Genomic DNA, 60,948 nt, shown 5'->3' with positions numbered 1-60,948 from the left:
TGCATGCATAGGTCGGGTTTGACGATATCGCACCTCATCTCGCGATCTCATCAGCCTACAAAATCCAAAAATAATGGTAGCTCATGAAGTTAACGTTAGGCACTTGGGCATATATTGGTTCCGTCGAGTCTAGCTAGGCTAGGGTACGTAAATGTATTTTGAAATAGTTAAGATAATCTGTTGCAAAGGACCGAATATGGATTTCAACCCAAGGTCGATCCTGTGCAACATAACATTCAAAGACAGCTAGACCAGGGCCCATAGCCGGGGCTACCGTCTGGGGGAGATTTCTCACCCCTGCGGAAAGACGATTTTTCTAAAAAATACCCCGGAAAATAGCGTATCCATGGTTTCTTCATGACGCTATTTTCTCTCTTTGCGCTGCGCAATTGAGAGCAATGCATTCCCCTTGCCGCATGGCATGGTATTTAAATTTGCATAGTTAATGATAATCAATATATAGCCCTCTAGACCCCCATTCCACCAACTCTCTTTTCCTTCATGCATCCGTCAACTCCTCTGCGGTTGTAAGGTCCAAAATCGCAAGTCTTTTAATATGCGTTCGATCATTGCAACTGCATTGCTCCAGCTTCTGCTGGCAGCATCAACTCTCTCGACTCCTCTTCAAAAACGTGAAGTCCTTTCTGGCTATGAGTACGTCGTGGTCGGATCTGGTGGCGGTGGTGGGCCAGTCGCAGCTCGTCTTGCCAGATTAGGACACAAAGTCCTCCTACTCGAAGCTGGCGATGACCAAGGCGACAACATTGTCGAACGAGTTCCTGCCTTCCACGGTCTATCTACATTGGATAAATCCATGAGATGGGACTTCTTTGTCAATCATTATTCGGACGCCACCCGCCAAGCCAGGGATTCCAAAACAGTTTACGAGTTTCCTAATGGTACTGAGTACATTGGACTTAGCCCACCTGGTGATGCGAAAATGAAGGGTATTTTATACCCAAGAGCTGGAACACTCGGTGGATGTGGATCGCACAATGCGCTTATTACTGTAACTCCACATGATAGCGATTGGGATCATATCCGAAGCATTACGGGTGATGACACCTGGGCTGCTTCAAATATGAGACAATACTTCGAACGTCTCGAGAAAGTTAATTATGATCCTAACAGCATTGTTGGGCATGGTAAAAATGGATGGTTATGGGTTGAACGTCCAGATGTTTCGTTGGCGCTCGGTGATGCAAAGATTGTCTCACAGCTGGTAGCTAGTGCTGTGGCTATGGGACAAGGTATTTTAGGAGGCCTTCTGTCTGCCGTGGCCAATCTTTCGAAGATTCTACTGGCGGATATGAATTCTGGCCTGCCTGGCCGCGATTCAAGAGAAGGGCTTTTCCAGATCCCGCTGGCTCGTAGGAATAAGGCTCGCAATGGACCAAGAGAGTTTGTGGTTGAAACACTAAATGCCAGGAACCCGAATGGTAGCAAGAGGTTTAAGTTGGACGTTCGAACAAATTGTCTAGTTACAAAGATTATCTGGAATAGGTCTGGGCTGAAGCCAAGGGCCATCGGTGTCGAGTTTATGGACGGTCAATCGCTATACCGTGCCGACCCTCGTTCCGGCGCCGCGGCTGCTGGAAAATCAGGTTCCGTCACTGTCACCCGCGAAGTGATATTATCCGCAGGGGCTTTCAATACCCCACAACTTCTCAAACTCAGCGGCGTCGGTCCGGCGGCTGAGCTCCAAAGCTTTGGTATCCCGGTTGTCGCTAACCTCCCCGGTGTCGGCACAAACCTTCAGGATCGTTATGAGGTCGGTGTAACCTCGACTGTTGCTAGCGATTTTAGCCTCCTTCAGGGTTGCACTTTCGGCCAGGGTAACGATCCGTGCCTCAACTCGTGGAATTCTGGTGAAAGAAGCCCGTACGAATCGAATGGCTTCGCCCAGGCTATCATCAAGAAGACCGCCCACTCAACCGGCGACCCAGATATCTTCATGTTCGCTGGTCCCGTTCTTTTCACCGGCTATTATCCTGACTATGCCATCGATGCCGTCAAGGACAAGAGACATTGGACTTGGGCCATTCTAAAGGCTCATACTGGAAACAAAGCTGGTACTGTCAAACTCCGCTCCGCAGATCCGAAGGATACTCCAATCATAAACTTCAACTATTTCGACACCGGTACCAAATCAGCTGCAAACCGTGATGTGAAGGCGATGGTCGAAGCCGTCAAACTCGCCAGGAAGATTGGAGAGAAAGCATCAGCAATCGATTTGGGAAGTTCCAGTAAATTTACAGAAGAATCACCGGGTGCATCTGTAAACACTGATGCGAAGATCGAGCAATTCGTCAAGGATAATGCCTGGGGCCACCATGCTAGTTGTACTTGTCCAATTGGTGCGGATAACGACCCAAACGCTGTTTTGGATTCCAAGTTGAGGGTGAGAAAGGTTGATGGATTGAGAGTCGTTGATGCTAGTGTTTTCCCGAAGATCCCAGGATTTTTCATTGCGGTACCGATTTACATGATGGCTGAAAAGGCAGCTGATGTTATTCATGAAGCCTCGAGGGGGTCGTCATTCAGGCAGGGGTATGGAGCACCGGTCGGACATTAATTTATTAACTGATAGTATTATCTGCCCTTGGCTAATATTATAATTATCGTATGCGCACACATATGTAAAGGGCCTGAGGTGAAGTGGTTGTATGTAGGAGTAGGATGTTTTTACTGTATTATTTATCTAGCCATCTAATAGTCTAATTATATCCTGTATAATATAATTCAACAAATGGAACTTAGATCCTCGTAATATCTTGTCGGAGTTATGGAAATTTGAGTTTGCTAGGCCTGTAACCACTTCCGCTCATATATCAAACATTCTAGTATATATTTATGCTCTACAATGCAAATAGCTAGGCTTAGTGAGTTTAAACGTTTTGTGCTCGGGAGCGAATTGAGTTCAATACCTTTCCAGCAGATATCGAGACATAAATTAGTTGAAATTGTTGGATTTTAGATTGCAAGTGTGGTACCGTTAATTACCACGATAACAGTTAATTGATAACGGAGCCACGGATTAATCATATAACAGCGGCGATTTGGAACTAGTGATAAGAGCTGGACTACAGACTGCAGGTTTGCTACACTACCACCACCAATGAAAGACCACAGACCTTATGGGCTGTCGAAAACAACCGTTACCAAACTTGAATCCCAGCTCATGATGTGCTAGCCTAATCAGCCCTGTGGTATAAATACACGCAGCTTTCACAGATCTAGCTAGCTCCATGTAAGTGCCCAAATAATCCTTACGAAATCGAATTATAGTTTTGACAACTTGTGCGTCGTGATATACTACGACTTCAGCCGTACGTACCAAATGTAGCTGCGGCTGAGACCTGACCCATTGGCACACTACGTGTGTACTTATATGAACAACTGTCACTAAGTATTAATATTCCCCTGAACCTTGTGTAATATATAAAGTCTCAGTTAACTCTGTAGGCTGATTTTGTTTATTCTCGGCATCATCCTCTTGTCCTCGCCGGGTTCTTCTTTCAGTCGCATTATAATATATGGTTATATATACAGCTTGGGTATTTTAATCTATACATAAGTTACTTGAGCTTGCATGCGCTCGTAACGTATCAGCGCCTTAGATATAATACTGAAAATCCTAGATCTTCATCTATAGCTATAGACTTGTCTTATAATATAGGCTTAGTCCATATATAACCTCGAGAACCCTCCAAACAATTGATTAATCTTCGTCCCGTTCCCCCAATAAAAGCCAGACTCTCGATCCACAATGGACCAAATCCAAGACCTCAAGACTCCTTCCTCCCTCCAGAACCTCATCTCCGAGACCCAGTCCAGTCCAGACTCTCCAATAGCACTTATACAATTCTACAACGGTCCATCCTCGATCCAATGGGCCGCTAGTACACTTTACCAAAACCAACAAATCCTTCAACACTTCTCCAAAGAAATATCCTCTGGCTCTTTGATATTCGCAAGAATTGATGGATCTATTTTACCCTCCGCGGGTGGGAATGGTAACAGTCAGATTAGGCTGGATACCAATTACGAAGTCTCGTATGGAATCTTCTGGCAGGGCAAACAACAGGTTTATGAGGTTAATGCATTGGGAAAGGGAGCAGAAGGGGTTGTGAAGAGGGAGGTGGAGGCCTTGTTGAAGATGAGGGGGGAAATGATGGATGTAGAAAGGACAAGAGCGGGAAAGAGAGGGGTTGTGATTGGTGGTAAGTCACCGCTATAATTTTGATGATTGTTCATGTTGAAATTTTGAGTATCTATCAATCGATGCTAACAGTGGCAGCTGGGCTTTTAGACAATAAACGACGGTGGTCATTTGCGAAATTCAAACCTGTTGTAGGGCCGGGCCTGGAATTATTACGACGACGGGCACATAGAGCACGCGGACATAATTAAATCTGATGCAACTTAAGCACCAGTACTAGGGCTTGCTAAAGTTGTGCCCCTACATATGCATGCATGGGATATACTAGGACTTAAGCTAGATAAACCACATAAATTCGCTATGGTTTTATTTTTAGGGGCAGTTTCTGAAAAGTTTTTGAAGGATAGGGTCTGCTTCGCTTACGCATCGAATTCAGAAGCATCGATCGCGATACATCCCGCACAGTGCAGTTGTAATAGCTGGCTACTTATACATCACGATTATGACGACTAGGATGTCTAGCTTATAGATAATTACATGTGATCGATGATTGTACGATTATATATATTTAAATATAATTATTATATTTCTTGAGCTTATGGATGCTATCATTGGCTGGATTCTTGGTGATGAATAGCTCCGAAGCCACATTTCCCCGAAGCCGATTATAAACCCGATTCGGAATTCGGGGGATCGGAACTGCTAGAAGGGTGACAGAATCCTAAACAAAATTCAGAACGAGGTAACAAGCTATTTCCGAGTTTTAGTTGAATTTGATCAATTGATGCATGTTGTGGTAAATATAATTATAAAGCAGCTGCAGGTAATGCCGATTTGCTATAGAATCCTAGAAGTAGGATCAGGTGGCGAGCAACATGAAGGCGCCTATAGTAGGCTATGCTTTACAGTTTGCATTCAGATACCAGTCAACCTTCAAATTGGGTATTAAATTTGGTGAACTCTGGACGTGTTCGCCAAATTGGTATAGAATATTAAGTGATCTATTAATCAATAGGAGAGAATTAAATTAACTACGCAGTACATTCGCTATCCAGCCGATGTTCTAACTGTAAAGTTGCAACAATACCTATAGAATTCTACAAATCGATAAAATGAATCTAAGGTATATACTATAGAGTCAGAGCGCAATCGATCAAGTCTCGATTATTTACTTAGATACCCAAGCCCATGTACCTACATGGCCATTACCAACATAAGTCAACGGCCAAAGGCCGTCCCAAGCAATTGAAGGCGTGCTATCCGTTATAACTAAGTCGTTTCAAAAACGTCCACACCTGGCCAAATCCATGAATTAGACTATCCAAAGATGCCGTCTAACCCGTGAAGCGAATCTATAACTCCTCGGAAATCGAAATCCAGCCTCATAATCCCTATGTATCCATCATAATACCGCATCTAAAGTCTCGTAATATATACGTAAAACCCTAAGAACTCCAATAATAAATTATATAAAATATCATACTCCCGGGACAACTTCCAACGAATCACCATCCACTTATTATGTAAGACGTCTTATGATTGCGGCAAATAAGTCAATGCGTGCACACAGATTATGTTAATGGGGTCAAGGAATCTATATCGCATCGCCAAATATTACTGACGTACATCGAACCCTTCCCTCCTTCGATTCTGAATTCTGAGACATCTCCACATATTCGACTATTGCAACCAATCATACCATCCCCGCAAAAAGACCTCCCCGGTCTCAAGATACGGAGCTTGCTCCATCCCGTTTGCAGTTCTTTGCTAGTTCTGTCGACAACTAGCATATGGAAAACCGTTGGAGATAGGATACCAGCCAACTAGGGTTTTTTTTTGTAAACCATGTTCCGCAGCACCGGAGAAACACTGACCACTTTCGGGCGAAGGGACGCTAAAAGCCAACCCATATCTGGGTTTTCTTTTCTTTTTTTTAAAGACAAATAAAATTGAAGCAAGAAAAACGTCGGACTTTCCCAGCGTAGAAACTGACCAACCTTGAAATGGTAAACTAGAAGTTCCGACTTAACCATCGAAAGAACAATGGTTGTTTTAATTTGCCTGCGGTTTTTCATTTTCCGGAGAAAGTACTACTCCTGCTGCTGTTGCAGGGGGTGGTTTGGGTTGATAAGCCTAGGTTAAAGCAACTGACAGGAATCGGACAAATGCAAGCGTGAGGACGGGCCACATGCTAAGAAACGACCAAGACTTTGTATATAAGAGGGCGGTGAGTCGGCCTCAGATGACATGCGGTGGTGGCCGTTATTGTCATCGTCGTCGCGCAGGAAAGTTGTATTAAGAAGGATCAAGCGAACTTTTGAATTATTTTTCTTTAAATACATTAATTTAAGGCATTTCCCTCACCGACTAAAAGAGGCCGGACTTACACCAAATGCATACACCGAATATATACATGCGTAAACACTGAAGAGATCTCGAGAGCTTGAGAGATACCGACTCTACCCTTCCGAATAAAATATTCAAAATCAAGACCCAACATTCACATCGATAATTTCGAGGGATACCCATCTGTCAAACCGGGGAAAGCGCATTTCCATTTGTTCAAGTGACCTACTCGACCTCGCTTACTCACGGCGGTCGAACGAAAAGAAAACGGTCTGCCAGATCATTCTGACTTAACCAGTTTCCGCATAAAACAAACCCTTCCAAATTTAAAAATTTAAAGGGAAACTGTGGACCAGAAGAAAGTAAGTTTGAATGGTTCCCCATAAGTCATAGAGTTTCCAGCCCGGTTATCTCCACGCGAGCTTCTAAGTCGTCGCATGGCCTGGGGGTGAAAGCTTAAAACAGTACTTCTCCGCACGTACACACCGTCGACCATCTTTCTAAATATATACTCTCCTGTCGAAGTCGATATACTAACATCAGCCATCAGCCAGGATCAAACGGAAAATCGATCTTCAAATTCTGGGCACAGACTTTATCAAACCCTGTTCCCCGAACATTAACGCGAATCCTCTCTTTAAAATACCACATCTCCAACACAAGCCTCCGAGTCTCCAAAACCTCAAGAAAGAATGGTAGCCTCAATCCCCCCACCGACACTCTCCTCCCTCCTCCCCGCGTTTCTGGCCCAACTCCCCGCCAGCTTCGCATCTCCCAAGCCACCGCCATCACTACCACCCCTCTTAACCCCTCTGACCAGAAGCCGCCTAACCCATCTCTCCTTCAACCTCACCACCGAAAACTCCTGGCTCTCCCTCTTAACCTGGTCATCATCTCCTTCCGACGGCCAAACCCTGCAAGAACACCTTGCCAGTCAAGACTACTATTTCCTCCACCAGCCGCCATCACCAAACACGTTTGTGAACAAAGGATACCGCCGTCTCGATTCTGAGACATTACAATGTCTGGTATCGGTACCAGAGTTGGAGGTTGTAGTGTTATATCAGTTCGTAGCTGACGATTTGGTCTCCGAGGAAGGAGAGATTGGAAATGCGTGGAAAGTCCACGATGTACGACTTGCGGATGACGAAGAGGAGGCCTTTTTGAGAGCAGGCGGGTTTTGGAGTAGTATTGATGCTGCCGAGGAGGAGTTTAGGACTGTGCCTAAGTACGGCGGTTATTCTTATGGGAATATCGATAGTAATAATAATCTCTATCAACCGCAGAAGCAAGAGGCGGTTGATGATGAGGATTCAGATGATGATTACTGGGGTCGTTACGACGATGAAGAAACTGAATCAGTAGCTGGGGATGAAGAACCCAGACCCGCCGTTACAAATCAACATCATCACCAACAACTTCAACTTCAACAACCACAGTCTCACGTTCAGATCGCTGCGTCATTGTTAGCTCGTCGGGTGCTACAAGGACAAACCGAGGAACGACAGCAGGAAGAAGAAGAAGACAAAGAAGAAGAAGAATATTACGCACGATACGCGAATGTCGAGCCAGTACTTGATAATCCAACACCCACAACAGTGCCACAAACAACAGGAACAGAAGGAATAGACAGAAGAGATTCTATTTCTACAAATTTAACATCAGCATCCACTACCTTCGATGCGCAAACAATGTCTACGCCATTAACAGCGTTTACACATCCTTCTACAAAAGTTTCTCCAGTGATCCAAGCTACTACTTTAGTGAATCATCCAACTGTCACGTCTTCACATTCACATTCTAATCCAAAGCCGGAGATTGCAACAGCGAAAAGGGTAGTCGCCGGGCTGGAGAGTGCGGCGGAGGTACATACGCAAAATGAAGTTGCTATTCAGCAGCATGTTAGTACGAGTGTCAAGAGCTTGTATAGGCTTTGGAAGGCTGGTGGGATGGATTGTGAAGAGTTCGGAAGGTTTTTGGAAAGGGAAGTTGAGGTTTTGAAAGTTGTGGAGGAGGCAGGGGAGTTGGGCAGTTGAGCTCTTCTCCTCCTATTGAGAAAGTAAAGCATTCAAGGAAGTGTATGATATGATTTTGGGTATGAAAGGAGCATTTGATGTTAACATATTGGGAGTAACTTTTTTGGAGCATGCACATGCTTTTCTTTTTTTAGTTTTTTGGGATACCTTAGCTATCGTTTATGGAATAGTAATAGCCCGAGTTTAGGTGGTTGAGATGCGGGGTTTATATCTGTATACGTTTGATTCATGATGCTACTTCTATGAAGATACTATTCTCAAGCATTTCCCGGGGTGAATGTGAACGCCAGTGCCAATCGACCAAAAGCCCAAATAAGCTGGTTATGAAAGTCTCTCCTTCATTAATCATATATCATATGGTGAAGAATGAAAGGTGGGGGGGTAAAATAATGGTAAAAGGAACGAGGGCTTCTTTTTATCTAAACGTCACTTAGAAAGCCACCCAACCCGGCTAATCTTCCTATCTCTCCTTCTTTGGCTCTGCCTTCCTGTTTGACAGTATTAATCCCACCGCTCTCATTCCTTACTAAGAATCCTTGATCATTAAGACTCCACCCGAACTCCGGGTTTTCTTCAACTAACATCTTGACGGTACGTTGTTCGTCCGAGACTCCTAGATATTTCTGAGCGAGTTCCGGTGGGATAGAAGTATATACTGTGGAGAGGAGGGAAAGAGTAGTTGTTCGGTGTTTTTCTATATTATTCTGCATCAGTACTCGTAGTAGTATGAACATCTAGGAGTGAGGTAGGGAAAGAAAAAAAAACATACGTAACACCCGTCCGGCAAGAACAGCCGTAATATCACCCCAAGGGGCACCCTGCATCGTTTGATGGAAAGCTACGTAGTCTTTGCTCCATACGGCCTGCAAGACTCTATACGAGGAGATTATGGCGGCATCGTTATGTAGCAGTTGGGTATCGATACGATTTGTGAGGGCCCTGGCTTCGGTAAGATCGTCGACAAGGATGAGAGTCAGGAGGTAGAGGGAATAATAGTTTGAGAGGATTTCGGAGGTGGAGGAATCTATTGTGGTGATTGAAGCGCGGGGTTCGAGAGATTGCAAGGAAGAGAGGAGCGAGGTGGGGGTTGTTGACGGAGAGAGGAGGGATTTTAGAAGGGGGAGGGAGAGCTGCGGAAGTTTGGAGCCCATGGCTGAGAGGATATTATTAATGTTGATGGAGGTGGAGTTGAGGTTGAAGTTGAAGATGAAGGTGATGTTGTGAAGTGGGATGTGAGGATGAAGCTGTGTGTTTGGAGGGAGACGCGACAGAAGTGCAGTGGAACAGCTTAGCTAGCTGAGCTGAGCTTTGGTCCATACAGCAAGGACGTCGCACATGTCTGCATGTGTGACTACTAGCTACTAAGTACTTAGTACTTAAAGTAAGTAAGTACTGAACATTAACTGGGTAAAATATATTGATATCTCGAAGCTAATTATGTAAAAGCACTTGCTCGATTACTTTAACAAGTATAAGATACTAGGTAAGTACTTAAGTTAGTAGGTAGGTACTTAAGCACTTAAGTAAGTAAGTAAGTAACTATTAGAAGCATCGACTTTGGTAGCCTTTGGTGGAGATACCCGGACTGGCGAGGTCACGTGAGACTTTTGGAGCTCGAAATATTCGCTAGAACCAACATAACAACACTTTTTTTTGCTTGCTGGTCTCATTTGCGTTGTTGTTGCTTCTGGTTACAACGCTGAGCCCTCTGCGCTCTGTCACTACTAGCTATCAGTAATTATAATTACCTCTAAGTACTTCCCTAATTATAAGTACATGTACCTAAAAGCAAGCACTCTTTGGAAGCAGATGGGAGGTACTTACTTAAGTACTAGAGGAGCATAAGTATTAATATTAATTGCTGTGAGTTCAAGTATGCGGTTTGTGCAATTGGCGGTGTAGTTACTGGGGTGATTACATACAGGGTAACTCCAAATGGAGGCCGTCTTGGCGCCTGGGATGGCGCGTTGACGACACCAACAAATTGGCGGGTGGAAAGGACAGGTCTCCAAATTGCTGCTGCAGTGTTGCCGACGTCAGCCAATTCGAATTCAATCAGTACTCGGACACTACCTATCAACATCAACGACAACAGCATCATCGTTAGACCTCACCGAATTCACGGCCTCAATTGATCTTGACCTTGTCTTATACGGGGCGTCAATTGGCTGGTCTGGTCCCGGCGTGTGCATCGGCCGTCCTTCCCCTACCATCGGCTCCTCGTGAGCTTCCTCCCCTCCATCAAATAACACGCCATGTCGACGGTCAAATCGATACTCTTTAAGGACCCGGCGTCCACGGAAAGCACTCGGAGTATTCTCAGAGTTGTTATTCTCCTGACAATTGCTGCTGCTGCTGTAGCTAGTAGATTGTTTTCTGTTATTCGTATGTCTTTGTCTAACTTAACACTTAACACTGAACACGTGGGGCACTCATATAATTGGGGGAGGGGAACTGCTTGCTGACCGTTAGTTGAAAACGCTAGGTTTCGAATCGATTATTCACGAGTGTAGGTCCAATTGTCACGTATTCTGAACACCAATTGGTTTAATTGGAGATACTAATCCATAATAGTTGACCCTTGGTTCAATTTCAGGGCATCTAAATACCTGGTCAAGCATGGCTTCTTCGACTTTTGGAATTGGTTCGATGACCGTACGTCGGCCCTCCTCTTCAAACAATTCCCTCCTCCTTCACTCTGGATTCTGATATTTGTGTTTAGGAACATGGTATCCTCTCGGTCGTGTCACTGGTGGCACCCTCTACCCGGGTCTCATGGTTACTTCCGGCGCCATCTGGCATGCTCTCCGCATGATATCTCTCCCCGTCGATATTCGGAATATCTGTGTCCTTCTCGCCCCCGGTTTTAGCGGTCTGACTGCTTTTGCAACATACCTCTTTACAAAGGAGATGAAGGATAGTGGTGCCGGCTTGCTTGCTGCTGCATTCATGGGTATCGCGCCTGGTTACATCTCCCGTTCCGTTGCCGGCAGCTACGATAACGAGGCCATCGCTATTTTCCTGCTCATGTTCACCTTTTATCTTTGGATCAAAGCTGCCAAGCTCGGATCTGCCATGTGGGGTGGTCTTTGCGCCCTTTTCTACTTTTATATGGTCTCCGCTTGGGGTGGATACGTGTTTATCACCAACTTGATCCCTCTCCATGTCCTTGTTCTCATCTTGATGGGTAGGTACTCCGGTAGGATCTATGTTGCGTATTCCAGTTGGTATGCTTTGGGAACTTTGGCCAGTATGCAAGTTCCATTCGTCGGTTTCTTGCCGGTTAAGACTAGTGAACATATGGCTGCTCTCGGTATCTTTGGGCTCATTCAGTTGGTTGCATTTGTCGACTATCTCCGTGGTCAGGTCTCATCCAAGCAATTCAATACCCTTTTACGTGCCTTGGTTATTCTCATTACCATCGTTGCCTTCACCGGTCTCGTCACTCTTACCGTTACGGGTGTTATCGCCCCATGGTCCGGCCGTTTCTACTCTCTTTGGGATACCGGTTACGCCAAGATTCACATCCCCATCATTGCCTCAGTCTCTGAGCATCAACCTACTGCATGGCCATCTTTCTTCTTCGACCTTAATATGTTGATCTGGCTCTTCCCTGCCGGTGTCTATCTCTGCTTCCGTCAATTGACTGACGAACACGTTTTCATCATTGTGTACTCCGTCATGGCGAGTTACTTCGCTGGTGTCATGGTCCGTCTCATGCTTACGCTGACTCCAATCGTCTGTGTCACTGCCGCAATCACTGTTAGCTCTATTTTCGACACTTATCTCGAAATTGACAGCCCTGAGGAGCAAGAGGATGACTCGGAATCCAAAAAACCAAAGAAGGAGAAAGTAAAAGAAACCGGTGGATTCCTTTCTTCTAGGGCACCATACATTGGTATCTACAGTATTACATCTAAGGTTGCAGTTGTTGGTGCCTTTTCCGTCTACCTCGTTCTGTTTGTTCTTCACTGTACTTGGGTCACCTCGAACGCCTATTCTTCGCCCTCTGTCGTCCTGGCATCACGCATGCCTGATGGCTCTCAACATATCATTGACGACTTCCGTGAAGCTTATTACTGGCTACGCAAAAATACACCATACGATGCCAAGATCATGTCTTGGTGGGATTACGGTTATCAAATCGGTGGTATGGCCGATCGAACTACCCTCGTCGACAATAACACATGGAACAACACGCACATCGCCACCGTCGGAAAAGCCATGGCTAGCAGCGAGGAGGTCAGCTACGATATCTTGAGAAAACACGAGGTTGACTACGTCCTCATTATCTTTGGAGGTCTATTAGGGTACAGTGGGGATGATATCAACAAATTCTTGTGGATGGTGAGGATTGCCGAGGGAGTTTGGCCACAAGAAGTTCAGGAGAGGAAGTTTTTTACCCATAGGGGTGAGTACAAAGTGGATCATGAAGCCACGGATACGATGAAGAATAGTTTGATGTGAGTGTATTTCTTGAGTATATATATCCTGATGCCGGGGGTTATGCTTACATTTCGATGATAGGTACAAAATGTCTTACTACAAATTCCCGTCGCTTTTCCCACCCGGGCAGGCGCAAGACCGCGTCCGCGGGGCTAGACTTCCATCCGAAGGGCCGGTGTTACACACCCTTGACGAGGCGTTTACCAGCGAAAACTGGATCGTGAGAATCTACAAAGTGAAGGATCTTGACCAGTTTGGAAGAGATCACTTCTCGGTTTCAGCGTTTGAAGGGGGCAAGAAGAAGAAAGGGAAGAAAGGCGGGATGGCGGGGAGGGCTGCGGGGAAGAGAGGAAGAAGGGTTGTTAGGATCTAACCGATGATCAAGTTTTTTCTTCTTGTAGTTTCCCTTCTTTTGCCCCTCTTATGTTTTTTTTAAAGCTATCGTTGTGGCTGTGGTTAAAGTATTGGTTTACGAATAGGGGGAAAGACTCGAGCTTGTCAAGTTATGATAAAAGTTATATATAAACTTAAGTAGGTAGTCAGCCGATGAAAATTATAATTTTTATTGCATAGCGGGTTAAATGGAAGGCCTCCCACGGGCCGATCCGGATTTTAGAGATCGATCGATCGAAAAGAAAAAGAAAGAAAATTGAACGAGACCATGCAAAGGGGAACTTCGAAGGCTAGCTGGGGGAACTAACCTACGTACGTTCGGTACTAAGGTCCTACCTCGCGGATATGTATACACAACGTCCCCCGGCGGTACTAGCAGCTAGAAGGCGTATCTAAGCTCGGGGTCTCGGAAGACTGGGTATCGCTGTTTGCTGTGCGGTTTTGGTTCCCGGAAACCTGCCCGCATCCGTCTTCTAGAATGAATGGGAAGGATTGGTAACCGCCTACCCTTCCGTCTGTTTGGTTTCAGGCTATCGATAGCCTCTTATACAAATACCAGGCCGTGAGCTCAGAGGGGTCCTACTAAGTATATTGATTGCTATCATCCCTGCCCTCACCTGCGCCTGGTCTCGGGGCTGTTCTACCATAATGTTTCGCAAACATTCTAGAAGGAAGTTGAGCGGTATAGCCAAATAGAGTCACGGATGCCTGTTACATGATTTGGCAATCTTTCTTGTTCTTTTCTTTTCCCCTCATATGCATTCGAAGCCTGGTTTGCAAATTTGAGACAATCTTCTTTTCCTTTCCTTTCCTTTCCTTTCCTTTCCTTTCTTTTTTTTTGTTTTCTTTTCTTTCTCTTCTCCCCTTCTCTTCGCCCCTCTTTTCCTTTCTTGTCTTTCTTTGTCTTTTCTCGTCTTTGTTTTCTTTTCTCCTCTTCTGCTAGAAGACATGGAGGGGCTCCCGAGAGAGAAGTCGAGTCTGGCTTCCTTTAAATGCACAGTGCTACAGCGCTAAACTGTTTTTGGAGCAGTGATTGCGACTTGTTGGATTATTCGTGTTGTCTACGAGCAATGCTCTTTATTTTTGAGGCTAACGGGAAGGCTATCTATGATAAGCTAAACTTGGTGTGGACGGTTTGTACGATGTAAACTAATTCTTTTCGAGGTTGATCATGAGTTCCCGTCTGAAACTGCTTCAAAGTGGGACTTTTTTTTTGGACCCGTCGGTATCACTCGATTCGGTGCCAGCCAGCGGGCTGGTACAAACATAGGATGCTGATGTCATGTCAAAAAATGAATAGCCTCATCATTTATTACTGCAAGCATGGACTTGGGCGACCCGATAGTCTAGTTCTCCACGATCTATATTCCTTTTTTTCTCTTTTTCTCACTCCTCGGGCTGATATCTATGGGTAGAGCAAGGCTCAATATTTTCTAAGTTATCAGTATAAATACTTTGGTTCTTCCACTCTGTCATTCTCGAAATATACTACTTTCACCTTCCTTATAGTCCAAAAAAAAAAAGATAAAGCCCCTCTTTTATTAAAATCTGACGAACCAAGGCCTGGAGCCTGGGACTCTTCCTCTTCTCGTACTCTTAAAAAGATCGGATCGATTTTAAGCTGTATATATATATACGTATCAGATGGTCGCAAATAGACATCCGCTGCTAATAGTTTACGAGATAAAGTAAACAAACACCGGTACCCTTCTCGTATAGAATAATTCAGAAGCTCTACTCTTATAACCCACAAGCTTCACTTAGAATGGAATCAGCGTCGCAACTGGAAGTTGAACTATCAGCCCGAGCGGCAGAAGGCTCCAAATCATCTGCCGAAAATGTACGTGAGGTATTATGTTTAGAGACAAAATCCTGACTCGGGGATAATGCCTGTTACTAACGCGCCATGGTAAACTAGGAAGCCATAATTCTTGTGACTGGTACGCCAAGGTCGGGGAAAAGCTTCTTCAGAGGTCCAGCGGATAGTACTGTGCCTCGAGGCCGTATATATGGAATTCAAGGTACTGTTTTTCCATCTAACCTAAGTACCTCCAGGTGCTTTTGTAAATATATATATAGTAGAAAGCTATAGTTTCAATTCATTCCCGAGATATAGTTCTATATTAGAACATTAATTGATATTTAAATATTTTTTATATATATAGGCGAAAATGATAAAATCCAAATGTCATCTTTCAATATCGGAGCTCTACGGGTAGTACTACTCGAAACCCCTGGGATAACCAGTTCATACATCCCGTCCGTCATTTCTGACGTCGAAGAGTTCTTGGCTAAATCCTTCCCCGGAAAGAACCTATCGGGGATAATTTACACCCAGCGGATCGATAATGAGTTCCAAAAGCCATCACTCGCCCCACGCACCATAGAAGCGGTGAAAAGCCTTCTTCCGGGAGGGATATTAGATCACTCAAAAGTTTGTTTAGTTACAAATCGTTGGGGATCGCCGGGTACTGGTAGTGGTTTGGCTAGGGAGCAAAGGTATACGGGTAGCGAGGGCGCGTGGATGGAGTTATGTGATTCTGGAGCAAAGTATTGCAGGCTGAAATACTTTTACCTGCCGAAACAACAGATAGAGGCTGATTCTGCGGTTTATGAGATAGTTGAGTGGGTTCTTGGTAGAATACCCAACATTACTTCTCGGAGCGGCGGATCTCGTGCAGCAGAAAAACCAACGGATCCGTCTTGCGACGTACCTAAGAAGAATGCCCGACAGGTTAAGAACTCACCCGGAAAGCCCACCGATTCTGGCAAGCCAATGATCGGTAGTAGTATAGGTAAATTGAAGGGTGGGCTTGGGGCCAATGCACTGATGAAAGCCGTGGAATGCAATTACCCGCAGACCACAAAGTTGCTCCTCGAAGCCGGGGCAAACCCAAAAAGCACGGAACCCGGAACCTCGACGACAGCACTCCATCTCGCGGCGTCCTTGGGACGTGAGAAGATTGTTAAATATCTGCTAAAATATATAAACGACAAAGAAGAAGTCAACAAGAGTGACGACAACGGGGATACGCCATTGCATCGGGCATGCGTCAATGGGCATTACAAGTGTGTTAAGCTACTGCTTAAAGGTGGTGCTAAGGTTGAACTAGCTGACAGGGTGGGAGCTTTGCCGTTACATCACGCTCTTATGAAGCGAGACTGGAAAATTGCGGGGAAGTTGATTCGAGCGGGAGCGAATATAGATAGAGAGGACTTGGAAGCCTTGCAGTTGAATCGGGACATGCTCTTGGATTTAACGAAGTCAAAGGCACTGGATAGGAAGCATCGTTTTTTGGATAAGGTTCTGGGGTGTTTGGGCAAACGAGTTCGAGGTGATAGCCACCAAAAAGCAAGAAGGCGTTAAATTTGGCCTCCAATTTTCTTCCATTTTTGATATATTCTTATATATAAACTTATGACATCGCCAGCTATCGAGTCATTATTTTGTTCCGCAATACTCACGCGCGTAACTTTGGCTAGGTTGATTATATCTAGATTAACCAAACAGCCAGAGTCGAGGACAATTCGATCTTCTTGTTCCTGTTATAGTTCCTGTTTCTGCTATTGTTCTTGCTCCTATCATTGTTTTTAATTATTCTCATATCTTCTTTTTTTTTCAAAAAAAAAAGCTCCCTGTTACTTGCTGTTTTGGAATTCTAAAATTGCCTTTTTGTTTAATTACTAGCCTTTACAATGAATAAGTTTCGGCTCTAGTGCGTTAGTTGGCAAAACCATTTGGAAGACTCCGCTATGTTGAGCATCGCCCCAAGAATCAGTTTCAAAGACTTGTTCCGTTAACGCGTTACGTAGGTGTTCTTTTTATATAATAGGCTAATTCATATTCTGAGGTCCTTTGAAGACACGGTGGCTATAATTATATGATCGAGCTAGCTAGTGGCTGCATTCGTGACGGAACAAAAAGTGGCTCGGTGTAAGTCGTGCGGCATCGACGAGGTTGGACTAATTCGATATTCATGTCGTGAATATATTCTTACTAAATGGGCATATTTGTCTCGCACAGAGACCTGAACGGGTATATATATATAGGAAGCTAGTTGTTACATTCGAAACGCGATGAAACGCTACTTACAACAAGTTACATGCGGTTATACGTTAATGTCAGTTACTTTTAATATGCTAGTATAGTATGCTAAGTCAACAGCAATGTGAAGATACTTTCTTTATGCCCGAAGCTTTGGGCCAAATAAAATAGCAAATGTTTTTACGTGTGCAATAACATGGTGTTGTAAGGTGCTAAGTACGTAGTACTAACGTAATGTTAGGATTAGCGCTGGAGGCCGGTCCGGAGGGAACTCGATCGACGATGTTGGGGGTTAGGAGCGTTTCGAATATGTACAAATGCATCAACGTTAGCTCACAAACCGTGGTGCCAATGCATCAAAATGGCGAACGACATACGTCTTAAAAATCAAGAGCGCAATGCGATCTACGTGTATATACCTAACGAGCCGTAATATCTATATCTGCGCCCCGCGGCTCAGCTCTTGCACACGCACGCACGCACGCATTCAGTACCAGTTGAGTCTGACCCAGAATGCAACAGTTTCATCATGAGGATGTGTTGGTGAGTTAATGAGCTGAAGCAATCCTATGTTGTTTGATACATGCACATAATTCATATAATCTAGACCGCACCGACGAAAGCGGTTCTGATACTAGTTTGGCTTCATAGACCCGTCGTGAATCTAATATTGGCTTCAAGGATCTAGGCTTTTATACTGGCTTGTATAAGCATTCTGGGGGCTGTGCTTGTTTTGTAACCGACTACTAGATAATTTGTTGGCCTAGATATAACTGTAGAGTTGACTTGTCGGCCTGTAGACGAATTCGAACTTGGCAGGAATTCCGGAAATTTGATGCTTAGATGGTTATATAAACGGGCAGCTGGGGTAGCTAGGGATTCTGAATCCTTTAGACCGGATCTGATCCCCCGTTTTGCTTCAAAGTGTCACCGCACATACGGTGGATTGTTTTCAGATCGATCCGAAGTATCAATAACCATGAGAACTAACAGCCACAACCTCTGGGTTCTATTTTTTCTCTTTGAAGTTTTGATTGGGCGGGCTTTAGCAATTCGATTCCGCTGGCCATGGCAGAGGGAGGGGAAACTGCCCATCATCTCTATAAACTCAAAAATAGGAACTATAGATCAATACATCGAAAAATATGATCTTCTGGTTAAACCCGGTTATCAAAAGGACAAGGACTTTAGGCAGAAGGTCGAGGCGGCACTAAAAAAGGTTGCGGCGCCGCCACAGGCGCTGAATATTTACGCTGTTGAAAGTTCATTTCTGGGCTGTGTGGCCTTTGAGGTTGCTACGGAGCAGGGCTCTCGAGATGCTATTTCGAAAGTTCGTAACAAATTTAAGAACAAAGTGAGTCGCTCTCTTCCATTGTTGTCTCGTACCCAGACCTGGAAGTCCCATTGTAAAAAAACTCATTTTTCTTCTTCTGATCGCTCCCATTGGACTAGTTAAGTAAGCCTGTACTAGTACTCTCGGATCCTTATGCCATCGATATTTATGGCGACGACATATATGAGTCCTGGGAAGATGCGCCTTGGACTATTCCAGAAAGCGAAGCAATTCCTCGTAGCTTCTCTAGTGGCAGCGATCCTCATTCGGGGGCGGCTATGTGGGAGACAAGCGGCGATCTCGGTCTTGATCTCGGTCTTTCCTCGCCGCCGCCACCGCGTTATTTGCGACTTCGAGACCCTAACCACCAGAAGGAGAACCGACGGAGTCCCGCTTCTGCCTTCAATATTGATCAGGTTCCTGTCGTGGCTGATTGGTACTCGGGCGGCCTTCCGGAAATGCGGCAAATATCTCAACCACCAGGACTATACGAAGACCAGGTGGCAGAATTTGGGCAGCTGGCAGATGCTTTTTGGAATTATAAGGAGGGGGGGAAGGGCCAGGTTGTATATGTGTTGGATAACGGCCTTGATCATCTTCACCAGGTAGCAGTGCAATTTCTCAAGTTCCGTATCGGAATACGAAACATAGCCAAACTAACTCGTAAAAAAATATTCCTACCACATCTAGGAACTAGCGGACGTCGAATTCGGCGATTGGATCATGGCGGGCTATTTCCCTACCGATGAGAAGGGGGGGCGTCGCATTAGTCCGAACCAGCCAACGCATGCAACTATGGTGACTAGCAAAGTAGCTGGCAGAACTTTAGGGGCTGCACGGGAAGCTAAGATTATTCCAGTTCTTTTCGATTCTGGACGCACTGACATAGGAAATAGCGCATTTATTGCGATTATTGATGGATTCGCCAAGATTTATGATCATATAAGGAGAGTAAATAGCAGGAGTAACTGCATTGTGAACGTATCTTTGATCTTGACTCCGGAGCACTGGCAGGATTTGTTCTTGTGGAATCGAGTAGGATTTGGTGACCCTCGAGAAATTATGGAGCACTACAGGAAGGCTATGTACTATATATTGGAGGAGCTTAATCTTCTCCGTAATGCCATCTTGGTACTCAGTGCGGGAAATGAAGATGTTAGTCAGTTCTTGTACCAGCGAAATCTTTCCTGACAAGCCCTATCAGCAAATACTTACTAATATATCTGCACAATCCCATTTTCTGGAGCAGGGCACCGAAATAGACGGATTTCCGGCAAATTTCGGCGGAGACTCTAAATTCAGCAAGAGAACTGTTGTAGTAGGGGGTACCGATCTAGACGGGCACAATTATTATCAGGAAGCTCATTTTGTCAGAGTGTGGGCGCCAGCGGCTAATTTGTCACTTCCTTGCGATCCAAGCGGGCCAGGATTTGGCGAAAGATTCATGAGCCGAAGGCGCGATTTATGTGAGCCCAGGTTCGGAACTTCGTTCGGTATGTTTCGCTCCCTAAAACCCCCAAATTTACGATTCATCAATAATTTCAATGCCCAATCGCTATACCGATTCTGAATATCTATGTTCAAGACTCATAATTGTGACCTGTGCGTCGATGCTGAATACTAACTGATATTTGCGCATCATATAGCGGCACCAATGGTTACAGGAGTCTTAGCGACGATGCTCTCCGCCGGGGTTCCTATTGATAAGGTTATCAGTCACATGTATAGCTTAGCATATCCTAGAGTTAAGGGTGGGCGTAAAGTCTTGTATAACGGCATCTCGACTTCTCAGTGGCATTGGTGATGTTTGGCCAAGTTTTGCAAACATTATTACGAATTTGAAGTCCTAAGACCATCATTTTATTAAGGCTGTAGGGATGTCGTAGGCTTAACGGCTAGTTTCGAGGTATGACAAGGATAGAGTTTGGGATATCGCAACTTTCAGGCTAGAATAGGATTTCGATACAATGGTTTTATAGTTTTGTTTACGTATGAGAATTTGTTATAACTTTATATATATATAGGAGCTTAAATGTTTGCATTGTTATTGTAGATTATATATTGTCCTCTTTTTATAGTGTCATTGCGCTCTTAATTCTAAGCTAATCTGAGGCGAAAATTAAGTAAAAAGGTATGAAACCCAAAATTTAGAACCTCGAAGCACATTTTACTCATAACTATTGCCTTACGAACTCATATCAATCATGATGTATCGATATATATATATTAGGAGTAAATGTGGAGTGGAGTAGCTCAGTCCGAGTAGCAGCTTGCGGAAGATATGCATATATGAGATTTGCTGATAGTTGGAGATCTGAAATTTTTAAAATTATTATTTTAGGAGAGTGGATGAAATAAGCTTGGCCAGATATTTTCTGCGGTTGCAATACAGGCATCTCGGTGGTCATACTACTTCAACTGACTATTATATTTGTTACATAGTTTAACTTAGGTGGGAAAGCCGGAAAGTTTGCGATGAGTAACATCAAAAGAAAATGCAAAAGTATATGAACCTGAGGAATAAAATTTAAACGTCCTGGTAGGACCTAAGTTGAATCATATTGATCTTTGCGGCCAACTACCCCGGTATGAGAAAAATATCCGCCGTTGAACTAGATTTTATCAGATATACCAAAGGCGGACAGCAGCGTCTTCTTTACCACAATATTTTCAAGCTTTGTAGCTAGATCCGTAAGATGCTTTACCGTATCGCATAGAGAATTACCATCGTTATGACCTTTGTGAATATTTTCCCGCTTCGGCTGACCCTCGCAACATCGAGAATATTTCTTTGAAGGTCATTTCGTCTCTTTCACATTTTGGCAGCGCTGTTTTTAAGCGAAGAAATTTCAGAGTTCCTAGTTGTATCAAATCGCATCTGGATGCAACCCCCTTCCTTTTGGACTCATTTTCAAAATTGCAATACTGAGATTCGACCTTCTCGGTGAATTGTTGAATGTATTTCTCTCGTTGGTGCCAGATTACTTGACCATGGCCCAGAATGTATTAGAAAATATTAAATGGACGCGATGGCACAGGAGGGTAGAAAGGCAAGGCTAGAACATACCATCAGTGTATTTGTTCATAGCGTCATGAAAGGGTTTCCCATCCACCAAAAATTTCCCGCCTTGTAATCTCATACGCTCGAAGACTTCCTGCGCGCAATCTTTGGTAATCTGAGGGATCTGGAATGAAATACCAATCCACAGCCATCTAGCTGTGTTTTTGGATGGAGAACGAATTCTCCATACAGGCATAGCCCATATTGGGGTCCAAAGCTTAAGGAACCTCTGGCACTGATAATAATCGGCAAAGCTCGCGAGGTTGTATAGTTCGCGTGATGATACTTCCGTAGGCCCGGGCAAACTCTCAGGCTGGTAATGAAGGATGTTCATAGCAACTATTGTTGATTTCTCTGAGAAGGCTGTGATACAAATCTCTTTCATACCGTTCGGTTTGAGAAGAGATTCTTTGAAGCCTTTGGCAGGGTCAAGCATCGATTTGAAAACAGGAGATACTAGAGAGAGGATCTTTGAAGAAAGACGAAGGGTTGAAAGCTCGATGTTATCATCATCAGCAGAGACCAATTTCGCGACGACGTCACCAGTACTGTCGATATCGTGGTTTTTGAGAGGCTCTTTCGATGGCCCCATTATTTCTGTTGTCGGCCTGTTAATTTGCAATTGTTGTCGAAAGGAAGTGTATTATTGTGTCGCTTGAATATCTGCTGACGAGCTTAATTAATTAAATTACATCCGATGGTTATATTGTGGATATATTGATTTTCTACATGTACTGTGTTAATATTATAATTGAGGGCGGAAGAAGGTTCTATATTCAACTAGGCAGTTAGAGCTGTACCCATTTATCACCCGAAACTGGTAGAAGAAATACATAAGGAATACTGATTCCTAAATAATCTCCACTCATTAGGTGAATTAATCTCCCTACCTCATTTATTTGGCTGTATTTTAAAATTTTGATGATATTAGATTAGGTCAACCAAAAACGCATAATATCATTGTGTCGTGGTACAAACTACGGGGACTTCTCAATCTTTAAGGCGAGCTCGAGAGGCAGTTAATGTAGTATCTTCTAGGTTAATAGAGTTGCATGTCCCTGTTAAGCATAGTACTACGTTCAGTATCGCTATATTCAAGATGTAAGGATAAAATCTTGGATAATTAAAGGTTATAGTCGTGACGTTCAAGGAGTATTTAGACACAAATTTTTGATAAGATACAAAACTGTTAGAAACATGACGTGAAACAAGTATTTAGCTGAGCCCTTCGATCTTGAAAGCTAATAAGAGAGTTTTTCGCACATCGGTCTTCTCTATCTCAACAGCAAGCTTATGCAAGCCTTCCACTGTATTACATGAGATGTGTTTATTAGTAACAGACCCCTTGAGATATTTCCGACAATCATGATGGTTATCTATAGGATTTTGTTTAGTTGTTTTGACAAAGATGGACATGACGGTTTCGAATGTCATATGGTCTATATGGCGTTCTGGAAAGCCGATCTGAAGTCGAAGGGCTTGTAAAGTTCCTAGCTGTACCACATCACATTTTGGGATTCCAGAAGCGACGATGGTTTTTGAATTTCCACTATCGCTGGGGTCTGAAGACGAGTAGCTCCTGGAGTTCGAATCGCTATCGGTATCGTCACTTTGAGAGGCTGCCGGAGTTGCAGGTAGTGGGAGAAACTTTTCGTCGAGATGGATGCGAAAGACTTCTAACTTTGAACTGACTTCGTCGACGAATTTCTGGATCAATCTTTCACGTTCGTTCCAGATTGCTATTCCCTTGTTAGACTTGGTTTGATTTTGAAGCTGGAATTCAGGTGACAAGTCCAGACATACCGTCAGAATATCTGTCCATAACTGCATGGAGATGCTTACGCCCTACCATATACGTATCACCCTTCTTTGTGATTCCCTTGAAAACACCCTGCAAATGATGCTCGAGGATAGCCCGATTCTGGAAAACGATACCAACCCAGAGTGCTTCTGCAGTATACATCTCAAGCGTAAGAGATGATTGTAAAGCAGTAATCCATGAAGCAACTAAACGTTTGAAGATAGATTGGACATGGTAATAGTCGGTAAAAGTAGCCAAGCTGCTCAGAATAGGCACAGATGGAGTTTCCAGGATGTAATCGTATCGATGGTGGAGGAGACTCATCGCGATGACACCAGCCTCCAGTGATGGTGCTACGAAGCGAATTTCTTTCATATTATTTCCATTGAGCTTCGACTCTGAAAACCCACTGACCGGGTTAAACATTGCTCGGAAGATTGGTGAAGTGATAGATAGAACTTGGGAAGAGAGGTTGAAAACAGCGAGGTCAACAATTGTATCCTTGTCGTCCTCGAGCTCGGTATACAGAGTCGCGACAACATCTGCAACATCTCCGGCGATGTCGTAAGTGGGGAAGTTATCCATCCCAACAAATTCCAAGTCGTCCTTTCTGATGATCTTAATCAATCGAAATTTGAGAAGAGAATCCTAGTTTTGTCTTGAGATATTTGGGACCACCGTCTTATTTTTATTTGCGCGAGTACCCGTGACCGGTGCCGAAGAAACCAACGAAGATATCAACAGTAAGTACCTATATGCCTAGGTAATTAGTTCATATGTCACAATTGGAAGGGAATTAGTAGCAGGGAGAATTCCACGTACCAGACTTAGTGAATCCAAGGGGGGGATAAGGCGAATACTCCACTGTAGTCTCTAACGTAGTAGAGGGCTGGAAATTAAATCGAGGGAGTATGTAGTAGTGCTAAATGTAAAAGCTAAGCGTGGTATGAATCCAGTCGCTTTCGAATGGTATTGAGGGAGTATTGGCCGTATACGCGTAATGTTGCTTGATTAAAACTTAATTTTGACCCTAGTTGGATATGGCGTGGCTTTCTTCATATGATTACTAGTTTCATGTTAATGTTAAGCATGATAACTGGAGCCCTTCTTATGTGGATAATTACCTACCTACTAGACATCCATCAATCTTCGGTCGGGTACTGGTGATGAGACTGAAGCTGTTGTATTGAGTATTGTATGATGTTAGCTTTGTGCTAGTACTCATCTAAGTCGTACTAGAACTCCTAGCATCGAGGCCAACGCAAGGTCCTAGGACCCCTCCGCCGAGGCCATGCATACATCCATGGTTTCTTAGTACTGATGCATCCATCTTCTAGCCTCGTAAATCTGCTATTTGAGTATCACACCAAAAAATCCAGCGCTATCGAAAAGTTTGGCATATTACGGGTTCCTTCCGAGAATGGTTTTCGAATGGGTGTGTTTAGATTTACGACCTTGCTAAAGATGTGCTTATCGTATCTTAACCTGGAAAGGGTGCGGATTAATCGCAATGGTGATCATTAGGAGAAGTACACCTTTTCGCCAGACACCATTGATAGTAGAAAATAGACTGCTCATAGTATACATTCATACTAGACCGAACTTTAGCTAAAAAAGGAAAGTTCTGAGGCTGAATGATCGGGGTATATATGCAAATTCGTCGAAGAAAAAAGAGAAAGTTATAATATATATATTGCTTATAACTTGGAGATTTACGGATAGTTAAAGGTGCGTCAATGAGAGATATATGTATAGCCCAAGAACAAGTATCGATGAGAGCGGCATCGGTGCGCCAGGAACCGTTTTAGAAACCAAGAGATGATTTAGGAGCATGCTAGCAGGACTCTATGATTAGCGGATTTGACCGCGGTTTTTGTTCTGAGGGTTAGAATAGACTGAATAGGGCCAAGTCTAGTCTGATAAAATTAGTGTCTGTTCGTGGTTATACGTTAATTATTTATCTAATCAAAACCATTTCTCGTGAAAACTAGAATTGATATTCAGATTCGATCCACGATCGATCTTAACCAGTACTTCCCCCCCCCCAAAAAAAAAAAAAAAAAAAAGGAGTTACAAGGCTAATATCACTCATGGCTATTCCGGCCCGCTTGGAGAGTTGGAAGCTCACTGACACCATACGCTTGAGCCCTATATTTTCAAAATTCCCGTATTTGGCGAAATTCATCTGTCACAACTACCATGAAGTCCAACCTTTCGATTTTCTGCGCCATATCGCTGGATTTATACGCCTGGCCGCATATTTGACGAACCTCCTTTAGCTATGTCCCGGCTTCATGGGAACCGTGACAAATTTCCATTACGGGGATATTATCAGACTTGAGACCCCAGTATTAATTCCGCTTTAGGCTTAAAGATTGCGCTCATACATGAGGGTATTGGGTTCAGTGAACAGACCTTGGGGTTCTTTAACTATGTTCTGGGAAATCTAGATCTGTTTCCTTCAGGTCGAAATCCCTTCTCTATCAAACCTGTGGATGTTTGTCATGCACAGACTCTCCAAAATTAAGGCACATATTGCGAGTGGCCGGAGTGATCTTCGACAGTGTGTACTTTTATGGGTTTTATAAAGTTTATGGCTTATGCGTGGGTCTTGAGATGAGATGGCATAATTGAGCCAAGATATAAATACCAGGCTGACTATCCCATCAGACAGGTATTCATTTGAAAACGGCTCAGACCTGACCGGTGCTGATTGCAAACTTCACGAAAGAAGATACATGAAGTTAACTTTGGTCGCTTCAAGACGCATGAGACCGTGAATAAAACGACCCTAAGAAAGTATAGACTTCTCTAACGCGCTACTTTTGAACGAATACAGAGATGAAAGGGACAACTTTCGACGATAAGCGCGACAAATTTCAGTGCAGTCCCTTTTTTAATAAATTCGGTGCACTGGGCTTTGACGTCAAGCTTCCTTGTACCAGCCCTCCTCCAATCTTTTGATAACCCGAGAAAAGTATAGAGACATTTCGCATTCAGCATGTTCTCCTTGCTTACTATAGACAGACCCAATGAAACTTGGCTCACAGGGCTCTAGTCTCCTAAAAACTTCAAAGATCTCATCGAGAGTGTGATTGTCGAGATAAGGACGGGTGAAGAGGCCATCAGGAATGCCAAGTGCCGCCTTCAGCTTGATGATTTCTCTAACTTGGAAGTTGTCACAAATGCTTTGGGCGGCTCTGTCTTTGGAACCCTGGCAGAGAAATTCACACTTGTTTGCTGCTTGCGTAAAAGCGCTATCCTTAGCTGCTAGGGTGTCGAAGAGGCCGTCGATCAACATAGTTCTTTGTGTCCAGATTTCTAAGTCATCCTAACGTTAGAAAGCTATTATAGTTGTGCGACATATATATTCTGAGATTGAGAGAAATCAATACATACTGGCGAAATATGGCAGACCATGATGGAGATAACCGCGGTGCTTGTGTGAGTAGACCGGGATCTGTCGGGCTTGTTGGCCGTCGGGGACGAAATTATCGCCCAAATCTGCCAAGCCGTGGAAAACGAGATTTTGCATACACTCCCAGATAATCTTGTCAACCTGAAATACTTCAGCAACCGAAAGCCATTTGGGGCAGTCCTCGTTCGCGTGAGGATGTTTGTCAGTACCACACCCTGAAATGATTGCGGTTTTTTCAATAGGGACGATGGCGGACGTTGGATCGAAAGGCCACATGATAGTAATGGAGTGCATAGCAGCTGCGTAAACCGCATGTTGCAGCTGATAGGTACGACAAAAAGTGGCAATAGAGTGTAGTTTTCCAATACTCAAAGCCATTGGGATCTTATCATGACGGTGGTGGATGATGTTCAAAACTAGCTCCACAACTGAACCGCTTTTTGCAGATATTTTGAGGTGCTTCCGTGAGGTGACCCCACCACTAGGGTCAGACCCTTCGTTTGACTCTGTTTGCCCAGAGTGGCGGTTTGGAAGAATTGTTGGGTTGGTGATATGGTATTTGAGAAGTGGCGAAGCGAGTGAAAGTGCTTTGGAGGATACCTTGAAGGTTCGGAGGGGTGTTTGCTGTTGGCTATGTGCTTTTAGAACTGTGAGGATGAGGTCGCCTTCATCGTCAATGATTTGGATTTCTGCTGCTTCTACACCACGGATTGACAAGGTTTGAGAGCTTCTGGGCGCAGGATTTTCCCTTTGTAATGGCAGTTTGACTATTAGTCTGCTTGATGTCGTTGGAGCAACTTCCTCCATTGCGGCGAAATATGAACTGGAAAAGCGACTTGTGAGGATGAAGGGTGAGGGTGCTGAAGAGGATATGGAGTGAATAAAGATGAAAGATGTTGAAAGGAGTTTCAAGGACGCTATGGGGCGTAGAGTAGATTCTTCTATACCACTAGGTCACTAGTAGTTATATGAATTATACGCTAGAAACGTTACGCTAGTAGGTTAGAGCTTTAAAGCTTTAGGAAGACGAGAAGCTAGAGGGCGATATATACAGGGTTTCGGACTGTCGAGGGAAACAAAGTCCGTCAACATTGTAAGAGTGGCATGAAGAGCGGCGAGCCTAGAAGCTAGAAGGACTATATTAAATTACGCTGATGGATTGAGGGAGTGCGAACAATTCAGTCAGGAGTGTCACGCGCGTGCGGGTATAGTCCCGACTGCTGACCCAATGCGTGCAGGTGCGAGGACTTCTTGTGTTGTCGGACGTTTGAGGTTACACCAATTCCGAGTTGAGTCTGTTGCATTTTGAATTTCTTGGCGTTCTTGTTCCTACGCGTACAGCATAGCACAATGCAGCACTGGGAATGGCGGGGCATCGACGGCCCACCAAAAACGACCTGTCTTGGCCTTCGATGGTCAAAAATTTCTTAATAGGAAAGACCCTGCCAAAAAAAAGCTAGTCCGGTAAAATCGCCTTAGACAGAAGAGAAAAAAAAAAAAAAAAAAAAAAAAAATTAGAATTTTTTGCAACACCAACGTTTAAACAAAGCCGCTCTTCTGCAGGACTTAAACCACCTCTTCTTGCTCTACTTCTTCTCTTCTCTTCCTCTTTTTCTTCACTCCTCCACTTCTTCTACCCATTTTCATTTTCTTGCTCTTGTATTCATACTCCTCCCTTTTCTCATAAAATATTTAAAAAAAACTCCTCTTTTATACCTTCAAGATGGCAGAGGAATTATATGACGGTGCCATCGGTATCGATTTGGGTATGTTGGTTCTTTTTTTCTTCGAATCTTACTGATCGCTGATCGAGGTTGATGGCCCCGCTAACTTTTTTCTTCTTCTTCTTCGTTCTTAGGTACCACCTACTCCTGTGTCGCCGTCTATGAGGGCAACGGTGTCGAAATCAGTTAGTTCACCTCGATGGTCTCCTCGATGATTGCATTGACCTAACAGCTATATCTTTTTCGCAGTTGCCAACGAACAGGGAAACCGTGTTACCCCCTCCTTCGTAGCTTTCACCGATGAGGAGCGATTGATCGGTGATGCCGCTAAGAATCAGGCTGCTTTGAACCCTCGACACACTGTCTTCGATGCTAAGCGTTTGATCGGTCGACGATTCGACGACCCAAGCGTCAAGAAGGATGTCCAGACCTGGCCTTTCAAGGTCATTGACCGGGAGGGAAACCCCTTCATTGAGGTTCGTTTTTCAGATTCTGTCTTTCCTGCCTTTTTTTTCTTTGAAGTGAAAAATTTTTGTTTTTGAGACCCGGGTAGCATGCTAATATATTTGGGATTATATACAGGTTGAGTACCTTAAAGAGACCAAGACTTTCTCCCCACAAGAGATTTCGTCCATGGTTCTTATCAAGATGAAGGAGATTGCTGAAGCCAAGTTGGCCAAGAAGGTTGAGAAGGCTGTCATCACCGTCCCAGCCTACTTCAATGACAACCAGAGACAAGCTACCAAAGATGCTGGTGCCATCGCTGGTTTGAACGTTCTCAGAATCATCAACGAGCCCACTGCTGCTGCCATCGCCTATGGTCTCGGTGCTGGTAAGAGTGATAAGGAGAGGAACGTCTTGATCTACGATCTTGGTGGTGGTACTTTCGATGTCTCCCTCTTGAACATCCAGGGTTCGTAAATTACAATCATATCGAAGTAACCGAAATTCTTACAAAAACTAACGGAATTGGTGTAGGTGGTGTTTTCACCGTCAAGGCTACCGCTGGTGACACCCATCTTGGTGGTCAGGATTTCGATACCGCTCTCTTGGATCACTTCAAGGCTGAGTTCAAGAAGAAGACCAAGCTCGATATCAGCGATGACCCGCGTGCTCTCCGACGTCTCAGATCTGCTTGCGAACGTGCCAAGCGTACTCTTTCCAGCGTCACCAACACTACCATTGAAATCGACAGCTTGTCTGGTGGTGAGGACTTCAACACTACCATCACCCGTGCTCGTTTCGAGGATATCAATGCTGCTCTCTTCAAGAGCACCATTGACCCCGTCGCACAGGTCATGAAGGATGCCGCTTTGGATAAGGCACAGGTTGACGAGGTTGTGCTCGTCGGTGGTTCTACCCGTATTCCCAAGGTCCAGAAGCTACTCAGCGACTTCTTCGATGGAAAGAAGTTGGAGAAGGTAAATTAACTCCTTGGGAAAATGCTTTCACTTAAAATTTTTAAGAATATCTGTGCTGATAAATTTTTTATTTAGAGCATCAACCCAGACGAGGCCGTCGCCCACGGTGCCGCCGTCCAGGCCGGTATCCTCTCCGGAAAGGCTACCTCTGAGGAGACCGCCGACCTCCTCTTGTTGGACGTCGTTCCACTCTCCCTTGGTGTCGCTATGGAGGGTAACATCTTCGCCCCGGTTGTTCCACGTGGCCAGACTGTTCCAACCATCAAGAAGCGTACTTTCACCACTGTCGCCGATAACCAGACCACCGTCCAGTTCCCAGTTTACCAGGGTGAACGTGTTAACTGCGAGGATAACACCTCCCTCGGAGAGTTCACTTTGGCTCCTATCCCACCCATGAAGGCCGGAGAAGCCGTCCTCGAGGTTATCTTCGAGGTCGATGTCAACGGTATCCTCAAGGTTACCGCTTCTGAGAAGTCGACAGGTCGCAGCGCCAACATCACCATCTCCAACGCTGTTGGCAAGCTCAGCACCGGTGAGATTGAGAAGATGATTGACGATGCTGAGAAGTTCAAGAACTCCGACAGCGAGTTCTCCAAGAAGTTCGAGGCTAGGCAACAATTGGAGGCTTACATCTCGAGAGTTGAGGAGATTGTTAGCGACGCAGCGATCACCGGCAGAATCAAGAAGGGAGCTCAGACTAAGATTGAGGCCGAGTTGAGCGATGCGATGGCCCAGTTGGAGGTTGAGGACTCGACCGCCGAGGAATTGAAGAAGAAGGAAACCACCCTCAGGAGGTTGGTTACCAAGGGTATGTATCACCATTAAGCTCAGTCAATATCATATGCCAACCTACTAACTTTGCATTTTATAGCTATGTCTACCCGTTAAATCGCTATAGATATTGATTCTTACCACCGCAACGGAGGGGAAGAGAGGCCTTGCTGGTGCTTTTTAAACTTTTCTTTCTACCTACATATTATTCGGGGTTGTGTGGGAAGAGGGCGAAGGTGTAATATGAGAGACGACCGAAAAGTTTTCGTTCCCTTTCCTTCTCTTGTTTCCAATTTCCTTTTTGTTCCTTTTATATTTATTGTCGCGGTGCCGGGTTCTTAACGTTTCGTGTCATGGCTACGTGGGAGAACTCTTATTTCCTATTTCCTTTGTATAAATTTACAAGAAGATTGCATGCATGACTATCAATTACCATCATTTCTTCCATATACTACCGCAGGCTCGGATTCTAGCGATTTGATTCATCCCGTAAGCTTATGGCTGAAGAGGAGAAGCTGTGATGAATAACCATGTTCTTTCCATTATATTCCAGCTCTTGGCTCGACTCTGCACTGGGGCTTTAATTTTGTCAGTCCCAAAACAGCAGTGCGATTCGAGACCGGGAAAGCTAAGGCCTCAAAGCCTTAACTCAAAAGTGGACAGACTTTAAAACCAAAGAAGGCCCAGTCCAGGCGATGTCCTATTCATCCGATGTTGACCTGGCGCATGGTATTGATTCCTGGACGGCTTAATAAAGAATGATCTGAACATGTGGTTGCCGGTAGTTGGAGTTAGGTAATGGATTTAAATACTATTGATTCTTGTATGTCCCATCATCACCATCTTCATCCGGTATCATCAACATCATCATCATCCTCCTCCCCATCGTCACTCTTCCTTCCATCCCCGCTATTATCCGCGAAGCCATCTCCACTTTCCCTTTCGTGATCGGTCTTTCGAGCTCACTCAAACTCAACTCAAACTCAACTCAGTCCAGTGACCTGTTTGGATATCTGCAGCATCCGCCAAGACCATTCCCGGCCAGGGTCAGCTTCAAACCGTTGACAACCAGGCATCAGAACCAAACCAACCTCATCTTGTCCATTCCTCCCAGCATTATTACCTAAGATTCGATTATCTCCATCTATTTTTTGATTCTTACGGAGTACTCCCTGTGCCTCTTCTCCGCACATAGACTTGATTATCATTTCCCTTTTTTTCATATAGATGATAGTATCAGCCGTCATATCATCGACTTTTAGCGGATGCAATTGGGCTCTTTATCCCTTTCTCTCTTGTTTATTCTGATTGTTCTGTGATTTTCATTCGCATTCTTGGGGAGCGGGTTTTCCGTGTTGAACTTGAAACGTTTACGTACTCACGCACCCCGAACCATTCCGCGACGACGATTAGGAACTTTGAACAGCCACAGCACAGACAGCCCACTCCGACGGGAACGGAGTTCCTCGCAGAAGTCAAGAGAGACGAAATACGGAGCTCGGAACCAAGGGAACGGGATCTCTTGTACTTCTCCCTTTTCTTTTCTTTTCTTTTCTCTCCAACGATCCGATTCTTTCTTTTCGACCCCGGAGTTCGAGTTTCGGAGATTACGACCTACTTTACCTACTGCTTTACCCAAGAAACCCCATCTCAGTTTTTACAGAACAAAAGAGGCCGATCTAGACACCCTGGTTAGGTGATACCAGCTGGGAAATCCAGTCTTCTGTGGCGAGCAAGGTCCCACGGTAAGATGTCTGGGCAGCAGCAGGATGGAACTGCTGCTGCTACTATCGCTAATGATGGAGCTGCGGTCACGAGTGGTGGGGGAGTGGGGAAAGATCCTATAGCTACTTCATCAGCGTCTTTAGCATCAGCAATTGAGAAAGAGAAGGTATTTACTACCACCGATACATCGATACCTACGTCCGCGCCCTCGGAACCACTACAACCATCGAAACCCACTCCAGAAGAAGAACCAGAGCTAGATGATTTTGGACTACCTGTTTTCAAGCCCGTTATTTCGATACACGTCGATAGTTCTGATGACGAAGATGAGGATGTTGGTCGGAAGGATGACGATGTTGATGTTAGTTCTAGGACTACTGGAAGCCCCGTGCGAGAGGTTGCGGATGAAATTGATGAAGGGGAAGGGGAAGGGGAGGTTACAGTTGGGGAAAAGATGCTGGCTGGGGTTGTAGGAGTTGCTACAGTTGCCACCATTGGCGCTATAGCTACTTCTAGTGAGGTTAAGAAGGTTGAGGCGGACGAGAACTCTATGGTCAAGAATAAGGTGGACGAAGGAGAAGCCAGGATATCTTTGAAGCCCACAGAGACGGCTATCATACCCACACCCACACCCACGCCAGAAGCTCGAATTAAGGTTGAGGAGGCGCCAGAGACCGTCAATGCTATTTTAGAAACACCAAAGGGCGTCCAGGCGGTATCAGCGGCACCGGTGATATCAAAGGAGACCAAGGTGGTCTCGGAACAATTAGAAACAGTCGAAGCAACCAAGGCCGAGCCTCAAAAGGAGGCCATAAAGATCGACCCCCCTCCGAAAACAACATCGTTTGAGCCTTCCCCTAAGGAGGAACAACCGGAACCTCTCTCCGATATAAACGATCGAACCAACCCCACTAGTCCAACTTCAACCAATCTTCACAATAGAAACTTATCAAAAAGCACTATTGATGCTTCACTTCTCTCGCCGGCACCGGATACCCTTCCCAAGATCGCTAAAGACCAAAAGGAGCCCGAACAAACCGCTGCACCTACCATATCCTCCTGGTCACACCAGCAATCTGCCCCTCTTACTGAGGTCAAAGATGAGAAGGACGCCACGTCACGTCGGTCATCCGGGGAATGGCAGGAAATGCCTTCTTACGCGCCCTACGATATCTACAATGACGATGGAAAGTTAATAGCTAAAGAATACCATTTCTCAGACGAGGAGGGTGAAAAGGGAGAAGAAGATGGTGTCGGGGGCGCTTCTAAGGGGTACACGCGTGTTCAAGTGGATGAAGATGCACAGTCTGCTACGTCAATGGATGATAACACCGGTTATCTATTTAAGGGGGACGAAGACCAAGATGCAGAGCGCAACCCATTATCACAGTTGGAAACTACAAAAGACCTCTTGACTGAGGGACAAAGGATTGCGTACGTGGGCTTGTGTAAGTTGTGTATGGTTGATATGAGGATGGAGCTTGATAAGCTAGTGGAGGTGAAAAAGAGCTGGGTAAAGAAGGGAGTTGGTATTGGAAGAGAGCATATGAAGATGTGGAGTCAGATTGTGATGGTAAGGTTGTATAAACATATGGATATTAGTCCTGATGGTGAGATAAAAATGTGCGATTATTACCATATAGCAGTACTAGGCATACTAACTAGGATTCGGTAGAACAAATCATGATCGAACAGCTTTCGGAGCATGGTGTTGTCGCATCGGATCTTACACCGACATTGATGAAGAATGCGAGGGTTAAAAATCCGATGGCTGCCGAGGAAATGAAATCACCACGAGACTCGGTGTCGGTTTCGCGGCCCTCAGAGTTGAGAACTTCATCTACAGGCTCTTCGCCAAGCGTAACAAGAAAAGGCTCGCTCGACCACCGCGAGTCCGGAGATGGTTACTCTTACAGCCAACCAGGCCCCCCTTCCTACGAAAAGCATATGAATGACGAACTCCCCGCGGTTAGGACCCCGAGCCAGTTACCGGATTCGAAAACCTTAGATATCGATATTAGATGGACGGTGCTTTGTGATCTCTTCCTGGTGTTAATTTCAGATAGTGTCTATGACGCCCGGTCTAGAGTCCTTCTAGAATTAGTTGGAAAACACCTTAGTATATCTTGGATCGATATTTGTAGGTTTGAGAAGAAGGTAACAGACGCCTTGGAGATGCAGGAGAATGCTGCGCAGGACTGGAAGGAATCTGGTATCGTCGAGGATCGAGCAAGAAGAGCCAGGAATAAACGATTTGCTATGATGGGACTCGCGACACTTGGTGGCGGACTGGTTATTGGCTTGTCAGCCGGTTTGTTGGCACCGGTTATCGGTGCTGGTCTTGCAGCCGGCTTTACAACGATTGGGATCACTACTACTGGTGCTTTCTTGGGTGGTACTGGTGGTGCGGCATTGATTACTACGACTGCCGCCGTTTCGGGGAGTGCAATTGCTGGAAAGGCTGCAGGGAGAAGGACGAAAAGTGTCTCGGTATTCGAGTTTCGACCATTGTATAACAGTAAGAGGGTAAATCTTATCGTGACGATCAGCGGGTGGATGAATGGTAAAGAGGATGACGTGAGGTTGCCGTTTTCAACGGTGGATCCGATTATGGGGGATATCTACAGTGTGTTGTGGGAACCGGAAATGATGCAGAGCATGGGTCAGACTATTAACATTCTCGCGACGGAGGTATGTAGTTTTTTGCAGATGTTTTACGGAACGCTCGGGGAGAGTTTTGCTAACGAAGCATCTGAGAGCAGGTTCTTACACAGTCGCTGCAGCAGGTGCTTGGTAACACAGTTCTGATGGCGTTGATGGCATCTTTACAAGTACCGTTGATTTTAACGAAGCTGTCATACCTACTTGATAACCCCTGGAACGTATCACTTGATCGAGCTTGGGCCTCCGGACTCATCCTTGCGGATACCTTGATCCATAGAAATCTCGGTGTCAGGCCGATCACACTTGTCGGTTTCTCTTTGGGCGCAAGGGTTATCTTCTCGTGTCTGATGGAGCTGGCGAGGAGGAATGCTCACGGGTTGGTGCAGAATGTGTATATGTTCGGAAGTCCAGTGGTTGTGAATCATGATGAGTATATGGCTATCAGCGGCGTTGTGAGAGGACAATTCGTGAATGGATATTGTACTAATGATTGGATATTGGGTACGTATCTTTTCGGCTCCTAGGAGGGGAGGGGGTTATTTCTAGTTATGAGGCGGCTAACTATAGACCGGCTTAGGGTACCTTTTCCGAGCTACTTCCGGTGGTCTTGGGAGGGTGGCGGGGTTGGCAGCTATAGAAGGGATCCCAGGTGTGGACAATCTGGATTGTACGGAATATGTCATCGGACACATGGCCTACAGAACGGCAATTCCAAAGCTGCTCAAGAAGTTGGATTGGGAGATGTTATCCGAAGAGTTCACGGAAATTGAAGAAGCTGATCCAGACCAATTGAGAGAGAAGCAGACTGAGCTTATTAGCGAGATTGAAGCTGCTAGAAAAGAGCTGGAGAAAGAGCCCTCTAAAAGAAAGTGGGGTTTGTTTGGCAAGAATAAAGATGTGGCGAAGAAAGCGGACTGGGAGGTTTATACTGAAGAGAAGGGAAAGAACGGCGATGGAAGCGCAGCTGGTGAGGTTCTCCGAGACGGGGATGGATTGGACGATAGGGACAATGTCCTGTTTGACGTTGAAGCCATCAGGAGAGAGTTGGCGTTACAGGAGGTGGAGGATAGAGAAAAAGCAAAAGAGGAGAAAGAGAAGATCGGAAGCTACGCATATGGAACGCCGAAGATTGGGGGCGCTGCCGGGTCGCCTAATATTGCAACGCCAACTTATGATTCTATGGCAGATTCAATAAATGTGGTTAAATCACGGCCCGGAACTGGGAAGGGTATTCCGACGCCGAATCCAGCGGTTGGAGGGAAGAGCCCCGCTGGGACTGCGCGAAGTTCTAGGACCTTTAGCTTTGGGATATTCGGAAGGAAAGGAAGTGAAGACAAAAGCCAAAACGCTTCGAGGAATTCATCCCATGTGGATTTAAGTAGTACTGTGACCAGCGGTACTACAGCAGGAGGATATGGAAGCCATACACCTATTGGAGCAGGATCTTCGCCAGATCTTACGAGAAGCAGTTTACAGAAGAAGAGGGACAAGAGAGGAAGTTCAGGAAGTTTGGAACCGAAGAGCCCTTGGGCTGGGTATAGTTATGAAGATGAGTTCGGACAAGATGAAGGGAAAATTCAGATGACCTTTGAAGATGAAGGAGGTTCACCACCTTTACCACCTCCAAAGAGGGATATGGCCTCTTCTGGAGGACCAGGAGGTAGAAGGGCGGTTAGTTATTGGGGACAAACAAGTTCTAGTTCTGGAGTTGGTTTAGGGGTTAGAGGAACTTCTCCGGGACTGGGGGGCAGTGGTGGTAGTAGCCCTCGGGTTTCTTACGATGGGAGGGGAAGTGAGTGGAATAGCAGTAGTGGCGGTGGTGGTGGAGGAGGAGGAGGAGGAGGAGGAGGGGCGCTGCCAGTCTTGAATAAAGCGAGCGCAGGTGTCCCCGCGAGGAAAAGCAGTTTGGGCTATTATGCTGCGCCTGGTTACCAAAGGAATGGAAGTGAGTGGGGAAATAGCACACAGGGTAGTGTGGGTAGCGGGCATGGGCTTCTTGGGTCGGGTACTGGGAGTGTCAAGGTGAGGGGAAGGGAGAAAGCTTTGCCGAATAATCCTTGGATGGAAGAAGATGAAGATGAGTTTGGGAAGGAGAAAGAGATGACTTTAAGTTTTGAGTGATACTTTCTATTCATTCCACACGGGTTTAGTTTTGGTTCCATCCTCCCTCCTTGCCTTTAAATTTCGCAGGTTGTTTACGATGCGATATGGCGGTCAGTATTGTCATCGAAGCTGGTCCTTTTTTTTATAGCTGTTGATATGATACTGTATATCTTGGCATTCACTTGTTATTATGGCTTCATCGTGAGGACTGTCTCATTCATGTCTACTGGGGGTTACTGAGACTTTGGCTACCTATTTTCTACACGGCCGGACTTGGTCACTTCAAACGAGCTTTGTTCTGTCGCTTTTTGCACCTCGGTTTTGTTTATTTTTTTGGCGTCCTAGAAAGCGGACTTTTTGGTTATCGACCCCCCCTGTAGCTGCCGGCAAGCTGGCTTCTCCCTCTTTTTCGCTTTCCTCTTATATATCGATTGAATTCTTGATCGAATCTATTATCTTTTCGCAACTCATTTTTTTTTTAAGATTTCTGTTTGAAAAAAAGTGGAATCTCAAGGAGAGATGCCTATAGTTATATCACTGATTCAGAAATGGATTTTACTTTTATATATCCAATCGGAATGTTAACATGTTTCTAAGATGATGGGTAGAGACTTTATGGATAGGTTAAGCAATTTACTATAGTTTAGGGGATTTATAATTGAGATACATTGATGAATGGCCATTTACTTTTATACAAATACTTAGAGAGCTATGTTAGTATATTGCGATAGTTGAACATGATATCTTGTCTTGAGCAATTTGAGGGCCGAGGACAATCTGTAGTCCGAAATGCTGTTCGCCAACGCACGTTGAGTGTTGCAGTGCCCAATTAATCTTCCGGAGTCGGGCTAGACGGTCCGTCTCTGATAGCTACCTGTCACCGAGGATACGTACTGGCTATAGCTACCGTATGTCACGCTGAATTGCATTGGCAACCACCAATAACCTGATTCTTTGAAGAAGAAAAAACTGGGAAGAAGATCCTAAGATACATCATGGCTTACAACCTCATTTACCCTCCTAACACTGACAACGACGACAACGACGACATCATCAATACCGATTCGGTCAACCACGAGGTCAAAGATCAATCTACATTGGTAAGTTTACTTAATTCTTTTGTGATAAAGCGTTGTATCTGCACCGGCTTGATGCCGAAGACGGCTGTTGGAACCGACAGCTGGCTAGCTTGGGTGTCCCAAATGGGTGTGCTACCCCACAGTTCGATCGCCTGCATGGGCCACGACAGGGGCCTCCAATGTTTGGCGCCCGGCCTGATATCATACCCCTCTATCTTCTGCCTGGCCGGGGGTGATTTAAAGCAGCCTTTCTACTCCCCCGCAATTTATTTACTCTACCTACTTGAATTGTTTCTACGTCTTACCTCCTGGACATTTTATTTCAAATTGCAGGGGATATCTTCCTACCTACTCTCTCGAATTGATTCCTCAATTGCTAATAACTAGCTAGCACTCTTCTTTAAAACCTCAGAAATCATCCAAGCTGGCTAATAATAGCTGCTGTGGCGGAATGGGCGGAGAAACAAGAGCAATGAGCGGTTCTAGCTACCCTGTGCTGGCTACCCAGCCTAAGGGCCAGCAGATCCGGGATATTTACCGTGATCGATTGCGACAGTTTACCAGCGGTGGACAATACCAGGGCCAGAGTCTACCTGAGTATGTTTTTACCCATTCCGGCCCAACCTGGGCTGATGCTGCTCGGCCATTGCTAGTTATATAAAAAGGGTGTAAAACTGTGCTGACTTGCTGTAGTATGTACGATTCGGACCGCGAGGATGGTCACGATTATGTCCAACTCGAAGTCTGGTCCGTCCCGGGCATGGATCGACCGGCCTTCAAGCAAGCTACCAACGCCACGTATCGTCCGTGCAAGAAAGGAGAATGGTTCGGTCCTTCCTGGTCTACTCACTGGTTCCGTATCCATATCACTGTCCCAGACCGTATGAAAGATAAAGAGAACATTGAATTCCGCTGGGATGCCGATTGCGAATCAATGGTTTGGTCTGCGGACGGCGTCCCCTTACAGGGTCTCACCGGCAGTGGCGAACGTACCAAGTGGCTTATTCCAAAGAACTGGGCTGACGGCCAAAAGCACCTGTTCTATGTTGAATTGGCTTGTAATAAAATGTTTGGAAATACCAATGGTATTCAACCACCAAATATGAACGCGTACTTCAACCTTCACGAGGCGGATATCGTTGTCCCCAACACGGAGGCTCTTGCGTTGTATTATGACTTCTGGATGATCGGGGATGCAGCTAGGGAGTTCCCCGATGGGTCCCCGGAAGCGCATGAAGCGTTGCAGATTGCCAATCGGATCATGAATTGCTTTGTTCTAGGGGAGCAGAGCAGTATTACCAAGGGACGGGATATCGCGGCTGAGTATCTGGGGAAGTTGAGGGATTCGCACAAGGTCTATGAAACTGATAAGAAGCCCGTTGTTTTTGCGACAGGCCATTGTCATATTGATACATGCTGGCTTTGGCCATGGGATGAGACAAAGAGAAAGGTGGCTAGAAGCTGGAGTAGTCAGGTTGAGTTGATGGAGAGGTATCCAGAGCATAGGTTCACTTGCAGTCAAGCGCAACAGTATAAATGGCTGGAGCAATATTATCCACCATTGTACCAGAAAGTCAAAGAGAAGGTTAAGAGCGGACAATTCCATCCTATCGGTGGTAGTTGGGTCGAGCATGATACCAACATGCCAAGCGGAGAGAGTTTAGTTCGACAATTTTTACTCGGACAACGGTTCTTTGAAAGCCATTTCGGTAGCCGGTGCGAGACTTTTTGGTTACCAGATACCTTCGGCTACTCTGCCCAGATCCCCCAGCTTTGTAGACTTGCGGGGATGAGTCGATTTTTTACGCAGAAGCTGAGCTGGAACAATATCAACGAGTTCCCGCATACTACTTTCAATTGGGTTTCATTAGATGGGACGCAGGTTTTGTGCCATATGCCGCCTAGCGAGACCTACACAGCTGATGCGCACTTTGGAGATGTCAAGAGGAGTATGTCACAACATAAGAGTTTGGATCAGGATAATACCAGTTTACTGGTCTTCGGGAAGGGTGATGGTGGCGGTGGACCCACTTCTGAGATGTTAGAGAAGTTGAGGAGGTTGAGAGGGATGTCTGATACTAGTAAGTGTGTTCCTCTATGTCACTAAAAGAAAGGAGACACCGCTGACCTTCGGGTAGTTGGATTGCTTCCACGCGTCCACATGGGCGGTTCCGTCGATGACTTCTTCAGGGCTCTTGAAAAGAAGGTTTCTGAGGGTACCAATTTTGTCACCTGGTATGGTGAACTTTACTTCGAGCTTCACCGCGGTACATATACAACGCAATCTAAGACGAAATGGCATGTTCGTAAGGGAGAATTCCTGCTCCACGATATCGAATATGTTGCTACTCATGCCAGTCTTGCGAATAGGGATTACAAATATCCAAAACAAGAAATCGATGACTTGTGGGAGAATATGTGTCTGTCACATTTCCACGATTGCTTGCCTGGTAGCTCTATCGAGATGGTGTATCAAGACGCAGATAAGATGTTTGATGTTTTCTTTAGTAAAGGCAAGAAGTTGCTCAAAGACGGGCTTAAGGCTTTGGGAGTTTCCGAGGACGAAGAGCAGGGCTGCCGGCCGGTTTCCATCAATACCCATGGATGGGAGAGAGGAGAGATTGCGGCGATTGGCGAAAAATTGACCTTCGTGCAGCATGATGGATTTGGGGCAGGAAAGGTTGTTGCGAATGAGGAGCCCAAGGTTTCCGTGAAAGAAATTGAGACTGGAGTATTTGAGATGAAGAACCAAAGGTTTAAGATCATCATCACAGATGGGTTGATTACTAGCCTTTATGATACCAGGGTTGGTAGGGAGTTGATCCCCGCTGGAAGAAAAGCGAACCAATACGTTATCTTTGATGATAAGCCGTTGTATTGGCAAGCTTGGGATGTAAGTTTTCTCTCCTGTTAATATTCCTCTAACCATTTAGAAGTTGTGATGATTAACGACGGAGTATAGGTGGAAGTCTACCATCTTGACCAACGCAGGGAGCTCACGCCAGACAAGGTTACGATCTTGGAGAACAGTACCAATAGAGTTTCCCTACTCATTGAAACTAAGATTAGCGATTTCAGTTGGCTCAAGTCTACGCTCTCTCTTGATGCGGATATCCTTGCGGGTGCCAGCGTTGAGGACGCGTTGAGTTTGATTAGGGTTGAGTGTGAGGTTGAATGGCATGAGACGATGAAGTTTTTGAAGGTTGAGTTCCCGGTTGATATCAAGAACACTGAGGTCAGTTTTATCTTTCCCCATTTGATATTATGGATTTATTGAGGGAGCGGAATGTTTGCTAATTGCTTGGGTATTATGTTCAGGCGTCTTATGAGTGTCAGTACGGTATCGTCCGTCGGCCAACTCACTACAATACATCATGGGATATGGCGAGATTTGAGGTCTGTTGCCATAAGTGGGCTGACTTGAGCGAATATAACTATGGAGTTGCGATTTTGAATGATTGCAAGTACGGATTCGCAGTTTCAGGAAATACCATGAGGCTCAGTTTGATCCGTGCGCCAAAGGCTCCTGATGCACATGCGGATATGGGAACCCATAAGATTCGATATGCGATTGCACCCCATGAGGGACCATTGGATCACCGCGTGATTCGTGCAGGATATGATCTCAACAATCCGGTTATTGTGGGCTTTACCAAGTCAGAACAAGTTGCGGCCAAGGGCGTTTGGTTGACGGGAGACAAGGGGGTTATATTGGATCATGTCAAACGTGGAGAGGATGACGAAGAATTCGAGAATACTATTGTCAAAAGAAAGGGGAGGAGTGTGGTTGTTAGATTGTTTGATAGTTTGGGAGGTAAGAGCAAAGTTGGGATTAACAGCTCGTGGGAGGTTAAGAAGGTTACGAAGTGCAACCTGTTGGAAGATGATGAGGAGGAAATTGAGGTTGCGAAGAAGGATGGGGTTTGGACTGCAGAAGTTTGGGTCAGGGCTTTTGAAGTTGGGACTTATAGGCTCTGGTTGTAATCGAAGGTATTCATTTTAGTGGATTGTTAGGCTTGGTCCTATGATATTACAGGTACCAACGCTAGGAAATAATTATGGTAGGTAAGTGGGTTATGAATTTTGGGTTTTAACTTTAGTATGAAGTGGACTTTTAGTTTCGTAGTCACCTTCCACTGAGAGGAGGGAGACTACAGCCAATGGAATGGAATCGTGGATTATCATTTTCAATTTTCAATTATCAAATCGACAAATGGCAGTTGAAAACTAGCTCCGTGATGAAAGTGCGATCGTGTCTGACCCAAAAGTCGCTATAATTGCACTCGCATATACATAATACAGCTGTTTTAGTCTCGGGGTCCAATTGCGAATAAATTTATAAATTTATAGTCACATATGTATGCATGTTCAAATTACCAATTTAATTATAAGTTGCAATACTATAGTTCTGGTTTACTGTTATTTGAACATTTCTATTATAGTTAGTCCTAGGCCCAGACCAGTCCTAGGCCTGTCTATTGACCTGCTTTGTTTATTGCATCGACTTGTTTAGTTTTTGAATTGTCTGTCAGCTACTGAACTTCTATTCAATGAATTGCTTTTATACCTACTCGTACCTAGCACATTTAACTACTTAACTAGTAATTACCTAGAATGTTTATTAGTTAAGGGATAAATTGTTTATTTAGTGGCCGTTAGCATACTAATCGGAGAAGGGGCCAACTGCCAGGCTACCGACAACTGAACTTTTAGCTAGTGAGCAGCCTACTTAACTACTAGGCAACCTACCTAGGTGCTATCCCCCGCGCGCCCAGTGGGTAGTTAGTATACTGAACTGCTTACAAAATTACCTATTGGTTGTCAAGCTAGTTAACTACTTATTAGCCAAACTATTAGACAACTCATTCTTGTTAAGCATACTAATAGTCCGGTAGCTTCAATAGTTATATAATCGGGTAGGTGGGTAGTTTACTTACCCGGCTGCTGTTCATTATATTAACAGGCATAGCGATGGTTGATTGGATAGCCAACTGAATAAGCGTATCAGGAACTAGAAAAATGAATATCTAGATAGTTAACTCTAATCTTTAGTATGGATTGCCTTATTATAGGCCTGATAAGATTCTTCCTCTGTAGTTAACTTGACCATTTAACTAGTACTAGTATATGTAAATGTATAGTGACATACGCTTCACGGTAAGCGCTATGCACTAACACCTGTTCCGCGGATTCGGTCCTGGGATCCTTTAGAAAACAATTCGTTAGTTCTACTTTGGATAGAAAAGGAGTGCAGTCAGCGCTATCGCTGATAAACATATCGACGTTTCTTCACGCGTATCATAAAGAGGTAGAACTTAAAATGAGCCAAGGCTGGCTGGCGTTTAAAGACGCAAGACCAAATACTAGACGGAAAATATAATTTGGTTTCGTGCGAAAGGATAAAGTTTGAGGATGTCATCTCGTGCCCAGATTGGCTTCAGGACAAAATTTTACCCCTAACGTGCATACGAATAACGTAACTGGTTTGGAGGCGCGAAGAATCATGATTTTAAACTTCTTCACCGAGGTACTACCAGACCTAGTATAAATTTACATTCCATACCAACTATGACCAACACCCAAAATATGCCCGAAGACTCGTCGTGACCCCACTATACATCCACGAAAATCAATCAAGAGCTTCAGATTCCAGATAACACACCGAGTCTCTTGGGAGACCTGACCTGGTTGCGCTAGCCCCAAGTAATTTATCACGGCAGAGAAGAGTACGCCGTACAATACAATACACGGGCCCCAAGGAGAAGAGTATGACTATAATTTGTACGACGCAGCTATACGATCTAACCACTGAAGATCTCATAAAAGCAAATGAGATAGACTAAATTCCATTGATGGTCTTGGGAGCCCGCCAAGTTTCCTGTCACGATTCGAATTACACTGGTGGCGTTGCTGTTACGTACGCGGACGACCGATGTAGGCACAGTTGGCGTCTTGTGTACCGGAGCTGAGGTCTCATAGTTTTTTAAAGTTCATCTTCTGTTAGGATCATATTCTAGAATGGTCACACTCCATTGCTTTCGTCCTTAGAACACGGGATGATCTCCACTTATTACTCTAGATCGAAGATACCGAGCAGGAGCATCTTTTGCTATCTGCCAGTAGTACTATCGCTTAAGCTTTGGTTATATGTATTAATACGTATTAATCTCCTTTGTTATGATCAAGTGTTCTAGGCAATGCCTCTAGGCTATAGACATACCTAATATAGGTGCCTACTAAGTTCTAATTTAATCAATATCTCCTCATATAGCTATGATTTGCAAAGGGTACGGTCCCTATAGCCCATGGATATGGCTTTAAAATCAAATCCATTAATTACTATGGATATCTCCCACTAATTTGGACAATTTGAGATTTCAATTTACATTTCGAAGATATCCACGTATAAATGGATATAATACAATCACCCGCGGATCTCTGTTTTTGCACCAATTTCCTGATGTTCTTCGGAACTTTATTAAAATATTCCTTTTTCACTCATCACTCATCACTCATCACTGATCTTCTTATAGCTATATATATCAGCATACACATGCACGTCGGCCAGTACTAGAATGCGGCCCTAGAGACATTCTATGTTCTCCATAAGATCCCTCAATTCATACTCTACTCCCTTATTCTCACTTGCGCATAGGTTTATAAGCGCAAGGTTTCCTTCTTTTTCCTTTATTTTATCTTTAGTATAATATTCTCAGGAGGAGTTTGCAATGATTGAGCGACTGGCTTATTCCGTTGATGGGCATCAAAGGCAAAAGTGTTGATCGAACAACACCGACATAAAATACCACACTCAACCGCGTTGCTCTCCTCCTTCCTCAATTGGAGCCCGCACTACAGGCGCACGCATGCCTGAATCGAACAGTCTAATTACCTAAGTGCGTTATAAGTTCTTGAATAGACTAATTGAAGGGAACGAATTAAATCCAGAATCATAGTCCAATATAATTTCATTATTGTGAAAAAGGATATATCTCACCGAAGGGAAGTACTGAAACATGGAAAGTCCTAAATACCTATTAATACTAGCTGACAAATTTGAACTATGAAATGACAACTAGCTACTGCAAATGCAATGCACGTCATGAGCCCCGAGTGCGACTCCTAGAAAAAAAAACCATAAGGCGCAACTTCTGCCTTGTATACACATACCCGCATTGGAATTAAGAAACAGAAAAACAAATACAATGGAGCCTCCTACATATAATCTATGACATGCATGAAACATGCATTCATCAAGGTTGTACAAAAACCAGTACAAACCCTTGCATACTGTCATATCCATTCATGCACGGCCTTTTAGTACTCATTTTTAGGAAGTGTTATTAGTACTTCCAGAACCATTTTTCTTATCCAGTTCTTCCAGTTTGCGCCAGATAGCTGCGAGAGGTGTACCAGCGTGAGTTTTGTGGGAGGGATTGGATTTATGACTCGATTTGCTCGAAAAGTCCTCGTCAGAAGGAGTTTCTTTCGAGGACTTTGGGGCTCTATTGATGCTTTTTTTGTTGTTGCTGGGTGATTGCGGGAGCCCTTTGCTTGGATTTGCCTCTGAATCCTTCGTACTGCGGATAAAAGTTCTAATTCCAGGACCAGTGGAAGTGCTGTTTTGAACAGATCCTCTCCTTAAAGTGAGGTTTTTTGGAGGGATTTGTGGGGGTGGTGGTCTATTTGGGCTTGACGTGATGGTGCTTGTGACAGTGGTTGTTCTTTGAAGGACTGGAGAGTTTGTAGGAGTTGCAGTTGTGGAGGTTGTAGAGGTTGTAGTATCCAACGGCGGAAGTTTTGGTTTACGATGAAGACATAGGCGAAGTACTGGTAGTGGTGAAGGGGGTGGAACAAAGGCTTGAGATTTGGAGAAGGATGAAGGGCAGAGTAGGGCGCTTGGGGAGTTAGGTTCCTCTTGGATGGGGGTGTCCGGGCTTACGGGGCTGTTCTGGGATGTACGGGGCTTTGGGGCGGGGCTACCCGGGATTTTTACGGACGGGGGACAGGGTAGCGGGGCGCTACGTTTTAATTCATAGACTATTGCAGTACCCCGGACGAGGATTTTGGGGGTCGGAGTGCTATAGTATAGTATTGGGGTTATGGGGATTATGATTGCCTTTTCTTCGATGTTTTTTACGGGGATCTGGCCGATGATGAGACCATTATCAGTACGGCGGATTATGGGGAATAGATCGAAGCCTGTGTTTGTGGTATCCGTATTTTCGAATTCCCGGGTTTTAAGGGATGCGAGGGAGATTTTCAACTGGCTTTGAAAGAAGTTCAGAGATACGGCGAGGGCTGAGTACCTTGCTCTAATCGCTGAAATTAAGGTGGTGAGGGTTCTGTAGTTTAGTTTGATTTCTGAGGCCTCAGCCGAATCGAGCTTGAGGGCTTGGGAGACGGGGTCTAGGGTAATCTCATTCTCTGGGGGTGTATTTAGGAAGTGTGGGGAAGGACGGGAGGGACAGGGGAGTGGCTGGAGAATTTTATGCCAAATTTGATATTGGAAGTAGGGGAAGAATATTTCTGAATCCAAAGTTTGGTTTTGGAGACAATGTCTGAAGGAGGAGAGTGCGTTTACGTCGATGTTCTGGTTTTGATGTTAACTTAGTAACGCATATTGAAAGTGTATTTGGGTTTGATAGAAAATAGGGCAGAGGGCCAATATATATACCTTCATGTAGAAGTCGCAGTAGGAAACCCGGAAAGCGATGCCGTTTGAAAGTTTTTCGATGTCTTGAACGATAGTCTTGAATTCCTTGATACTAATACCCCACCGGGTTGTTATATTAGTAATACTACGGATGAGGGACTGAAATTTCTTCAGGAGGGACATACAAAAACCTTTCAAGGTTATCAAAGGCTGTGTTCGGGAGATCAGGCAGATCTTTAAGGTGATTTAGTGAAGCCTCTACGCTTGACGGTGGAGTGTAGCTGCCCCCATCTTGTTCAATGTCACAATACCAGACATTTATATCGATACTACCACGATGTTGGGTAAATTCCCAGACACCAGCACAGTATTTGCAGTTTCTAATAATGTTTTTGACAGTGCTGGCTTCATCTTGGATTATTTTGCATTGTTTGATGGCTTCATCCCGTTCTTGGGAAGTCCTTTTGAGACGGGATTGGAGGTCATGAATCTCGTGGCTTTGGTTTTGAAGTTTGGAATGGATGCTTGTGGTTTCGAGGGCCCGCTCTTCCAGTTTGGCTTGGAGTTGATCTTTTTCGAAGATCAGGTGCGATTTTTGATCTAAATTGCGATTAGTGAAGATAAATAAATATTTAACTATATATGTAAAACTTCGAATTGAGTGTTGATGCAGTCTGATCATACGGGTATGAGGCTTACCTGTAAGGCTCTCGACTTTGGTTTTATGGTTTTGTAGTTTGAGACTCACATCTGCAATTTGGTTTTGAAGGCTCTCGATTTCGACTTTATGACTAGCGTCCGCTTTTTGAATACCAACCAGAGTTGATCTTTCTCGTTCTGAAAGCTCCTTTTGTTGGTTTCTTTCCATATATTTAATTTTCTTTTCCAACTCTGAGATACGATCCTTTAGAACCTGAACCTGCGATGTTGAGATCTCGCCAAGACAGCTTGTAGATATGGCTGGGGACTTCGCAGTATTTCTTGGAATGCGAGTCTTAACAGCTGTGATACTAGAACTTGTTTCGATCTTCGCCTTAAGTTTCTTTTGCATCTCCGAATGCTCTTCCAAGTACCCGTCAACTAGCTTCTCCACATCACTAGCACACTTTGAAATTTCAGAGACTCTATCCCGTAACATTTTCCCATTAACCGCAGTAGTATTAGTATTAGTATTCTCCCAATCTATATCTCTAAACTGTGGCTTAGCACCGTTAGAGCCCAACTTTGCAGTCGGAGATATTTCTTCCGCAGTACTGTATCTACGGCTTCGGCTGTGAGGTGGGGAAGAATAGTTTTTACTAGGTGGTTCAACCGGGGTACTCCAGCGTTGAATACGGGGCTGGGATATCTGTGGATTTTCAGCGGTAGTAGTCGCTAGACGATTATGCTCTTGATAGCTGTTCTGTGGCATGTCTTTGGTTTTGGTACGTGAATGATATGATGGGGTTGGAGTATTGGAAAAATAGTTCAGATGGTCTATAACTTCGTAGGCCGAGACGAATGAAGAGGAAGTCGAGGGAAGAGACTGTGGGGCTCTTTTGGGTTTGCTGGATAGGTTACCCATTGTTTTATTTTATTAATTATTTATCTTTTTTTTTTGGTTTCGAATTTCGTTAATAGATCTGTGACAACTGATCGGTGCGATATTGGCAATTGTTTAACTTTTTCTTGTACAGGATCTTACAGATTTGCGGGGGCAAGCTGGGTCATAGATTTTGGTTTTGAATGCTATGGCACAGTAATTTGGGATCAAGTCAGTCGATCTGACTATTTACTAATTTTTCAAGTCAACGGGAAGGTGCTTTTTAGTGTAAAATTATTTTCTGAAGCGTTCATGATATCGATGGTTAGGGTAGTCTCAATAGCAGCGCATGCCAGGACATTCCATCGTTTCTTGACAAGAAATATCGAAATGTCATGACAAGGCGTATGGTAGCAATGTCACTAAATCAATATTATGCGAAGTGATTTGATACAACTATGTGGCATACGTAACATTGTCATACAGAGCAAACTGCCAGCAGTAATGCTTGTCTGATCACGCAATATCTTTCACTTTTCGAACGTGGAGCTTAATTCAACGTCCATCCACTCAAAAGATAATGTCGATATAGCGAGCTGTAAGATACGAATATAAGGGCTCTATTTGGTGAGATTGATGTGGTTCTATTGTGCTTGTGCAACGACTATTGATACTTAGGATAACGTCGCCTCAGGTTACTCATAATTACTTCTATTATATCATACATACGTGTTCGGAGTGGTTACGCTTGTAGGACTCGAGTTGAGGTTTGTTTGTTTGTTGAATCATCATATGGGAGTTTAGATTAGACTTTTAATTAAACTTTGGTATCGACAGTTTTTCTTTATGCTAAATTCTAGAGTTAGAACGTGGCATTGGTGATATATGGTTGTACAGCCACCAGGCCTATGCTTTCATAGACGGGGATGTGTTTCAGTCGGTGGCGGATGCCGAGAGTATTACAATTAAGATATTCAAGCGTGAGAACTTTATAATTTTTCCTTAAGATTTAAAGGATCCCGTGTACACGTGCTAAGTTTATCGGTACCGATGTGGAACTTAAATTTTTGCGAAGATAAATCCAACTGGAATGATAAATATATTGGCCATGATAAAACTATAGAAATAAATAAGTTCTTGGTTTATTCATGCAGATTTAAGCTTCCCATGGGTATGCTAGCGACAGGGAAGAGAAAATGGGGAACATATATTGCGCATTTCCCCTACCACTGCATCTGTATATCATGATAAGGTGGCCACCGGGCCCGAGATATTGATCTGAGGCATCCTACTAATAACTATCATCTACGGGCCTCTATCTGGGATCGGGGTCTCGAAGCTTCCCACCCATACTATTCCGGGGGACGGTCATTTAAGTAACGAGCATCATAAAACTGAAAACTATGGCATCCAACAGGAACTCTTCCCTGTAGCCGCATTGCGCAAGCCAAAACGGAAGGCTAACTGAGCGAACCAACTACAGATCTTGATGGTCTAGTGTTACAAGAAGACTGTGAATAAAAAAAAAAGTTATTTTGGACAAGCTGCACGTTTCCCTCTCATAACACCCCACGGAGACCGAGACTCAACAACCTGTGACATGAGCATGGCATTTATATGTCGGAACTGCAACGGCTTTTGCCCTGGTGGCGTCTTAATCTCGCTTCCGTTCTCATGAGTCTATGCATGGATGCATGTATAAAGGCATGTGGATGTTATACTTACTTTTATTTATAGGGGTCCAACGGCTGCTCGCCCGCACATACACGTACATGCGGACTCAGAGGTAGTGGAGTAAACGTACAATGAACAGGTAATCCTTGCTCCGAAAAGAAGCCAAAGGAAGTGAGACATCTGTGTCTCAGTTGTTTATTGGTATATAGAAGACCGAATTAACGGTATATCCTGTCGCACTATGTCTACAAGCGTGGGGCAGCGATCGATCGGTGTAATAGGCACTGTTGACAATAGTGCATTGGGCTGCTGATCGTTACGCATGCTCCTCATGCATCTCCAGGGCTCGGTAAATATGCACGATACCGGGGATTCTTTCGCATTTCCCATCCAGTTATATTTGCAATTAAGGTTATAACTGACAGCACTAGAACGCTATCAGTCCACCGAGAACTTGTAACTTAAGACCTCTGGACTTCGGTTGGCGCACACTGGCTTGTGACCTTCCTTGGAGAAAAAAAGAAAGAAAGAATGCGAAAATGCGAGATGCATACTTACAAACGCCCCGCGGAATGTTTCAAATTCTAGGAGCATACGGATAATTCACATTTACCTATGCAATGCTGCATGTTGTGCGCATAAATCTCGAAAAAAAACAAAATGTTGGTGGTGTTGAGCAGCTCCTTGAACTGCCGCTGGTTTCTAGATTGGTTTTCTAAAAATGGTCAGTGATTGGCCCCTGTCGCTTCAAGCACGGGCTTCTAGAAAACTTGCTGTCCTTGAATTCAATGGCAATGGGCGCCACGAAATAGGCAGCAAATTGATCGGTGAGCTTTGACCTAACTTATGCTGGGATTCAATGTTGCCCTTACGTAGATGGGATTATTCTGGTCAAATGAGGGAATTCAGCTCCAAAATTCAGCTCAGGTACCTCGATGTATCGTAGTAGGAACTTTACGCAATCGCAACTCTTTTTATTGGAGCGAATACATTGACATCTAGCAACGATAGCACATCGGCGTCTTTGTCGCGGCCGGGGCTGACATCAACTATCACGAGGAAGCATACGAGATTGTCATCTAAGTCTATAGACTGGTTCCGGTTCTACCGGGTAGGCCCCGATGGCAGAATAGCACCACTTAGTTGTACATGTTGTGATAATAGTCTCCGGACCAAACATATCTCAGGATAGCTCCCATGTTTAGGGAATACGTTTATCAGCCCGCCGTTTAAGTTCACGATCGGGGAAGAGATAAGAATGCTATTTGATCGTGACGCGCGATCGTGTTAGATCCTTTGCCATACATATTATAAGTATGTTCGGCGAAATATGTTCCAATAGTTCCGATTGTTTTCCCAGACAAGTGCTCGTCGGCCCCAAAATATACTCGGAAACACGCTTGAAAAGCGAATTCACATTATCGTTTGATCCCTTAATTAGGTTCTTGGCAAGTCCGAGCCGGACATGCCGGTGTGGATTTCCTCCTGCATTTTCATCGGTTTTGATGGTTGGTTCGTGATCCCTGCAAAAGTTCTGGCAGTTCCGACTTGCTACATCACCACACCTCCTCTGACGATTTTTTCAGAGTAACTTGTGAATACTGAGGAACTATGATACTAGGAAACGCGATAATGATGCTTGGGAAAACTTCCGGTTAGAATCGCTTCCATGAGGCCGCTGTGTAATATTAGACTGACGCTAGGTCGATTTTGTCTGCTGAAGGTAGAGCACAGGGCGGAATTTGAGCTCACAAAGTTGAAAATCTCAATTGCCTATTTGACAATCAGTCTATCCAGCTCGAAGCAAGCATCCCGCTTCAAAAATAACTGTTTGCTAGTACAGACATAGCCTTCTAGAAGGATTCTCGGTGTCACGAAAAAGTTTTCCGGGGCGGAAACTATCGCACCAATGAGTAGACGTCTACCAGATCCCTTCCGGCGCGAAAACAAGTGGAAGAAGACGCCTTAAGTCTCTAGAAGAGCTGGATTATGCATTGAATATACTTTTTGCCGTCGCCGGTTATTCGGAAATCTGCAATGCTTTGACCACGCCTCGTCGTGTTTTGAGCTAACCTGCTAGTCGGGAGGGGCGGAGCCCTTTTTGTGTGTTGACAGTGGTAAATGATAAAACAACACCAAAACCGTTATTGGAACTTCGTCCGTGAAACCCCAGCACTGGGTGTATCAGCTCTAATATAGATCTTTTGTATTGCAGTAGCCCGATCCAACCAGCTGGATCCATGGATCCTGGCTACGCCTCGGGGCTTCCGGTCTATTAGTTAACCCCAAGAAGCCTTAGATCGGCTATAGATTCCTTCAAGTCTGGTGACATCACCTTTACGGTTGTCGGATTCAATCGATTGAGATCTAGCTTCGTCCGGTTTAATTGATAACATTCCAATATGTATAGAATTCGCTTAGATTTTGTGGTATGACATTTTTGCGGGTCGAAGTCACCCCGGCCTTGACTAAGTCGACCGTTGGAAAGCCGTTGACGATTCCTGGAGCTTGAGCGGTATCGGAACATGATTGGATAACAAACCCAGAGTCGGAGTCGCTAGTGACTTGGCAGCGCAAGTACAGCTGAACCTGCTAACTTTGACTTCCGTCCATGGTCAATGAGTCCCGACAAATGACTTATAGATCCACTCCTTGATCTAGCATAACGGGTTTTAGACATATATCTGTCGCGAAAGCGAAGCCCTGCAGGGCTCACATTAAGCGCAAGCTGGCTATCACTCATGCTGGATGCTCGCCAGATTGTAATCTATATGGGTATATGGACTCAGACAATCATGTGCGTTTAAATGACCCTTGCACCACATAATACTTTTTGTACTCGCCGCACGGTTTCGGATAGGGACGAGACTGAAGCGACAACCAAGAGAGAAAAAAAGAATTATCGAGCGCGCGTCGCCATTCCGATTGCCTGAAAGATTCAAAGAATCTTTTGTGAAATTAAGTCTGTACATAATTACCCACAGTAAACAGAGGTCGAGTTCGCCGCCGATTACGCCTAGCGAGATTCGTACTTTCTGTACCGGTAAGAATTTCCTGCTGTGGATATCCTAAACCAGTGTTACGATCAATTGGCACCTGGGGTGAGCTAAGAGCAAACTAATGCGGCCCTCGTCAATCCAATGCACTCGGTGCGCTGTCCGGGTCGTCATGTATGCCAGCGCTCCTGTGCTTCGGGATGACGAACTTCTGTCGAAGCAAAGACCAGTTGCGTCGGCCCCAAACTAGCCAGTTTGGAAACGATTTTTCCTTAACTCTGACTTTCCTGGCGTGCAGAAGGTGGCGATGCCGAAAACGGAAGAAACAGCCAAGCTAACCCTTGCAGCAAACCATTGCAACACCGAGCTTAGCACGTTTCAACGATGCTCAAATTAAGCCTCAGCACCGATAATACCTGAAAGTTTAGGCTTTCCTGTAACCGAATCTTTAAAATTCGATTACGACCTTTTTTCCTAGTTCCGACGGGGGAAATCCCAACGGGGTGGCCTGGGAGGCCTGTTGGCAGAGCTAATTCTAAACTTAGGCGAGTCGTCGTGACAAGACCACCTTTCAGCCCCATGCTAGATTTCTGCCCGGGCCCACCACATACCACACAATCTTTCACCTAATGTTTCTCAAACTAGCCTTTTCCATTGGTTGTTTTCAAGGATGCCAAAAAGTAGAATTTACCAAAGGAGCGCCCAAGTGTCTTCAACTCGACGAATCGACACAAAAAAAAAAGGAAGAAGAAGAAAAAAGTACTACTGTCAACAGTCATGGATAAATCCTTGGTATACGCCTTAGGACTGACTACCACGATGCGATGTGATTCGATAATATGGCAATGCGGCCGGTACGCCCGAATACCTGGTATTCTCCCCGAACTGGCGGGGCCACCCCATTATCTTATATTTGAACGCTATTGGAGCCGTTCAGAGTTATTCTACATCAAAATCCGTTCTGCGATTCTACCCGGGATAAAAATCGATCGCCGAAGTCATTCCATTACTCTGGGCCTTCCCTGTCCAAGCATTAACCTTTCTTTTTTATTTTCTTCAACATCAGGATCAATTTTGTGTGTCAATAAATTTATCTATCTTCGAATTCTTTAGATATAAATATACGCTATCCTGTGAGACTTATTATAATCATCAACCATCGGGAGCTCATCCGCGCTATACCTACAACGAAGAGATAGCATAAAGATTTCCAAACCATCTTAGTCTGGACGCCCTCATACCCCACACTTGACCTTATTTATACCACAGCCTTTCCATCCACTCCGCTTAAATGCAATCCGAATACTTCCTCAACAATCCAGTTCATTATACTGGATACTCTTCTCAATACGACGTCAACTACGGAACTTGTAACGAAGTAGCTTACAGCTCCTCGCCCGAGTGGTTGCACGAACCATCTTGCACATACCCAGCACAGTACTACGATATGTCGACTTCTAGACGAGGAGATACTTACGATGAGATTTGCGAATACTATTGCGTATGTCCTCTAGCTACTTAGGAACAGTTCGACCCGACAACAATATTGACTTTCTACGCGTTCTAGATCGAGCCTGGATGTGGCATAATTCATGGAATCACTTTGCAAGACTATACAGCGGGAAAACTAAGCAAGAATGATGTTCATCGACTTATACAAATCAACACTGGGTTCCGATGTCCGGCACATGAACCGACCTTGACAAGATCCAACGTTCTCGTGCAGTGGGAGATCCCACCGGGGACACCTTTCAGCGAGTCCGTTCAACTTAGTCGGGATACAAAAACGCCAATCCTTTGCCCGGAAAAGGGGTGCGGGCAACATTTCAAGACGAGGAGCGAGTTCAAAAGGTGAGCCGAACCTACCTGCCTATGTCGGTTTGGGAACGTCGGGCTAACACACAATCCTAAAATTCTAGGCATCTTGCTGGGATCTTTCGTCCATTCTATTGTCTACGAGGAAACTGTTGCATCGATGGTGTTCCGTGCCGCAAGGGTTTTGGTAGAATCGAAGAGGTGATCAACCATTTGAGGAATGAGAATGGACAGCACCATGACGCGGTTCGCTACCGACCGGTAGAGGGCTGGGATTTCCGCCGAAAGACACAGGAGGAAACACAGGAAGTTCTCGATGTAAGTAGTAATCATTTTAATTCCCTGCTATACGATGTACTGACATTTTGTCTTTAGTCTCTCGATGTGATTCCTTCTGAGGAGCTTTATTCTTGGTACGGTCTATCTCGATACTAGATTTCCACCAAGGGTGTCAAAAGCACACCACATCTTCCCTTACACACCGCCATACACAATCAAGAACGGCGTAATATATCGACCTTTTACCGCCACAGCACTGTCATAAAATATCTTCATTTTTAGCGACGGAGTTTCTTTGCAACAAATTTCCTACATCGATTCGATAGCGTCTGCGAATAGCACGAAAGAGTAGAAATGGCCAAATCCAAATTCGTTGGAGAGGTTTTCGCCCGCAATGGAAATACGTTGCCACGAACGCTCCAGCAAATCCTTTTTCTTCCCATTTCGCAGTTTCCTATCTTTGTACCATGTTTGTCTTCTATTCCTACATCCCTTGCATTTCTTCTGTCAATTTTGCTTGGATCATGTTTTTCGCCTGGTTTGGAGTTTCTTTGTTGAGTTTTTCGTACCACCACATGAAATTTCTCTTAGTTTTGATTTGTTGTAACTGGATATTATTCGGATAGGACTGGCTTCTACAGCCGTGATAGCGTTAGAAATTTTGCGGCTTACCTTCAGCATTTTAGACAATCTTAATACAATTTATATGATTCCGAATACATATTCTACTATAAAATAGAGGCCCGAATCATGATTGATGGTATCGGACGCCGAAATAAAAACAATCCTTGATACCATGATACTTAACCATCAAGAATATCTAGAAAAAATGGGTAGACACTCACGATGAACTAGAAATCCATTACCTTTCAAAATAACACATGAACAACAAACCAAGTACCACAATTGTACAACAGTCAATCAGTTTGAAGTATATGTTCACCAATTTACTGCCGCTGGGCCGAACGTGCCGATATGATCTGACTTCGAGCTTTACAAGCACTGAAAGCAAGGCTAGGTAAACTATAACCCGACGACAGGTCCTACCTTCCATACTGTTCGAATTTACTGGATGCTGGCTACCGGGAAGGAGTTATCTTACATCATTGAGTGCGACACGTACTCACTTAGAGGCCTAAATTTGTTCACCTAATCGCCTTTGCATAGTCTGGTTTTTGACGGGGAGTCCTCTATGATAATGTGCCAGCACTTACCTCCTTCACGTGGCTAACATGGCCGCACATGATATCCCCACACTCCGTGTACATCGTCCCTTAGAAGACTTTAGCGAGAGTAGTGGTTGAAGTCAGAGGCAAGTTCGAGCTGAAGTGGATATAGTGGGGTTATGTACGCGCGAGAGTCAAATGCAGGTATTGATGCGTCATGTCCTGGACTAGACAAGATACCGGATTAACATTGCGGGGCTCGCTCTATCTATCAGAGCGCGGCCCGACTCAATTACTCCGTATTTATGTGCCTTGTGTGCCACAAACTGTACAAGGTTTCTTCAAGACGATGCCATAACTAGCTTAGCTGGGCCGCGATATTGCATTCGGATGCTTCCCGTGCAGATATCACACTTATCCCAAATTGGCAATGCTGCATACGTGCATACCTATTTCAATTAATATTTATGATAGCATCTGTAGATTGACGTGGGGTGCTATATACAAGCCCAGGTGCTAGCTGGCTAATGCCTCAAAATCCCATGTTCAAAAAATTTCGAGTCCTCAAGTACTCTGAGGCTGATGGGGACTAAGAGACACTAAACATTATTGAGAATTGAGAGTTCTAGATGCCCGTGTTGTCAAATGTGGAGCAAGGCGATCCAAAAGGTTGAATGTTCTTAACATGCAACACCTTAGCTAACCCGAAGATTCCATTGCTTGATCAGTCAGGCCAGTCTCTTACTATAATATATTAATATACACCAGTATTAACCGCTTAGCTTTGAATGATATTAAATATCAATAAAAAAGTCTTTTCGGTCTTAAAGCTCGGGGGCTTGGTTGATAAGAGGCTCTATTTAATTGTTCAGCCCGAACAGTCCGGCTCCATTTAAAGTTACAACGTGTTGGTTTTTATAGCATGCTGATATTTGATATACTCTGTCTCGATTGCAATGCAACCTGTTTTGGATACAATAATCATGAGCCTGGTTCATCTCCGTATTCGTGGCTTAGATCCTTCTCTTCTTTGTCTACCTATACTGTATGATATTTTATTATTCGAATTTTAATTTTCTCGACAATTGTAAATACCTATCCTTTCGGATCCTAAGTTCACCACAAGTTTGGGGTATATCTTCCTCTTGATTGCTGTAGCACAAGCTTGGTATCGGTAACCCGGGCAGACGGTTCATATAGGTTCAAATAATAGGTCAAATTGCTTGTCTTCCATTTTTACCTCATTTTATAACTTGGGAGTCCAAATGTATCATTTCCCTAAGAGTGCGTGGATGTCTTCGGGTGTTGTTTCTGGGGGGCTGTTTATGGAGCGACTGGCCACTCAGCAATTCATGAAGAAGGGAGCCAGATGCTTGATGGTCAGTTTAGGAATATCCGCAGACTAAATTGGGGGATGGTCTCGAAAGAAGTGTGTTTTAAACAAGGTGGTTGGGCAATATACCGACGCCTTTCGCTCAGAACTGAGCCAGTAATTTGTATTTATGAAGCAACTTGAACGGCTCTAAAGGCGTATGTAGTAGAATCTCAAACTTGCTTAAATTACCACGATAAAGCCATGATTATCATGTATACATTTATCAAGACTCTTTCGGGTACGCACGAAACTATCCTCGAGTTCTACCCCACCTAGATAGATACATCGGTAGATTCTCATCCCAAGATCCTACATGTACATGGTCGAGATAATTATATCTAAATTCAAAGCGCAGAAAGAGTGCCTGGATTCAGGACTAGAAAAAGCTGCGGTTTGAATGCGTGGATAAGGGTGTATAAATGGAATAGACTACAGAGAATTCGAAATTCGAAAGAAGGTTTAAATCCGGGAACGAGAGCTAGAGTGAAGGGCGGTGCCACATAGTTAGCGAAATCTTTGGCTAACCTGGGACCCTATATTTTTGAATTCGTGAAATCTTAGTCCATACAATTAAGTTAGAAATTATAGAGAGACTAAGGTTACATTAAACTTATACACCAATTTTAGAGGTCGCTTTAAAGAAGGACTAAGATGTGAGGAATATTTTGGGGCCCTACGACTGCAGAACCTAAATAGCCACTGATAAAAAAGCCAATATGCGAGAAATCGGGAGGCTCTTGTACCTAGAGAAAGTAAAGACCTGGAGCCGTTAATCGCTGGATACAAAAAAAAACCCCCCGCCGAATAAAAAAGCAAATGACAACAAATTAGATTTGGGGTTGAGTCAATGATTGTATAGAATAGGAAATCTGTCATCGGCAGAGGAACTTGGGAATCCTTCAAGAATTGAAAATAAATATCCGCTGGGCGCTCATAATGCGTGTCGGAGTCCGGTTTATGGAGGCTTTGGGTAGTCTTTGTACCACGTAGTCATCTCATTACGATCATTTACCGGCCCCTTCTGCTTGTTAGCATCAAACGAAATCTTTTATGGAGATTGAACAAAATGATCATAGCGGCCAAAAAGATGAAGGGGTTTTCACCTGGTTTCCCCAACCGTTGTCTTGCTCCCACGATGCCTCGAAAGACCTATCGTTCCTCGTTCGAGCCCAATGCTCTTTCAATGTGCGCCCACCTCGTAATATGGCATTTCTAGGATATTTGTACAGAAGCCAAGCATACATTGCTTGCGCAGTGTAATCCCAAGCATCCGAATTTCTTCCGAAAGAGTGCTTCCCTATGATGTTTTTCATACCAACGGCCCACTAAAAGATATATTAGAGGTCTAGACTTTATCAGAAAGGTAGTTTAAATAGCTGGTCATGGCAGCTCACTATTAGAAAATTATTCTCTTCTCGGCTATACCGCTGGGCTGTTTTTGACGAAGACCGGGTGCTTGTTGCACTGTCATTTTTTGCAAGAGTTGGTTGAGCACGTTGAATCAAGTGACATTCTGCGTCCTGGGGGTATGCGAGTTGTTGCTCGGTCTGCGGGTGTCGACTTGGCCATGGTCCTTGGGCCGGAGGGGGCCTAAGCCGCATAATACATAAGCTCTAGATCGCTTTGAAACTCCAATGGATCTGGGATTCATTCACATACTCATACTCATCCTCTGGTTCAGAGTATCGAAGTAAACTCATGGCTACCCGCTATAACTCTCGATAATAAGTGTTGACAATTGAAGTTATACGGCCCGGAAATTCGGAACTAAGATGCGTGTTCTAGATAGGTTAGTATTATAATTTCTAGACTTATATTGAACAAGAGATCTCAATTATGACTTGTTCATGTAGCCCCAATACGTGCATCTGTCTAGAGTTTGCGATGTCCATAGCGTTGTAACTTTTAAAGAGCGCCCTGAAAGGAAATGAATGATCGATATGGTGCAAAATTTGGGCCGTGTTCTCACCTATTTGATTCTCAATACTCTAGTAAACGCACGTGGGGTATCTTAAGTACGGGCTAATAATATTCATTAACTACTGTGGCCTTATTTCGAATCAAAAGTCTGTCTTGATCGAATGTAGATGTGTTTATGGAATGGGGGTGGGATGCAGGGACTAATATAAATAAATGATGTCGTCAAGAATGATCGTCTTATATCATGATAGAGAAGTTCATTAGTGGGTGGATAAGATATGACTATTTAGTGCTATAGCATCGGACACGTTATGCTAACATTTTATTGGATTATTGCGAGCGTAATTGAAGCACCTTGTGCACCAATGAACGAATGAACGCCAACGTTGCAACATCTTTGTTCTCCCTACGCAAGACAGGGAAAATAATGCCTGGTTTGATCGGTTCCAAAATCTATGTACCTGTGTAGCTCTTCTAGATAAATAGATGATTGGTGGCTCGTCAAAGCGATCGTCTAAGCCTCGGATTGCTTTCTATAGCACTTCTATAAGCTTTTATGAGGAACTTAAAATTTTAGGATCAAGTCACATTATAGGTCTATTTGTGAAACCAAATTTAAACGTACAAAAATTACAGCATAATTTATAAGACGAATCAAAACTTGGTTCCGATGATCTATTGATCAGAGTCAAGCCAATTACCAAGCCTTCTCTACAGCTTATTACCATCATATGATTATCATATCGGTATCAAAGGTATTGTTAAAAAGACGTTATGCTAGTATTAGTATCAGTAGTTCCATTAACCTTAAATTTCTATCATGTTACATCACCAAAACACTGGTGATAGCCGGTTGAACTATTGAACGTACACAATCACTTGATGCTGATGTTTGTACGTACCGTATCCAATGATAGCGCTATACTTGGCTACAACTTGGATACATGCGAGCATGGATCTGATAGCCTCGCTTCGAGTGATGTTGTTCAATTCTGGGTAAGACAAGAGATTTGCAGG

At 44.4% G+C, this 60,948-nt stretch overlaps 15 protein-coding genes across 15 annotated transcripts; 10 read left to right on the top strand and 5 right to left on the bottom strand.

The window, feature by feature from the left end:
* Positions 1-556: 556 nt before the first annotated feature.
* On the top strand, positions 557-2,575 carry AOL_s00007g126 (uncharacterized protein; the record flags this gene model as incomplete). Its single annotated transcript, XM_011120027.1, has 1 exon — positions 557-2,575. One exon carries the CDS (start codon positions 557-559, stop codon positions 2,573-2,575), a length of 2,019 nt encoding a protein of 672 aa, XP_011118329.1.
* Positions 2,576-3,769: 1,194 nt separating this feature from the next.
* Positions 3,770-4,240, top strand: AOL_s00007g125 (uncharacterized protein; the record flags this gene model as incomplete). The annotated part of the gene is made up of 1 exon (XM_011120026.1): positions 3,770-4,240. One exon carries the CDS (start codon positions 3,770-3,772, stop codon positions 4,238-4,240), a length of 471 nt encoding a protein of 156 aa, XP_011118328.1.
* Positions 4,241-7,200: 2,960 nt separating this feature from the next.
* AOL_s00007g124 (uncharacterized protein) lies at positions 7,201-8,544 on the top strand (the record flags this gene model as incomplete). Its single annotated transcript, XM_011120025.1, has 1 exon — positions 7,201-8,544. The coding sequence occupies one exon, from the start codon at positions 7,201-7,203 to the stop codon at positions 8,542-8,544; it is 1,344 nt and encodes a 447-aa protein (XP_011118327.1).
* A 419-nt stretch (positions 8,545-8,963) lies between these two features.
* Positions 8,964-9,695, bottom strand: AOL_s00007g123 (uncharacterized protein; the record flags this gene model as incomplete). Its single annotated transcript, XM_011120024.1, has 2 exons — positions 8,964-9,238; positions 9,314-9,695. The coding sequence occupies 2 exons, from the start codon at positions 9,693-9,695 to the stop codon at positions 8,964-8,966; spliced, it is 657 nt and encodes a 218-aa protein (XP_011118326.1).
* Positions 9,696-10,799: 1,104 nt separating this feature from the next.
* Positions 10,800-13,363, top strand: AOL_s00007g122 (uncharacterized protein; the record flags this gene model as incomplete). Its single annotated transcript, XM_011120023.1, has 4 exons — positions 10,800-10,929; positions 11,119-11,199; positions 11,267-13,007; positions 13,072-13,363. 4 exons carry the CDS (start codon positions 10,800-10,802, stop codon positions 13,361-13,363), a joined length of 2,244 nt encoding a protein of 747 aa, XP_011118325.1.
* Positions 13,364-15,148: 1,785 nt separating this feature from the next.
* Positions 15,149-16,750, top strand: AOL_s00007g121 (uncharacterized protein; the record flags this gene model as incomplete). The annotated part of the gene is made up of 3 exons (XM_011120022.1): positions 15,149-15,223; positions 15,302-15,323; positions 15,549-16,750. The coding sequence occupies 3 exons, from the start codon at positions 15,149-15,151 to the stop codon at positions 16,748-16,750; spliced, it is 1,299 nt and encodes a 432-aa protein (XP_011118324.1).
* A 1,657-nt stretch (positions 16,751-18,407) lies between these two features.
* AOL_s00007g120 (uncharacterized protein) lies at positions 18,408-20,565 on the top strand (the record flags this gene model as incomplete). Its single annotated transcript, XM_011120021.1, has 5 exons — positions 18,408-18,782; positions 18,881-19,366; positions 19,452-19,916; positions 20,011-20,254; positions 20,408-20,565. The coding sequence occupies 5 exons, from the start codon at positions 18,408-18,410 to the stop codon at positions 20,563-20,565; spliced, it is 1,728 nt and encodes a 575-aa protein (XP_011118323.1).
* Positions 20,566-21,817: 1,252 nt separating this feature from the next.
* Positions 21,818-22,414, bottom strand: AOL_s00007g119 (uncharacterized protein; the record flags this gene model as incomplete). The annotated part of the gene is made up of 1 exon (XM_011120020.1): positions 21,818-22,414. The coding sequence occupies one exon, from the start codon at positions 22,412-22,414 to the stop codon at positions 21,818-21,820; it is 597 nt and encodes a 198-aa protein (XP_011118322.1).
* A 623-nt stretch (positions 22,415-23,037) lies between these two features.
* On the bottom strand, positions 23,038-24,208 carry AOL_s00007g118 (uncharacterized protein; the record flags this gene model as incomplete). Its single annotated transcript, XM_011120019.1, has 2 exons — positions 23,038-23,561; positions 23,626-24,208. 2 exons carry the CDS (start codon positions 24,206-24,208, stop codon positions 23,038-23,040), a joined length of 1,107 nt encoding a protein of 368 aa, XP_011118321.1.
* Positions 24,209-26,549: 2,341 nt separating this feature from the next.
* On the bottom strand, positions 26,550-27,848 carry AOL_s00007g117 (uncharacterized protein; the record flags this gene model as incomplete). The annotated part of the gene is made up of 2 exons (XM_011120018.1): positions 26,550-26,944; positions 27,023-27,848. The coding sequence occupies 2 exons, from the start codon at positions 27,846-27,848 to the stop codon at positions 26,550-26,552; spliced, it is 1,221 nt and encodes a 406-aa protein (XP_011118320.1).
* A 916-nt stretch (positions 27,849-28,764) lies between these two features.
* On the top strand, positions 28,765-31,074 carry AOL_s00007g116 (uncharacterized protein; the record flags this gene model as incomplete). Its single annotated transcript, XM_011120017.1, has 7 exons — positions 28,765-28,807; positions 28,900-28,950; positions 29,015-29,241; positions 29,348-29,678; positions 29,744-30,186; positions 30,262-30,994; positions 31,058-31,074. 7 exons carry the CDS (start codon positions 28,765-28,767, stop codon positions 31,072-31,074), a joined length of 1,845 nt encoding a protein of 614 aa, XP_011118319.1.
* A 1,633-nt stretch (positions 31,075-32,707) lies between these two features.
* AOL_s00007g115 (uncharacterized protein) lies at positions 32,708-37,467 on the top strand (the record flags this gene model as incomplete). Its single annotated transcript, XM_011120016.1, has 4 exons — positions 32,708-34,292; positions 34,358-35,373; positions 35,445-35,847; positions 35,924-37,467. The coding sequence occupies 4 exons, from the start codon at positions 32,708-32,710 to the stop codon at positions 37,465-37,467; spliced, it is 4,548 nt and encodes a 1,515-aa protein (XP_011118318.1).
* A 977-nt stretch (positions 37,468-38,444) lies between these two features.
* On the top strand, positions 38,445-42,512 carry AOL_s00007g114 (uncharacterized protein; the record flags this gene model as incomplete). Its single annotated transcript, XM_011120015.1, has 6 exons — positions 38,445-38,549; positions 38,920-39,125; positions 39,222-40,609; positions 40,667-41,421; positions 41,491-41,763; positions 41,847-42,512. 6 exons carry the CDS (start codon positions 38,445-38,447, stop codon positions 42,510-42,512), a joined length of 3,393 nt encoding a protein of 1,130 aa, XP_011118317.1.
* Positions 42,513-45,858: 3,346 nt separating this feature from the next.
* On the bottom strand, positions 45,859-48,748 carry AOL_s00007g113 (uncharacterized protein; the record flags this gene model as incomplete). The annotated part of the gene is made up of 4 exons (XM_011120014.1): positions 45,859-47,121; positions 47,206-47,296; positions 47,370-47,784; positions 47,884-48,748. 4 exons carry the CDS (start codon positions 48,746-48,748, stop codon positions 45,859-45,861), a joined length of 2,634 nt encoding a protein of 877 aa, XP_011118316.1.
* Positions 48,749-54,667: 5,919 nt separating this feature from the next.
* On the top strand, positions 54,668-55,626 carry AOL_s00007g112 (uncharacterized protein; the record flags this gene model as incomplete). Its single annotated transcript, XM_011120013.1, has 4 exons — positions 54,668-54,877; positions 54,944-55,227; positions 55,296-55,509; positions 55,567-55,626. 4 exons carry the CDS (start codon positions 54,668-54,670, stop codon positions 55,624-55,626), a joined length of 768 nt encoding a protein of 255 aa, XP_011118315.1.
* Positions 55,627-60,948: the final 5,322 nt, after the last annotated feature.

The sequence above is a fragment of the Orbilia oligospora genome (genome assembly GCF_000225545.1).
Source record: "Orbilia oligospora ATCC 24927 unplaced genomic scaffold scaffold00007, whole genome shotgun sequence".
In the NCBI taxonomy this organism is placed as follows: Eukaryota; Fungi; Ascomycota; class Orbiliomycetes; order Orbiliales; family Orbiliaceae; genus Orbilia; species Orbilia oligospora.
The sequence above is the reverse complement of the archived record's forward strand: the minus strand, read 5'-3'. Positions and strand labels throughout refer to the sequence as shown.